This window comes from Coregonus clupeaformis, chromosome 15 (assembly GCF_020615455.1).
Source record: "Coregonus clupeaformis isolate EN_2021a chromosome 15, ASM2061545v1, whole genome shotgun sequence".
Classification (NCBI taxonomy): domain Eukaryota; kingdom Metazoa; phylum Chordata; class Actinopteri; order Salmoniformes; family Salmonidae; genus Coregonus; species Coregonus clupeaformis.
This window is the reverse complement of record NC_059206.1, coordinates 55,062,642-55,134,730: the sequence shown is the minus strand read 5'-3', so window position 1 is coordinate 55,134,730 and position 72,089 is coordinate 55,062,642. Positions and strand designations below refer to the sequence as shown.

The window sequence follows — 72,089 nt, the reverse complement described above, 5'->3', positions numbered from 1 at the left end:
GCGTCAAACAACTATCCACAGTTGCTAATAGTTACCAGTAGCTACCCGCTAGCTAGTCCAGGTAGTGGGTTAGCTAGCTTCGTGCTTCACCGGGCTCAGCCGAATACAATACCTACAATAATTACATACAACAACCCACGATAACTACCTACAATACCTAACTACAATCTAAATACATAGTTTAAGCTTTACTCGACAAAGCTTAAACTATGTATATAAGCCATATAAGCTAAGCTTACCTCCCGCCAGAGAGACACAACCTCACCCGACGACATCAGGATCAGATCCTGTCCTCTGCTACTATTGAAAATAATGATCTGTTAAACTCCATGGGCTAGGGGAGATTTACAGATAGGTCTTTGAGATGAGGAAGGGGTTTTTGGTTGTGCTTAGAGACAGTAAATGCATTGTTGTGTATGAGAATGATTGAAAGGTGCCACTTACATTACCAGTCAAATGTTTGGACACACCTACTCATTCAAGGGTTTTTCTTTATTTTTACTAATTTTTACATTGTAGAATAATAGTGAAGACATCAAAACTATGAAATAACACATATGAAATCATGTAGTAACCAAAAAAGTGTTAAACAAATCAAAATATATTTTATATTTGAGATTCTTCAAATAGCCACCCTTTGTCTTGATGACAGATTTGCACACTCCTCCTGGGTCAGTGCAGACAGTGGGAGAAGGCACCTCAAGCACTGTGGAGACAGTGAATGATGTAACATCAGTTAAACATTATTGTACTGTAGTACAAGTATGTTGCAGATTGTATTTTCCTAATTGCGGTAAAGTATTTTGTATAAGTAAATTAAATATCTTCTGTTCTCACTCAGAACTGGTGTATATGAGACAGAGAGACACTGAGAATTGGTGTTATTGTTTCTGAGAGGAGCAGAAGAGTAATACCTTCTGTCACTTTCAGGCTCACCTAGGATCCTTGCACACAGTGGGAGAAGGTACTGCATGCGCTGTGGAGACTGTGAATGATGTAAGAACAGTAAATCATTGTTTTCTGACTATAACATTGCAAAAACACTTACGTTTTTAAAAGATTTACATCAGAGGTCTACGAAGTTGAATAAAGGCCCTTTAATCTGTGCTCTTTTTTAGGCTACTACCCTTCTACAAAGCAATGGTCAACGACGACCTACTGTACACCAGCTGCTGAACAGCATCATGACTTCCTTGACTGCCACATATTGTCTAGATGACATTATGAAACTGAAATAACTGTTGATGGTGGTAAAATAACAGCTTGACACTGTCATAGAGATTACCTTGGTTAGCAGGTTTTGTTTAGACAGATTTCAGGGATCTGATGATGATTAGATTTTGGACAGGCTTTTATAGCTATGGGGCACTGAAAACCTTCTACACAAATATGTTGGAGTCTGTCAGGAAGACAGATCAAAGGTGGGAAAAAATGCTGTCTCCCCCCAGTTGATGAGATGTTTCTGACTCTTGTTAAACTGAAGCAGGCATCAGCAATCCAAGACCTCTGTGATAGGTTTGAAATAAGCAATGCCCAAGTTACCAGGATTTGTGTCATCTGGGTAAACATAATGCACAGTGTTTTGAGTACCATAGATGTCAAAGGGTAAAGTTCGCAGACATAGTCCTCAGGTCTTTTCAAACCAATATAAGGATGTGAGAGTGATAACTGACTGTACAGAAATAGCCCAGACTTTGAGGTTCAAGCAGCCACATACTCAAACGACAAAGGCTGCAATACAATGAAAGGTCTCATTGGTATTTGTCCAAACGGTATCCCCACTTGGAAGGAAAGTCCCACTCACTTACTGGAAGCACATCAATAATATATTTCGACTGTGTGCCCTGCTAATACTATTCTGGCCTCCTCTTGTAGAAGGAAGGTGTGGTGTGCGAGTGTGGCATGCATGATTTAACATAATTCAGTACGGTGTCTGGCATGTCTGGATATACCCCTACCCAAGGTAGCTAAACTCAGCAAAAAAAGAAACGTCCTCTCACTGTCAACTGCGTTTATTTTCAGCAAACTGTAAATATTTGGATGAACATGAAAAGATTCAACAACTGAGACATAAACTGAACAAGTTCCAAAGACATGTGACTAACATAAATTGAATAATGTGTCCCTGAACAAAGGGGGGGGGGGGGTCAAAATCAAAAGTAACAGTCAGTATCTGGTGTGGCCACCAGCTGCATTAAGTACTTCAGTGCATCTCCTCCTCATTGACTGCACCAGATTTGCCAGTCCTTGCTGTGAGATGTTACCCCACTCTTCCACCAAGGCACCTGCAAGTTCCCGGACATTTCCGGGGGGAATGGCCCTAGCCCTCACCCTCCGATCCAACAGGTCCCAGACGTGCTCAATGGGATTGAGTTCCAGGCTCCTCGCTGGCCATGGCAGAACACTGACATTCCTGTCTTGCAAGAAATCACGCACAGAACGAGCAGTATGGCTGGTGGCATTGTCATGCTGGAGGGTCATGTCAGGATGAGCCTGCAGGAAGGGTACCACACGAGGGAGGAGGATGTCTTCCCTGTAACGCACAGCATTAAGATTGCCTGCAATGACAACAAGCTCAGTCCGATGATGCTGTGACACACCACCCCAGACCATGACGGACCCTCCACCTCAAAATCGATCATGCTCCAGAGTACAGGCCTCGGTGTAACGCTCATTCCTTCGATGATAAACGCGAATCAGACCATCACCCCTGGTGAGATAAAATCGCGACTCGTCAGTGAAGAGCACTTTTTGCCAGTCCTGTCTGGTCCAGCGACAGTGGGTTTGTGCCCATAGGCGACGTTGTTGCCAGTGATGTCTGGTGAGGATCTGCCTTACAACAGGCCTAAAAGCCCTCAGTCCAGCCTCTCTCAGCCTATTGCGGACAGTCTGAGCACTGATGGAGGTATTGTGTGTTCCTGTTGCAACTCGGGCAGTTGTTGTTGCCATCCTGTACCTGTCCCGCAAGTGTGATGTTCGGATGTACCGCTCCTGTGCAGGTGTTGTTACACGTGGTCTGCCACTGCGAGGACGATCAGCTGTCCGTCCTGTCTCCCTGTAGCGCTGTCTTAGCCGTCTCACAGTACGGATATTGCAATTTATTTATGCCTCCCTGCAGCATGCCTAAGGCACGTTCACACAGATGAGCAGGGACCCTGGGCATCTTTCTTTTGGTGTTTTTCAGAGTCAGTAGAAAGGCCTCTTTAGTATCCTAAGTTTTCATAAATGTGACCTTAATTGACTACCATCTGTAAGCTGTTAGTGTCTTAACGACCGTTCCACAGGTACATGTTCATTAATTGTTTATTGTTCATTCATTGTTTATTGTTCATTGAACAAGCATGGGAAACAGTGTTTAAACCCTTTACAATGAAGATCTGTGAAGTTATTTGGATTTTTACAAATTATCTTTGAAAGACAGGGTCCTGAAAAAGGGAAGTTTCTTTTTTTGCCGAGTTTATAATCAAACACAATGATTTTACATTGCTAAGGTCTCCCATACATAAAATAGAATGTTGTTTAACAATATTTTGCTGCAAACAATTTAATTAATCATTGTTGTTGAAGAGACAGTAACCTGGTGGTGGATGAGGAGATCAAAACCTTACTCAACAACCGCAGGATCTCCCTGGCTGTCACGCCTACTCCCGCTCTCCCGCTCCGGCGTGCGACATCGCCGGTTTACTAACCACCGGTCCTGGAAACCCATTCATTACACACACCTGCGGCCCATCATTACGCACACCTGGACTTCATCACTACCTTGATTACTTCCCCTTTATCTAGCACTCTGTAGCCTCACTCATCAGGCAGTATTGGTTCTGTTTTCTTGTCCAGACGCTTCTCTTGTTTTGTATCTCTTCGTTATTGTTTTTTATCTCTTCGTTATTATTAAACTCACCAACTGCACCTGCTTTCTGATTTCCTGCATCTCCGTTACAGAATACTGCCTCAACAAATGGAAGCAACAGGTAATCAAAACATCTTCCAGATGGTAGACGAACAGGGAAACCTACTTCGCCAACACCACGACCAGCTGGCGCAACTGAGGACGGCTATGGATGAGGTCCTCCGCGTTCTTCAACGCCTCGACGTTACCTGAAGAGCATCACCTCTAAACAGTGGAGGATTCTCTACCATGAGTCGACCAAGCGAGCCAGCAACCCAGCCCATCCAGCAGTCCACCCATCCAGCAGTCCGCCCAGGACAGCGATGCCCGATTGTCCCTCCCGGACAAATATGACATTGTCCCTCCCGGACAAATATGACAGGACTCCATCTAAATGCTGTGGCTTCCTACTCCTGTGCTCCCTCTATTTCGCATATTAAATGGGAGCCTCCACAACCGAGAGGTCCAAGGTTGCCACGGTTATTTCCCTGCTGACCCGATGGCCGTTAGAGTGGGCCACAGCCGTCTGGGAGATAGGAGAGGAGGATTATCCACCGGAGGGCAGAGAGGGGGGTGAGCGCCTACTCCAACTACGGCAGGAAGGCCAGACCGCTGTGGAGTACGCCCTCACCTTCCGGACAGTGGCAGCATCCAGCGGATGGAATGAGCCGGCGCGCCGCACCCTATTCAGAAGAGGACTGTGCAAAGAGGTCCAGACAGAGTTGGCGTGCCGAGACAACACCCTCTCCTTGGACGCACGCATTGCGATGGCCATCCGTCTGGATTACCTTCTTCGGGAGCGTCGGCACCCCCATCGCCTCTCTCCCTCCTCACGCCACCCCGTGGCTGAGCGATGCCGTCGGAGACAGCTGGGGCTCTGTCCCTATTGTGGTCAGGAGGGGCACCAGCTTCAACGGTGTCCGCTACCCCCCAACCCGGGGTCCACTAGAGCAGAGGGACGGCCCGTGATCATCCGTCTCCTGGGTTAGGCATGAGTATTCCATCATCATCACTTTCCGCCAAACCCTTTCTAGTATCGATTTCACTAGCTGGCTGTCCCTCATTTGTTGTTCCTACAGCTCTAGTGGACTCCGGTGCCGCAGGGAATTTTATTGACCAGGCTCTTGCCTCCTTCCTGAACATCACCTCATACCCGCTCTCCTCTCTGTTTCTGGTTCAAGCGCTGGATAGTCGACCACTGGGATCCGAGACTATCACACACATCACAGGACCATTCACCCTCACCATGGAGTAAGAAAGCCTTCCTTTCCTCATCATCAATGCACCCGTGCACAAGATCATCCACGGACTGGGCACCCTGAATGCCGGAGGACCTGCTTTCCCTTACCCTGTGGTTCCACGTTGGTCGAGTCCTGTGGTTGCCCTTCAGCCCAACAAGACCAACTGTCTCCCTTCTCATTGCCCCTGGGACTGTGCAATCAACCTGCTTGCAGGCTCTGCGCCTCCGTGCAGCTTCATCTACCCTCTGTCGGGGGATGAAACCAAGGCTATGGAGGAGTACATCCATGAGGCTCTCCAACAGGGTTTCATTCGCACGTCCACCTCCCCTGCGTCGGAAGGCTTCTTCTTTGTGGTCAAGAAGGATGAAGGGTTACGCCCCTGCATTGATTACAGAGGTCTGAATTCCATCAACACAAAGTACCGCTACCCTCTCCCATTGGTGCCGGCCGTGATCGAACAACTCCGTGGGGCCCGGTTCTTTACCAAATTGGACCTGCGGAGTGCCTACAATCTTATCCGCATCCAGGAGGGGGATGAATGGAAAACAGCTTTAAGCACGATGTCTGGTCACTACAAGTACTTGGTGATGCCTTATGGATTAGCCAATAATCCGTCAGTGTTCCAGGCATTCGTTAACGAGGTGTTCTGGGACATGCTTGGATGCCAGGTGGATATCCTGGTCTACTCAGCTACCTTGGAGGATCAAATCGCTCACGTCCGAGTAGTCCTGGAACACCTCCTGGCCAACCACCTGTATGTCAAAGCGGAGAAGTGCCAATTCCATCAGGAGGCTGTCTCCTTTTTGGGTTACCAGATCGGCCCGCAAGGAGTGATGATGGATGGTAAGAAGTTCGACACTGTCAGGTCATGGCCAGTCCCAACCACCATAAATGGGTTACCACAGCTTTTGGGGTTTGCCAACTTCCACCGCCGTTTCATTAAACACTTTAGCTCTATCGCATCTCCTCTCACCGCTCTCCTCAAGGGTGGTCCCTGTAAGTTGGGGTGGAGTCCTGCAGCTGACGAAGCCTTCCACCTACTGAAGGGATGTTTCACCTCCGCTGCGTTGTTCAAACACACAGATCCTACGCTGCCCTTCGTGGGTGTGGGGGTTGTCCTGTCTCAACGACAAGGTAATCCACAGAAATTGTATCCATGTGCATATTACTCAAAGAAACTGTCTCCTGCAGAGAGGAACTATGATGTTGGCAACCGGGAGCTCCTGGCGGTGAAGTTAGCATTAGAGGAGTGAAGACACAGGCTGGAGGGCGCCAAGGACCCATTTCTCATCCTCACCGATCATCGGAACCTGGAGTAGAGACGGACAGCGAGGCGGCTGAACCCAGCAATGTGGGCCCTTTTTGTCACTAGATTCGACTTCACTCTGACATATCGCCCAGGTTCAAAGAACATCAAAGCCGATGCCCCTTCTACGATTTGAGAGAGGTTCCTGTCCTGAGTGCACCCATAATTCCGCCCTCTTGAATTGTAGCCCCCGTGCTGTGGGACGTAGATGTGGACATTTGCCAGGCCCTGGAGAGGGAACACGCACCTGCTACTTGTCCTCCTGAGCGCACCTACGTTCCCACGGGGATAAGGGATCGGCTGGAGATCCAGGTATCACCCGCACTATTCAATCCATCTCTTGAAAGTACTGGTGGCCCACCTTGGCGCAGGACATCACTCGCTACATCAACTCCTGTTCAGTATGTGCCCAAACTAAATCTCCCTGGCACACTCTAGCAGGGACCTCCTTCCTCTTCCCATGCGTCAGCGTCCCTGGTCTCATCTGTCCATTGATTTTGTCACTGATCTCCCGTCCTCTGATGGTTTCACCACCATTTTGGTGATTGTGGACAGATTCTCTAAATCCTGCCGTTTTATACCTCTCTCTGGTCTCCATACTGCTCTCCAGGTCGATGAGGCACTGTCCAGCAGGTCTTCCGGCATTATGGCCTTCCGGAGGACATCGTCTCCGACCAATTCACGTCACGGGTATGGAAAGCTATGGAGAACATGGGGGGTTACTGTCAGCCTCACTTCCGGGTACCAGCCTCAGTCTAATGGGCAGGTGGAGAGGATGAACCAGGAGCTGGGGAGGTTCCTGAGGAGTCCCTTCCAAGACCGGAAGGAGGAGTGGGCCCGATTCCTTCCCTCGGTGGAGTACACTCAGAAATCATTGCATCACTCCTCCACCGGGCTGACTCCCTTCCATTTGTCACGCCTACTCCCGCTCCAGCGCTCGACGTCGCCGGTTTACTACTCACCGGTCCTGGCAACCCATTCATTATGCACACCTGCGCCCCATCATTATACACACCTGGACTTCATCACTACCTTGATTGCTTCCCCTTTATCTAGCACTCTGTAGCCTCACTCATCAGGCAGTATTGGTCTGTTTTCTTGTCCAGACGCTTTTCTTGTTTTGTATCTCTCCATGTTCGTTATTATTAAACTCACCTGCTTCCTGACTCCCTGCATCTCCGTTAAATCGGCTATTGTAGGACAGGTCACAAATAGTACATTATTTTATTCTGCTCAAGGAGATGAGTGGTAGCGGTTAGCAATTCTTCACCGTGATGTCATTGAGGCCCCGGTAGTCGATGCACAGATGCAGGGTTTTGAAGCCTTTATTGCCGTTCGGCTGGAGACAGCCTAGCTCTGCCTAGTTGCATCGGCTCGGGAAGATGTGAATCGGCAGACTTTGGAGACTCTCTGGGAAACTCGGGTAGCCTCGGGTACTCTCTGCAATGGAGCCGTCGGGGACTTCCGGGATTTGAGTTGAGATCCGTCGGTAGTTTCCGGGCTGCAAGCTCGTCCTTTACTTCCTCCGATACTCTGTGCAGGAATGTGAGTGGCGAATGTGAATGCCTCCCGAGTGGCACAGTGGTCTAAGGCACTGCATCACAGTGCTAGCTGTGCCACTAGAGATCCTGGTTCAAATCCAGGCTCTGTCGTAGCCGGCCGCGACCGGCAGACCCATGGGGCGGCGCACAATTGGCCCAGCGTCGTCCAGGGTAGGGGAGGGAATGTCCGGCAGGGATGTAGCTCAGTTGGTAGAGCATGGCGTTTGCAACGCCAGGGTTGTGGGTTCGTTTCCCACGGGGGGCCAGTATGATTTTTTTATTTTATAATAACAATAATAATAATAATGTATGCACTCACTAACTGTAAGTCGCTCTGGATAAGAGCGTCTGCTAAAATGACAAAAAAAAAATGTGTCGAACACCGCTTCTGGGTTCCAGGCACACTCAGCTGCTAACGTGCGGAAATCCACTGCATAGTCTGCCACACTGCGGGATTCTAGCCTAAGCTGGAGTAATTTCCGGGCAGCCTCTCTCCCGGACAATGGAGCATTGAAAACCTTCTTTACCTCCTGCATGAACTCCTCCAGATTGAAGCATATGGCCGACTGTTGTTCCCACACTGCCGTTTCCCAGGCGAGAGCCCTCTCATCAGCGTGATGAGGTACGCTATCTTAGAGCGGCAGATGGGAAGGAGGAGGGCAGCAGCTCGATGATGAGCGAACACTGATTGAGAAATGCCCGACAGGTTCCCGACTCTCCAGCGAACCATTCTGTGGGAGGTAAGTGGGTTTCGCCGGAAACCGGGGTGGCCGGGGAGGCCGCGCTGCTAACAGCCAGGTTACTGAGGGGCTGGGAGGTTACTGTCGTGGTAGGCTGCCTAACAGACAACCCGCGGAATTGCTCCAGCAATGTGTTAAACGCTCGGTCATGGCGTTCTTCCAAGGTCTGGAACCCTTCCATGAGACCACGAAGCAACTCCTCGTGCCTTCCAATGGTGGCTCCTTGGGAGGAGATGGCGTAGTGGAGCTGGTCCGAGTCTGCTGGGTCAGTCATGGCCAGTTTGTATTATCACATTTCAGGAGAAGACCCAGATGCAGACAGTGTCGAAGTAACAAAAGTTTATTACAAAAACAGGGGGCAGGCAAATTACAGGTCAAGGGCAGGCAGAGGTCAGAAATCCAGATCAGAGTCCAAAAGGTACAGAATGGCAGTCAGGGTCAGGGCAGGCAGAGATCAATAATCTAGGGTGGTGTGACAAGGTACAGAACGGCAGGCAGGCTCAGGGTCAGTGCAGGAGGAATGGTCAAAATTGGGAAAACTAGAAAACAGGAACTTGAAAACGACAGGAGCAAGGGGAAAAACGCTGGTACGCTTGACGAAACAAAACGAACTGGCAACAGACAAACAGAGAACACATGTATAAATACACTGGGGATAATTGGGAAGATGGGCAACACCTGGAGGGAGGTGAAGACAATCACAAAGACTGATGAAACAGATCAGGGTTTGACATTAAGGTTCATCCACACAGGACTCATCCTTCACAAGTCTGTCAGGACTGGCTGCCAGCTGGCCGCTCTCCAGATCATCAAAGGCGTACTCATACACACTTACTGCAGCTCCTTCCTCTTATTTCTGTCTAAAATACTTCTCTACTGCCTCATCCGCATGCTTCAGTCCATAGTTGATTGCTGGCACACTCGCTAACTGGGATGTCCTGATGTAAATGATGCTGCTGATTAATCCTGCACTCTTCTCCTTTCCTGCACATCACTTGGCTAAGCTTGCTGATATCCTTCCTTTCTTGTTTTGGAACCAAAGCCTGTTTGTTGCCTGGCCAATGGTGTTTTTTTTTATCTGACCCCTTTGCTCCCTTGTCACCTACAAATAGAGTGAACACACATTTTTATGGACACCAAATGGCCATGGTACATAAAGGTGTGGCTTGCATGATCTACTACACAGCTCTACTGTGTCCTAGCTAAATTCCCAACCTGCCCACATTTCAATCATGGCCACCTAATCATCCCCCACATTCCTAATTGGCAAATATCCCTCCTCATCTCGCCACCTGATAGCTGATGTGTGGTGAGCATTCTGGCACAAAATGGTTGCCGTGCATCACCCAGGTGGGTGCCACACATTGGTAGTGGATGAGGTGAGTTTCCCCCTTACTATGTAAAGCGCTTTGAGTACCTCAGTTGGAAGAAAGGCACAATATAAATCCAATCCATTATTATTATTATTATTGTGTCTGGCAACGCCACATCTGTACCACAGTGCAATGTGCCTGCTAAGTCTTGTCTTATTGAATAGTCTATGGTCTGCATTGCACTGTGGTACAGATGTGGAGGTGAATAATGTAAAACTAAAAGGAGTTCACTAACCTGTAACTTCTGAATCACAGCCTCTTCTGGAAGTTGCTGAAGAGAGGGGCTCTGGCGATCAGTCTCAATCTCTCCTTTGCTGGCAGTGTCCGTGCTTGAGTTCAGGATCTGATAGAAGAAACACATGTTAACATTTCATCACTTCAGGCAATGTGGTCCTTTATCTACTTCCCCAGAGTCAGATGAGCATTGGCTCACAAAACTACCTCTAACTTCCTTCGTACCGGACATAGAGCCATAAAAATGGTATCCACACGTTCATCTGACTGGGGAAGTAAATAAAAGGCCTCAAAATCCAGAGGTATCCCTTTAAATATTTTGCAACGTCTTAAACTTAACCAGGAATCAATTTGATGGGACAAGATGAGCTAGTAGTCTTACATAGAGTAGTCCGGTGCTATGGTGTTTTGTCTTTAGGATCCTCAAGGCTTCTGCTGTTTTGGTCATGTTAGGCCTTCGTCGTTTCCAGGCTTTGTACTGTCTGTACCCCTCCAACGCCCTTTTCCTGATCACTCTCCAGCCATACACATGTTTATGCACATGTCTCTCTCCTAAAATAATGGAAATTAAAAGAGGATAACATTCTGACATTATTTTTGTATGATTAGCCTATTTGTAGTTTGGTAGGATTTGAGTCGGCCCAATCAATATGACTATACTTACTGTATAGGAAAATCACTGACACAGGTCAGGAGACTTATCTATTCTTACTCGTCTAGTATTTCTCTTGTCCTTTCTGGAGGGCTGGTGCCATCTCTGCTCCTGGGATATGCAGTTTGGGGGTGCAGTGTTGATGCTAGTGCTGATTGTATCCAGAAGGCCAAACAGAAGTCCAGCCACATGATTGCACTTCTCACTTGCCCCAGCCACACAGGTACAGTGGGCCCTTTCCACTGGTTCTGTATTATGGAGGACCAGTCCAGTTTGGTAGTTTTTTTTCTTTAAATGAGGCAAGGACTTTGGCCCTGACATGAGTAGGATCCGGCACCTTGTTGAGTTCCACCTCGCTCACATGGCCTGACCTAAATACATTTTATCCCTTCCTGAGAGGCTTCTCCGCCACAGGTAAAAACACAACATTTACATCACTCTCCTCCCCAGACTGAACTTCCTCCTCCCTGATTCCTATCGTTCTCTTTGTAAGGAACTCCACTATTGAGCTGTAGGAGAATTTATCGGGGATGTTCAACATATTGTCATACACTTTTTGACCAGACAGTATCAGATAGATGGCCTACACATACTGAGACAGAGGGGCGCTGTTTCACTCACTCGGATGCCTCTTGCGAATTGAATGAAAATTATGAAACACAGAGAGACAAAATATACTTTTTTTTTTTTTTTTTTTTGGTACATTTTGGGGGGAAGCTTCCTTTGGCATCCATGAATACACGCCACTGGTCACGAAAGGCGACAGATGTGGCCATAGCACATTACACATTACATGGCATATTCTACTCTGATTTCGCCACTGTCTCCTGTATTCCTGACCCTGAGTTGGCTCTAGAAAATGTATCCTCCATATTATCCCTCTGGCAGATAAACACACCCCTTTTAAACCATTCAGAGTCTAAGATAGATCGAACCCTTGGTTTTCTTCAAAGTTATCTGAGCTCATTCAGATGAGAAATCAGGCCTGGGCCAAAGCAAGGAAAACTGACTCTGTAGTGGACTGGCAATCTTTGAAACAGTTGAGAATTGAGAAACAGATGTACTATCTCAATTAAGAAAGCTAAATCAAGCTACGTTTTAAGCTCTATATCTGACTCTGCTGGTGATCCTTCAAAATTTTGGAAAACAGTAAATGCACTGAAACGTACAATGATAGAGTTTGCAGAAGACATGTTTAATGATAAGAAAAGGCACATAAACAAAACAGTAGAAGCGTACTGAACGTGAACAAAACCAATACTGCCTGATGATTTAGGCCACTGAGGGCTAAATAAAGGGAGAGTAATCAAGGTGATGATGAGGTCCAGGTGTGTGTAACGATGGGGAGCAGGTGTGCGTGATGATGATTGCTAGGACCAGTGGTTAGTAGACCGGCGACGTCTAGCGCCGGAGCAGGGGAGCGGGGTTAGGCATGACAGTACCCCCCTGACGTGCGGCTCCACCTTGAAGGGCCCCACAAACCGGGGACTCAGCTTCCGGAAGGGCCATGGTCGGAGACGATGTCCTCCGGAAGGCCATAGCGCCGGAAGACCTGCTGGAACAATGCCTCAGCAACCTGGAGAGTGGTAGGGAGACCAGAGAGAGGGATAAAACAACAGAATTTGGAGAATCTGAAATCATCAGACGGGGGAAGACCAATAACGAAATCTATGGACAGATGGGACCAAGGCCGTTGAGGCACGGGAAGGGGATGGAGTTTCCCTACTGGAGCGTGCCAGCAGAGATTTGGTTTGGGCACATACGGAGCAGCAGTTGACATTAGGGCCGACGTCCTGCACCAAGATGGGCCACCAGTACTTTGCGGAGATGGATTGAACGGTGCGGGTGATACCTGGATGTCCAGCGACCACAGCTGTGTGCGCCCAGGTCAACAGCCGATCCCTTATCTCCGTGGGGATGTAGGTGCGCTCCGGAGGGCAGGTAGCAGGTGCAGGTTCCTTCTCCAGAGCCTGGTGGATGTCCACGTCTACGTCCCAAAGCATGGGGGCAACGATTCGGGAGGGTGGAATGGTGGGCGCACTCAGGACAGGAACCTCTCCCAAATCGTAGAGACGGGACAGGGCATAGCCTTTGATGTTCTTTGAACCTGGGTGATATGACAGGGTGAAGTTGAATCTAGTGAAGAAAAGGGTCAACCTTGCATGGCGCGGGTTCAGTCGCCTCGCTCTCCGTATGTACTCCAGGTTCCGATGGTCGGTCAGGATGAGAAATGGGTCCTTGGAGTCCTCCAGCCAGTGTCTCCACTCCTCTAAAGCCAACTTCAATGCCAGGAGCTCCTGGTTGCAACATCATAGTTCCTCTCTGCAGGAGACAGTTTCTTACAGTGGGTTGCACCAACATGGTTTAAATTAATCTAGGATTAGAGCTAATCTAGGTTTTGTAAATGTAGGTTTATAATTAAGCAGAGATGTATTGCACCACTTAATTTTAAATCTGGATCAGTAAATCTATGATTAACGGTTTAAACTATGATTAGTGACATGTTACACCAACATATTAGGTATTTTGTGAGTTGATACGAAGTAGCTAGCCTACTTAACAAATGGGGCCAGAAAGTTACTGTTCCTTGATAAAATAATAACAATGTAGAACTACTGCAACTCCTTCGTGAAAGGTTCTCATGGGTTGGCTGATTTGAACTAAAATCTGTTATTTGCCAGTACTAGACAGAAAACTAATTCATTAGCTAACGTTAGCTACTGTAGCTAGCTAGTTTATAAACCAAGCTAGCTAGCATAAAATATAATATAAATAATATTGTCATTACTTAATGTTATTTAGCCATTTATTATTTGTCCTCTAGACACCTGATCATGGCACGTCAAAGAAGTTCACATTTCTCAGTTTATGAAAAAAAACTATTGTCGGCGCTGATGGGGGAATTTAGTAACGTACATATACGTATAGTCCTTCATGGTCGAATTGCTACAAAAAAAACACTACTAAAGGACACCAATAAGAAGAAGAGAGTTGCTTGGGCCAAGAAACATGAGCAATGGACATTAGACCGGTGGAAATGTGTCTGGTCTGGAGTCCAAATTTGAGATTTTTGGTATCAACCTCTGTGTCTTTGTGAGAAGCGGTGTGGGTGAACGGATTATCTCTGCATGTGTAGTTCCCACTGTAAAGCATGGAGGAGGAGGTGTTATGGTGTGGGGGTGCTTTGCTGGTGACACTGTGTGTGATTTATTTAGAATTCAAGGCACACTCAACCAGCATGGCTACCACAGCATTCTGCAGTGATATGCCATCCCATCAGGTTTGGGCTTAGTGGGACCATCATTTGTTTTTCAACAGGACAATGACCCAACACACCTCCAGGCTGTATAAGGGCTATTTTACCAAGAAGGAGAGTGATGGAGTGCTGCATCAGATGACCTGGCCTCCGCAATACCCCGACCTCAACCCAATTGAGATGGTTTGGGATGAGTCGGACGGCAGAGTGAAGGAAAAGCAGCCAACAAGTGCTCAGCATATGTCGGAACTTCAAGACTGTTGGAAAAGCATTCCAGGTGAAGCTGGTTGAGAGAATGCCAAGAGTGTGCAAAGCTGTCATCAAGGCAAAGGGTGGCTATTTGAGGAATCTCAAATATAAAATATATTTTGATTTGTTTAACACTTTTTTGGTTACTACATGATTCCATATGTGTTATTTCATAGTTTTGATGTCTTCACTAATATTCTACAATGTAGAAAATAGTAAAAATAAAGAAAATCTTGAATGAGTAGGTGTGTCCAAACTTTTGACTGGTACTGTACATCAGTCGGGTTTTAGACCAGGTCATAGCACAATCTCTGCTGCATCCCTAGTTATAAATAATGTGGTTAACTGTATGAATAAAAGGCAACATTGTGCTGCCCTCTTCATTGACCTTTCAAAGGCTTTCGATACTGTTGATCACTCACTGCTAATTCAGAGGCTCTCCTCAATTGGCCTAGACCAAGCTGCATGTAACTGGTTAAAAATGTCTTGACAGATGGAACTCAATATACAGTGGGGAAAAAAAGTATTTAGTCAGCCACCAATTGTGCAAGTTCTCACACATAAAAAGATGAGAGAGACCTGTAATTTTCATCATAGGTACACGTCAACTATGACAGACAAAATGAGAAAAAAAAATCCAGAAAATCACATTGTAGGATTTTTAATAAATTTATTTGCAAATTATGGTGGAAAATAAGTATTTGGTCAATAACAAAACTTTCTCAATACTTTGTTGTATACCCTTTGTTGGCAATGACACAGGTCAAACGTTTTCTGTAAGTCTTCACAAGGTTTTCACACACTGTTGCTGGTATTTTGGCCCATTCCTCCATACAGATCTCCTCTAGAGCAGTGATGTTTTGGGGCTGTCGCTGGGCAACACAGACTTTCAACTCCCTCCAAAGATTTTCTACGGGGTTGAGATCTGGAGACTGGCAAGGCCACTCCAGGACCTTGAAATGCTTCTTACGAAGCCACTCCTTCGTTGCCCGGGCGGTGTGTTTGGGATCATTGTCATGCTGAAAGACCCAGCCACGTTTCATCTTCAATGCCCTTGCTGATGGAAGGAGGTTTTCACTCAAAATCTCACGATACATGGCCCCATTCATTCTTTCCTTTACACGGATCAGTCGTCCTGGTCCCTTTGCAGAAAAACAGCCCCAAAGCATGATGTTTCCACCCCCATGCTTCACAGTAGGTATGGTGTTCTTTGGATGCAACTCAGCATTCTTTGTCCTCCAAACACGACGAGTTGAGTTTTTACCAAAAAGTTATATTTTGGTTTCATCTGACATTCTCCCAATCGTCTTCTGGATCATCCAAATGCACTCTAGCAAACTTCAGACGGGCCTGGACATGTACTGGCTTAAGCAGGGGGACACGTCTGGCACTGCAGGATTTGAGTCCCTGGCGGCGTAGTGTGTTACTGATGGTAGGCTTTGTTACTTTGGTCCCAGCTCTCTGCAGGTCATTCACTAGGTCCCCCCCGTGTGGTTCTGGGATTTTTGCTCACCGTTCTTGTGATCATTTTGACCCCACGGGGTGAGATCTTGCGTGGAGCCCCAGATCGAGGGAGATTATCAGTGGTCTTGTATGTCTTCCATTTCCTAATAATTGCTCCCACAGTTGATTTCTTCAAACCAAGCTGCTTACCTATTGCAGATTCAGTCTTCCCAGCCTGGTGCAGGTCTACAATTTTGTTTCTGGTGTCCTTTGACAGCTCTTTGGTCTTGGCCATAGTGGAGTTTGGAGTGTGACTGTTTGAGATTGTGGACAGGTGTCTTTTATACTGATAACAAGTTCAAACAGGTGCCATTAATACAGGTAACGAGTGGAGGACAGAGGAGCCTCTTAAAGAAGAAGTTACAGGTCTGTGAGAGCCAGAAATCTTGCTTGTTTGTAGGTGACCAAATACTTATTTTCCACCATAATTTGCAAATACATTCATAAAAAATCCTACAATGTGATTTTCTGGAATTTTTTTTCTCAATTTGTCTGTCATAGTTGACGTGTACCTATGATGAAAATTACAGGCCTCTCTCATCTTTTTAAGTGGGAGAACTTGCACAATTGGTGGCTGACTAAATACTTTTTTTCCCCACTGTATATAAACTGATGGTGTTGAATCAAGTTTCCTGGATATTACGAAAGGTGTCCCGCAGGTGTCGATTCTGGGTCCTGTACTTTTTACTGTTTACATTAACAATATCGACTTGTCTGTAAAAAATTGTAACCTGCACTTGTATGCCGATGATACTTTTGTGTATGCTTTTGTCCCAACGGTTGACCGGGCTTTATCTGAATTACAGTCTGCCTTCATTATATTACAGAAAAACTTTATTGACCTGAAATTAATACTGAATGCAGGTAAAACTAAATATACAGTGCACACTAGGCGGTGTCAGAGGAAAGCCCCAAAAATTGTCAACGATTCCAGTCACCCAAGACATAGACTGTTCTCTCTGCTACCGCACTGCAAGCGGTACCGGAGCGCCAAGTCTAGGACCAAAAGGCACCTTAACAGCTTCTACCCCCAAGCCATAAGACTTCTGAAGAATTAATCAAATGGCCACATGGCTTAGTTTTTGCTCTGACATGCAAAAACCTGTGGGACCTTATATAGACAGGTGTGTGCCTTTCCATATCATGTCCAATCAATTGAATTGACCACAGGTGGACTCCAATTGAGTTGTAGGAACATCTCAAGGATGATCAACGGAAACAGGATGCACCTGAGCTCAATTTTGAGTCTCATAGCAAAGGGTCTGAATACTTATGTAAAAAGCTAAATCTGTTTTTTATTGTTAATACATTCGCAAATATTTTCAGAAACCTATTTTGCTTTGTCATTATGGGGTATTGTGTGTAGATTGACGAGGAAAAACATTTATTTAATACATTTTAGAATAAGGCTGTAACATAACAATGTGGAAAAAATCAGGGGGTCTGAATACTTTCCGAATGCACTGTATGTTGTTCTAGAGCGCATAAAAATAAGTCTGATGATTTAAACATATGTACTTAGGATGGTGTCCATATTGATCGTGTCCCTGCTTACAAATATCTGGGCATCTGGATAGATGAAAAGCTGTCTTTTAAAAAGCATATTGATGAGTTAGTTAAGAAGCTGAGAATAAAAATGGGCTTCTTCTATAGAAATACGTCCCGCCTCTCGCTAAATAGTAGAAAGCAAATTATTCAGTCGCCGTTCCTATCGGTCCTAGACTATGGTGACATCATCTATATGAACGCAGGTGCCACTTCATTAAAGCCGTTAGATGGAGTTTATCATATCACACTGCGCTTTATTACGGGCGACAATTCTAGTACTCATCACTGCATTTGTCATGTTCGTTGAGTACAGGATTGGATCAAGGTGCAGCGTGGAATGCATACATGTTTATTCACTACAACACACGACAAAACAACAAAAGCAACGTAACGTGAAGCTCACAATGGCTACACACAAACAAGCCAAACAAGAGTCAAGATCCCACAACATAGGTAGGCAAAATGGCTACCTAAGTATGATCCCCAATCAGAGACAACGATAGACAGCTGCCTCTGATTGGGAACCACACCCGGCCAACATAGAAATACAATAACATAGAATCTATACATAGAAATTCACACCCGGACCAAACCAACGAGAAACAACAGGCATTTAAAAGGTCAGGGCGTGACAGTACCCCCCAAAGGTGCGGACTCCGGCCGCAAAACCTAACTTAACAGGGGAGGGTCCGGGTGGGCATCTAGCCTCGGTGACGTCCTCTCCCTTACTGCCTCCCCGTTGCATCCCTGGTCCGGTCTGGACCTCGGCGTGATGCTTCCCCTCTCAGTCCCCCCGCGATGCACCAAGCCCTGTCTGGACCCTGGTGTGGGAGGCCCCGACCCTGGAGAGGGGTTGACGTCTGGTTCTGGAGTGGAGCCGCTGACCGGAGCTGAACTGGACCCCGGTGGAGCGGACTGCTCTGGCTCTGGACTGGAGCAGCTGACTTGGGCTGGACTAGGCACCGGTGGAGCGGACTGCTCTGGCACAGGAGTGGAGCAGCTGACCGGAGCTGGACTTGGCACCGGTGGAGCGGACTGCTCTGGCACTGGAGTGGAGCAGCTGACCGGAGCTGGACTGGGCACCGGTGGAGTGGACTGCTCTGGCACCAGCCGTACCGGGCTGGGGTCACGCACCACTGGTCTGGTGCGAGGAACAGGCATAGGCCGCACCGGGCTGGGAACACGCACCACTGGTTTGGTGCGAGGAGCAGGCACGGGGCGTACCGGGCTGGCGACACGCACCACTGGTTTGGTGCGGGGAGCAGGTACGGGCCGTACCGGACTGGATACACGCACCACTGGTTTGGTGCGGGGAGCAGGTACGGGACGTACCGGGCTGGCGACAAGCGCCACTGGTTTGGTGCGAGGAGCAGGTACAGGGCGTACCGGGCTGGCGACACGCACCACTGGTTTGGTGCGGGTAGCAGGTACGGGGCGTACCAGGCTGGGGAGGCGCACTGGTGACACAGTGCGTAGAACCGGAGCAGGATATACTGGACCGTGGAGGCGTACTGGAGGTCTGGAGTGTAAAGCTGGCACAACCCGTCCTGGCTGGATGCCCACTTTCGCACGGCACGTGCAGGGCGCTGGCACAGGACGCACTGGGCTGTGAAGGCAAACTGGCGACACAGTGCGTATTTTTTCCCGCATAGCTAGGTTCCTCAATGAACACACGCTCCTTCTGTTGCCTGGCCAGCTCCTCTCTCCGTGCATCCACTAATTCCTTCTCCCTACGGGCCTCCTGCAGCGCCTCCTTTTGAAGGGAGCTCTCCTGCTCTATCCTCGCTATCAGCCCCCGTAATGTGGTGGCCTCCTCTCTCAAACTGCTGATCCGCAGGTCTTGGAGGACCTCTAAAATAACGGCCTCCTCCTCCACAGTCAGCCCTTTCACGGCCTCCTGCTGCTTCGTCAACCACCCAGTGTGTCTCTCTGGCTTTATTCGTCGTCGGCACCGCTGGCGTCGCCGTTGATCCGGACACCAGCCCTCCTCCATTACCTCACCGTAACGGACGGCTTCCTCCTCTGTAATTACTAACTGTAAGTCGCTCTGGATAAGAGCGTCTGCTAAATGACTAAAATGTAAATGTAAAATGTAGCTTCCCGCTGTGTCCAGGGTGTTTGCTCCTCCTGGGCACGCTGCTTGGTTCGTTGGTGGTGGGATCTTCTGTCACGTTCGTTGAGTACAGGATTGGACCAAGGTGCAGCGTGGAATGCATACATGTTTATTCACTACAACACACGACAAAACAACAAACGCAACGTACCATGCCGCTCACAATGGCTACACACAAACAAGAGTCAAGATCCCACAACATAGGTAGGCAAAATGGCTACCTAAGTATGATCCCCAATCAGAGGCAACGATCGACAGCTGCCTCTGATTGGGAACCACACCCGGCCAACATAGAAATACAATAACATAGAATCTATACATAGAAATTCACACCCTGACCAAACCTACGAGAAACAACAGGCATTTAAAGGTCAGGGCGTAACAGCATTCTCTACTGGAAAGTTGGTTGGCCCTCTTTGATGTCACGTAGGTTGGTACATTGCTATGTTTTCATTTATAAAGAACTTTTACAAAAAGTCCCACTGTGTCTAACATCATTACTAAACTTTAGACATAGGAGTTACCATACCCGGTCTCAGGGATGGCTAACTCTGGAAATTCCTTTGGTCTCTACTGAGTTAGGTAAATCAGCTTTTAGTTTTCTTGCACCTTATTTGTGTAACAATCTTCAAAATGTGATGTTCTGGTGCCTCTAGGGCAATTCAGAAGGCTGATTGAGGACCTTATTACTGATGAATGTGTTAGTTTTTTATGACCAGTTTTTTCTTTCTGCTTTCATTTTGTATTTATATTTTGCTGTGTGTATTTTCTGTAATTTATGTAATTCAGGGCTCATCTATAAAATATACCTTAGTCTCAGTATGACTCACTGATAAAATAAAGGTTAAATAAATAAAATAAATACAAAATAGACATCACACTGGATAAAACCTGATCATCTAAATATGGCACATTTCTTTAAAAGAAAAAAAGAAAAAAGGACTGGTTACATTGTAAAAACATCGAGTAACATAATCGTTGTTTACATTGTGAAATAAATGCAGACACCTATCATGCTACAATGTATAATTTATTTAAGGCCACAATGTATCAATTCAGTGGCGTTCTGTCAAGTACAAGCAAGCCGCAACCGTTCTTATTATACGTCAATGGCCGCAACTCGGCTGTGTCTACGATTCAACCAATAAGAAAGCGCCCTGTTGGCCGAACAGGCATTCCCGTCATCCTCTCTGTTTCAATGCTAAGTAAGCAGTGATACCAAAAGATGGCGGTGTCCATAGGACGGGGTCTGTCTGCTGATGCTTGTTTATTAATATTAACTTTAACATTTCACCACAGTAATGCCAATAATATCGTCGCTGGTGCCTCGACCGAAGAAACCCCACACCGCCGGTTTGAATACAAGTACAGTTTCAAGGGACCGCACCTGTCTCAAGCCGACGGGAGTATTCCTTTTTGGGTGCATAGTGGAAGTAAGTTTCAATTTGTGGTTGGCTAGGCTATTGCTTACCGTTATCAATTATCATAACCTATAAATAGGTACAATGGAAAATCAGCTGCGATAGCTATCTTGCCACTCTAGCCAGTGAATGTAGCTATTTTGCATGTGGGGGATACATTTGACACGTTTGTTGTAGCTAGCCGGCTACTGCCAGTGCCTGATGTAGAGAAGTTCTGTAGGTGGATCAGATCATTGTTGTGTAGAGAAGTTCTCGACTGTGCAGACTTGGCTTGCTACAGTTGGCTGTCAGTATCTATACATAGTGGCCTGATATCAAACTCGTTTAAACATGTCATGGCAGTGAAATAGCCAGCAGCTTTAGGATATTTTAGAGAAGCAGGAGAAGAGAAATGTGAAAGGTATACACATGCACCATCATGCAATATGCTGACATCATTAAACAGCTTCAGTTACCAAGTAACTACATTGAATACTACCTTGTCACATTAATTTACGTTTGTTCATTTTATCCATTTAGCAGACTCTTATCCAGAGCGACATACAGTTAGTGCATTCATGTTAAGATAGCATACAGTTAGTGCATTCATGTTAAGATAGCTAGGTGGGACAACCACATCACAGGCATAGTAACTACACGCTGACATATAATAGTTCAGTTGGTTCCTTTCAACAATACAGAGTCTTACAAACAAAGACACAAGGATGACTTGCACACAGACAGATCAAACTGGAATGTGAACTTTCCTCTTGCTAGTCCAAGTTGTGGCTTTCTCCTTGCAACACACAACCACACACATGCTACAGCAGGCAGGTTTCACAATACCTAATATTTGAGAGTGCTTTTGAAGTTCATGAGCATTGCATTGCTTGCTTTAGGCTACCTTTCCTATTGAAGTGGTCTGCTTGTCCTCTAGCCTAGCATGGTTTTGTGTAGCGTAAAGGGTTAACAAATCAGTATCTCTAAAAACCGTGCAAAGGTCCAGCTGACGACACAACCATATTTTTGGAGTCAATTTTACAATGGTGCCCATTTCTTATCAGTATAGGCTTTAGCGAGATGGCATGTCGCTCTACACATGTTGTACAATTGTAATTTAGAATTTGGTCACAGCAAATAAGTATAGGCAAAGGTCCATATGCCAAAGCCTGGTTGCGTTAGGCTAGTTGCTATTACCCATATTTCTCCTTTCCAAGGCCATATCTCTCTTGGCTAGATGATAAAGCCTAACACGAGTGAGGTAGTTTAGATATAGCATGGTCTTGTTTCTAGCCATAAGCCTGACAAGCATGGCTTGACATTGCATAGCTCTTCACAAGAGTCTCTATGGTTGAGTGACCTCTACTGCAGCATTAACAATACTAGGCCTATTCTAATGTCTCTCCGTCGTTTGCATAGGAGGCTTTCAGATATAATATTAATGTTGCTGACAGAGGGCCTTGGACACAATCCCAGGAGCACTCATATTAAGGTGTACATGGGCTGAACAAACATTTATGTTCCTAACCCCAAGCTTTGTAAGAAAATGAACCTCCTGGTCAATTGTTTTCCCTGGGCCAATAGGCTACTGTTTCTCCATCTGTAGTTACACTATACAGTTAAACAAGTATTTCTGGACCTTCACGGAGTGAGTTTTCACAGTTTCTGTACAGTTTAAATTCAGGAAACTCTTTGAATTCATGACATGCGAAGCTCAATATTTTTGTACGTTAGGATTTGCCAGTATGACTTAATTGAACATAAACTAGAATGTACCCCCCAACCCTGCTAACTATCAACCTCCTTGTATTCCAGATGCCATCCCCAGTGCCGACCAGGTCCGTATCACCCCCTCTCTCAGGAGTCAGAAGGGCTCAGTCTGGACCAAAAACGCGGTCAACTTTGACCACTGGGAGGCTGAGGTGACCTTCCGTGTGTCTGGACGGGGGAGGATGGGAGCCGACGGCCTGGTAAGAACTGAATAACACCTCCTGATTTCCATACACTCTGACTCTTTCACTGCTGAGCTGTGCTGGCCTGGTTACAACTGTACCATAGTTGCTGGAACCTCCTTTCTATGGCTTCCATTCACTTTGACTCTAGACCAGGGATGGGCAACATTGATTGATTATAATTATTATTATGGGGTGGGGGCCACAAAAAAAAAACGTTTTAGCAAGCAGTGTAGCAAACATTTTAGCGGCCCCCCAAAAGCAAAACATTTTAGCGGCCCCCCTCGACAGCGAAGTGAAAAAAATACCTTTTTAAAGTTCATTTCCTGCAAATCTACACATTTTGCCATGGGGTGGAGAGATACATTTGCAGTTTTACAGATCATTTCCTGCAATTCTACACATTTTGCCATAGGGTGGAGGCACGTTTGCGGTTTTTAAAATGGTAACTGATGAACGATGGGCCACACCCCGGTCGGTAGTTCGACCATGCTTAATACAAGTTTAGATAGCTGGCCGCTAGACTAACTTACCAATCAAAATGTTTTTTGCTGACATGGGCTAATTAAGTGACTGCTGATCCACAACGAAATCACCTTGTGTATTCTATTATTCTAACTCTCAACAGTAAGTTGGTCCGAGGGGCCTACAAAAGTGCCCATCCCTGCTCTAGACCTTTTCACACTACATGCTGTAGCTGATCAAGCTGTGCTTTACAGGCCTGGTTACGCATCCACCTTTGTTGCTGGAACAATGCTAGAAAGGACAATGTGAAAAGAGCCAGTTAAATATCAGGGCCAGCACTAGGGCTGGACAGTAATTGTGTAAATGACGTTTATGGATGAAGACGTCATGAACATTTTATAATTGTATCTTGAATACAAACAAGAAAAGTAAACGTAAGCATGGTTAATTAAACAGCCGATATAAGGAAAGATTAGTGGAGACAAAACTAGCCTATATCATGGCGGCTGTTGTGCTAGTAGAGGATGTGGTCTTGTGCTGACCTGCAGGCTCAGACTTCAGGTTAATAACCATGTTTATCTCTCAAAGTCGGTCCTGTCCCTGTGTGACTCAGTTGGTGAGAGCGTGGTGCTATTAACGCCAAGGTCGTGGGTTCAATTCCTACATTATGCTTTCACTGTACTGTACATCTTACTGTATCTATTGTCCCTATGTTTATCTGTCTGTCCCTCTGCTGCTCTACTGTTACATGTAGTTATTTAGACAGTTAAACACGTATTTTTAGACCTTCAGTCTCTCCATGTCTTAATTTCTCCCTGTCTGTCCCTCTAATAGGCGATATGGTTCACCACTGCACAAGGCCTAGATGGTCCTGTCTATGGAGCCGCTGACAACTGGAACGGCATCGGCATTTTCTTCGATTCCTTTGACAACGATGGGAAGGTTGGTGGCCATATTAATTATTTATTCATAAAATACTAAATATAATGCATTTATAATAAATGCATTCATTTATTTTATCATAGGTAAAGCAAAAAGTTTATAATACTTGTTATTAACACCTTAATATTCAATTATTACAATGCAAATAATAGGAAGAATAGATTGATACTGTACACACTTATCTTGGATACAAACATTTTTTTCATACTTTAAAGTGGTATGCCTAGGTCTGATGAGGACGTATGCTGGGATTGGATAAAAGAAACCCAAATGACCTTCAAAACATAGATTAGGTATATTACAGATTTAATGTTTAACTGTTTGTTTTAGAAAAATAACCCTGCTGTGCTGGTGGTGGGAAACAATGGCAAACTTGTTTATGATCACCCAAAGTAAGTCAACATTTCCTTGCCTAACTGACATCACCAAATGAAAATGTAAACAATTTAAAGAAGATTAGAAAATATGATTATACAGTATATTTGTGGTTGGAGATTATAATCCTCAATCTCTTCCTAATCTCCCTTGACAGTGAAAAATGTAAATCGCTTTTCTGTGCCAGTTGATCTAGGCCTATGTCACACTGTTTTCTGTTTTGTCACTGCTGAAAATGTTTACAATAATAGGAGTAAATTACATTTGAAATGTTTTCCTTAATTTCTCAAATCTCCAAATCATTTACTTTTGGAAATGTTATTTGTTTGACCATACTGTATATGGAGCATTTTATCCTCTGCACTTGCTTCTCGTGCTGCTATCATGCATGTGTATTTCATACTTTATATGGATCGACGTTTGCCTTTGTTCTTTTGTTATTGTCGATGCTTGTGGGGATCAATTCATTTCTCTTGAAATATACTGTATGAAGTACTACTACTATAATAATATAGTGTTTAGTTTTAGTGTCTAAACAGGATGTTTTTTGTTGCAGTGATGGCACGACTCAAGCGCTGGGGACATGCTTAAGAGACTTTCGTAACAAACCCTATCCTGTCAGAGCCAAAATAACATACTACAAGAAGACGCTAACGGTAGGAGAATATTCAATCAACCTTCTCAAATAATCTCTCTCCCTTGTACTCATCGATACCACTGTCCATACACTGATCTCTGCCTTTTACTCTGTTTTTCTCCACATCAACAGAGACATGGATACGGAACAGTTTTGCATTAAGCAGACAAAAATACCCTAATCTTTTTATATTGGTCATTTATTTCAATTGATTGCCCTTAGTTGATGTGCTGTTGTCTGTCCTCTCAGGTGTTGATCAACAATGGTTTCACTCCAGATAAGGATGACTATGAGTTCTGTACCAAAGTGGACAACATGATCATTCCTCAGGAGGGCTACCTTGGCATCTCAGCTGCCACGGGAGGTCTAGCAGGTGATTATCTTGGTAACAGTTTACTTAAGGCCTGCAGGTGTAATGCATTATAATGTGGTTGTAATGCATTATTAAACTTGCCAAAAGCAAGTTTGTCTTTCAAATTAGAGTTTACTCTTCTATAAACATTGATTATACTGCTTAAAATCTCACATTAGGATTATTGTTGTCAGGCTACATTTCAGCTAAACCTAGGGTATGGCAAAGTGACAAGGAAGTCATTTACTGCATTTCTTCACAATTTAAAAACTCTCAAATGCAATTTAAAGAACAGCAAAACATTTATGAATTCACTCCAGGCATTATCACCTTGGCTAGTATAGTTTCATGTCAAGTCAAACAGCATCTACCTAACCATCTACAGCCATCTTCCACCTCTGCACTGTTTTGAGAGAAAAGTTTAGCTGTTCACTGCAGAGCTCAGTCAATGCGCTTTTCATAGCCCTAAAGCCAGCAGGGAAAACATCCTTCCCGCCCTGCTCAGAGCCGTCCGCATTGTTCGAAAGCCAGCCCGCTAATACCGCTAAACTGCATTTGCTTTTTAATCGGGATTGGAATGATTTTTGTAGCCTATTTTAAATTGTTGGTGTTGAACTAGGGTATGGCGACTGCCATACCCAATTGATGCCCCTGCTTAACGTTATATCATGATACATTTATTTTAAAATCATGTTTTAATGCTTTTTTTTTGTAAAATAATTTGTTTGTATATAACCTTTGTCTTCCAGATGACCATGATGTCCTGTCCTTCTTGACGTTCAGACTAACAGAACCTGGCCAAGAACTGGTAACTAGATTTTCTTAGTTGTACCACTCAGAGCTAGTAACTAATTTTATTTTCTACCACTTGCACTCTCCAGTCCTTAGTTATACCACTCTCCAGTAATATTTAATTGGAAGAAGATCTGAGTGAAATTGTGAATTGTGTGGGTTTCTTCAATAGATGTATGAAAAAGTGTGATGTAAGTAAGGGGCCTCAGTCTCTTCAGTGCGTGTTCAGAGTGGTTGTTTTGTCTGTCCCATTGAAGCCCCCACCTGAAGCAGAGATGCCCAAGGAGGATCAGGACAAGTACCAGGAGGAATTTGAGAACTTTCAGCAGGAGCTGGACAAAAAGAAAGAGGACTATCAGAAAGAGCATCCGGACGTCCATAAAGAAACCAGTTAGTTTCACTCAATAAAATGTGTCATACTTCATACTCTCTTTACTTTTGCTATACTTTTTATATTGAGACTAATATATTTTTATATCCTTTAATATTGATGTTATTATTCAATAGTTTGGTCAATTAAATATAAATGTAACTAAAGAGAGTCGCACACTTTATAAGCTCCCAGTAATTTATTGAGGAAAACACCAAATTTTCGGCATCAGTGCCTTCTTCAGGGTGAAGGCACTGATGCAGCCACCACTGATGCCGAAATGTGGTTTGCCCAATAAATTACTGAGAGCTTATATATATATATACAGTGGGGAGAACAATTATTTGATACACTGCTGATTTTGCAGGTTTTCCTACTTACAAAGCATGTAGAGGTCTGTAATTTTGATCATAGGTACACTTCAACTGTGAGAGACGGAATCTAAAACAAAAATCCAGAAAATCACATTGTATGATTTTTAAGTAATTAATTTGCATTTTATTGCATGACATAAGTATGTGATACATCAGAAAAGCAGAACTTAATATTTGGTACAGAAACCTTTGTTTGCAATTACAGAGATCATACGTTTCCTGTAGGTCTTGACCAGGTTTGCACACACTGCAGCAGGGATTTTGGCTCACTCCTCCATACAGACCTTCTCCAGATCCTTCAGGTTTCGGGGATGTCACTGGGCAATATGGACTTTCAGCTCCCTCCAAAGATGTTCTATTTTGTTCAGGTCTGGAGACTGGCTAGGCCACTCCAGGACCTTGAGATGCTTCTTACGGAGCCACTCCTTAGTTGCCCTGGCTGTGTGTTTCGGGTCGTTGTCATGCTGGAAGACCCAGCCACGACCCATCTTCAATACTCTTACTGAGGGAAGGAGGTTGTTGGCCAAGATCTCGCGATACATGGCCCCATCCATCCTCCCCTCAATACGGTGCAGTCGTCCTGTCCCCTTTGCAGAAAAGCATCCCCAAGAATGATGTTTCCACCTCCATGCTTCACGGTTGGGATGGTGTTCTTGGGGTTGTACTCATCCTTCTTCTTCCTCCAAACACGGCGAGTGGAGTTTAGACCAAAAAGCTCTATTTTTGTCTCATCAGACCACATGACCTTCTCCCATTCCTCCTCTGGATCATCCAGATGGTCATTGGCAAACTTCAGACGGGCCTGGAAATGCGCTGGCTTGAGCAGGGGGACCTTGCATTTGCTGCAGGATTTTAATCCATGACGGCGTAGTGTGTTACTAATGGTTTTCTTTGAGACTGTGGTCCCAGCTCTCTTCAGGTCATTGACCAGGTCCTGCCGTGTAGTTCTGGGCTGATCCCTCACCTTCCTCATGATCATTGATGCCCCACGAGGTGAGGTCTTGCATGGAGCCCCAGACCGAGGGTGATTGACCGTCATCTTGAACTACTTCCATTTTCTAATAATTGCGCCAACAGTTGTTGCCTTCTCACCAAGCTGCTTGCCTATTGTCTTGTAGCCCACCCCAGCCTTGTGCAGGTCTACAATTTTATCCCTGATGTCCTTACACAGCTCTCTGGTCTTGGCCATTGTGGAGAGGTTGGAGTCTGTTTGATTGAGTGTGTGGACAGGTGTCTTTTATACAGGTAACGAGTTCAAACAGGTGCAGTTAATACAGGTAATGAGTGGAGAACAGGAGGGCTTCTTAAAGAAAAACTAACAGGTCTGTGAGAGCCGGAATTCTTACTGGTTGGTAGGTGATCAAATACTTATGTCATGCAATAAAATGCAAATGAATTACTTAAAAATCATATAATGTGATTTTCTGGATTTTTGTTTTAGATTCCGTCTCTCACAGTTGAAGTGTACCTATGATAAAAATTACAGACCTCTACATGCTTTGTAAGTAGGAAAACCTGCAAAATTGGCAGTGTCTCAAATACTTGTTCTCCCCACTGTATATAGTGTGTGCAACTCTTTATTTATCTTTATAGCCTACAGTTTACTTGCAGTTAGTCAGCACCTCTACTTTTTTTGGGGGCTGGGTGCCAGTTCATACTTTTCACTAGACAATTAAATATAAATAACATATATATGGCTGCTTTGTACGTACTAGATGCTAGGCTGTCTAGATGCTAATACTTGATGCAACAGGTGTGTCCTGTTCTGTGTAGTTGAGGACATGTACGAGAGTGTCAACGACAGGGAGATCCGCCAGGTGTTTGAGGGTCAGAACCGGATCCACCTGGAGATCAAACAGCTTCACCGTCAGCTGGCGATGATCCTCGACGAACAGCGCCGCTATGTCTCTGTGGTTACAGACGAGATCTCCAAACGCCAAGGGGAGTCGGGAGGACAGGTGGGACAGGTAGGAAGTTTATGAGTATAGACTTACATTCGCTCACACGCGTGCACAAACATTTACATTACACACACAATTGCAACTACCTACTTCCTTGTGTAGGCCTCTAAATATGGTGCTCTGACAGAGGCCTTGCATCGAAGACGGAAGGTGTCATTCATAAATCCACTGCTGACTATGCCACTAACCTCAGCCTTTTACTCTGTTTTGTTCACCTCAGTAGAGGCATTGACATTGCTTGACTTGAACTGAAATAGGTGCTGGTAATAATGTTGTGTGCTGGTACTGTTTATATTTAGGTGCAAGATCTCAAACACTTTTGAGCGAATATTATATAAGAGGTGCAGGAACTCGAGTAATAAAAATGTTGAGGTGCCGGTACTCGGCTCCTGTTAGCTCCTGCCCAAGGCAAGCACTGGCCATGGTCATACAGTGCCTTCAGAAAGTATTCACACCCCTCGACTTTTTCCAAATTTTGTTGTTACAAAGTGGGATTTAAAATTGATTTAATTGTAATTTTTGGTTCATGATCTACACAAAATTCTCTAATGTAAAAGTGGAGAAAAAATATCTAACGTTTCTAAAAAATATGAATGAAAAATAAAACACTAAGATATGTATTTTGATTTATATAAGTAGTGAACCCCCTGAGTCAATACATGTTAGAATCACCTTTGGCAGCAATTACAGATGTGACTCTTTCTGGGTAAGTATCAAAGAGCTTTCCACACCTGGATTGTACAACATTTTCCCATTATTCTTTTCAAAATTCTTCAAGCTCAGTCAAATTGGTTGTTGATCATTCCCAGACAACCATTTTCAGGTCTTGTGATAGATTTTCAAGCAGATTGAAGTCAACTTTAAGTCAAAAGATTTGGCCTTGCTTAGGTTTTGGCCTGTGCTTAGGTCATGATGCAGCCACCACTATGCTTGAAAATATGGAGAGTGGTACACATTAATGTGTTATATTGGATTTGCCCCAAACATAACACTTTGTATTCAGGACAAAAAGTGCATTGCTTTGCCACATTTTTTGCAGTATTACTTTAGTGCCTTGTTGCAAACAGGATGCATGTTTTGGAATATTTTTATTCTGTACAGGATCCCTTCTTTTCACTCTGTCAATTAGGTTAGTATTGTGGAGTATCTACAATGTTGTTGATCCATCCTTAATTTTCTCCTATCACATTAAACTCCAACTGTTTTAAAGTCACCATTGGCCTCATGGTAAAATCCCTGAGCGGTGTCCTTCCTCTCTGGCAACTGAGTTAGGAAGGACGCCTGTATCTTTGTAGTGACTGGGTATATTGATACATCATCCAAAGTGTAATTAACAACTTTTTCACCATGCCCAAAGGGATATTCAATGTCTTTTTTTTTTACCCATCTACCAGTAGGTAGCCTTCTTTGCAAGGCATTGGAAACCTCCCTGGTGTTAGTGGTTGAATCTGTGATTTGAAATTCACTGCTCAACTGAGGGACTTTACAGATAATTGTATGTGTGGGGTACAGAGATTAACTATAAAAACTATAATTGCACACAGTGAGTCCATGCAACTTATTTAGTGACTTGTTAAGCACATTTTTACTCCTGAACTTATTTAGGCTTGCAATAACAAAGGGGATGAATAGTTGACTCAAGACATTTCAGCTTTTCATTTTTAATTAATTTGTAAAAACATAATTCTACTTTGACATTTATGGGGTATTGTGTGTGTGTGTGTGTGTGTGTGTGTGTAGGCCAGTGACAAAACATCACAATTTAATTAATTTAACAATTTCATCCATTTAAAATTCATGCTTTAATACAACAAAGTCAAGGGGTATGAATATTTTCTGAAGGCACTGTATGTATACCAGTTTTATTACTAAAAAGGTGAAGCCTTTACTCAAACATGTTTCAGTAATTTACCCTTAGGTATGATAACTTTATTAATTGAATTGTTTGATATATCTTCTTTAGGCTCCTAGTAAAGAGATGGGTGCAGTGGTCGCAACACAACAGGAGATACTGAGTAACCTGAACGAGTTGAGGTAAGTGCAGTAGTAATGACCATTGTTGTTTTATTTTCTTTAACTGTATTTGTTTCACACACAGTACTGTACGTAAGATCTGATATTCCAGAAAAACAAGCTATTGTTTCAATCAATAAAGAAATCCTTGTATCTCACAATACAATACTCTGCTGTCGCAGGTGTCCTAATCTATCTAGCTCCTCTAGCCTGTCTTCTTGGGTTGAAATCCCCCTGGCTTGTCTGTAGGATTCACTATGATACCTTAAACCTTCACTACAAGCCCCTCAGTGGGATAGACGCCTTATCTCATTTTAAATTTTCGTCATTTAGCAGACGCTCTTATCCAGAGCGACTTACAAATTGGTGCATTCACCTTATGATAGCCAGTGGGACAACCACTTTACAATAGTTTTTTTTTTTTGGGGGGTGGGGTAAGGGGGATTACTTTATCCTATCCCAGGTATTCCTTAAAGAGGTGGGGTTTCAAGTGTCTCCGGAAGGTGGTGAGTGACTCCGCTGTCCTGGCGTCGTGAGGGAGCTTGTTCCACCATTGGGGTGCCAGAGCAGCGAACAGTTTTGACTGGGCTGAGCGGGAACTGTGCTTCCGCAGAGGTAGGGGAGCCAGCAGGCCAGAGGTGGATGAACGTAGTGCCCTTGTTTGGGTGTAGGGACTGATCAGAGCCTGAAGGTACGGAGGTGCCGTTCCCCTCACAGCTCCGTAGGCAAGTACCATGGTCTTGTAGCAGATGCGAGCTTCAACTGGAAGCCAGTGGAGTGTGCGGAGGAGCGGGGTGATGTGAGTGAGAGAACTTGGGAAGGTTGAACACCAGATGGGCTGCGGCGTTCTGGATGAGTTGTAGGAGTTTAATGGCACAGGCAGGGAGCCCAGCCAACAGCTAGTTGCAGTAATCCAGACGGGAGATGACAAGTGCCTGGATTAGGACCTGTGCCGCTTCCTGTGTAAGGCAGCGTCGTACTCTGCGAATGTTGTAGAGCATGAACCTACAAGATCGGGTCACCGCCTTGATGTTAGTGGAGAACGACAGGGTGTTGTCCAGGGTCATGCCAAGGCTCTTTGCACTCTGGGAGGAGGACACAGCGGAGTTGTCAACCGTGATGGCGAGATCATGGAACGGGCAGTCCTTCCCCGGGAGGAAGAGCAGCTCCGTCTTGCCGAGGTTCAGCTTGAGGTGGTGATCCGTCATCCACACTGATATGTCTGCCAGACATGCAGAGATGCGATTCGCCACCTGGTTATCAGAAGGGGGAAAGGAGAAGATTAATTGTGTGTCGTCTGCGTAGCAATGATAGGAAAGGCCATGTGAGGATATGACAGAGCCAAGTGACTTGGTGTATAGCGAGAATAGGAGAGGGCCTAGAACTGAGCCCTGGGGGACACCAGTGGTGAGAGCACGTGGTGCGGAGACAGATTCTCGCCATGCCACCTGGTAGGAGCGACCTGTCAGGTAGGACGCAATCCAAGAGTGAGCCGCGCCGGAGATGCCCAACTCGGAGAGGGTGGAGAGGAGGATCTGATGGTTCACAGTATCAAAGGCAGCAGATAGGTCTAGAAGGATGAGAGCAGAGGAGAGAGAGTTAGCTTTAGCAGTGCGGAGAGCGTCCGTGACACAGAGAAGAGCAGTCTCAGTTGAATGACCAGTCTTGAAACCTGACTGGTTTGGATCAAGAAGGTCATTCTGAGAGAGATAGCAAGAGAGTTGGCTAAAGACGGCATGCTCAAGAGTTTTGGAGAGAATGGGATACTGGTCTGTAGTTGTTGACATCGGAGGGATTGAGTGTAGGTTTTTTGAGAAGGGGTGCAACTCTCGCTCTCTTGAAGACGGAAGGGACATAGCCAGCGGTCAAGGATGAGCGAGGTGAGGTAAGGGAGAAGGTCACCGGAAATGGTCTGGAGAAGAGAGGAGGGGATAGGGTCAAGCGGGCAGGTTGTTGGGCGGCCGGCCGTCACAAGTCGCAAGATTTCATCTGGAGAGTGAGGGGAGAAAGAAGTCAAAGCATAGGGTAGGGCAGTATGAGCAGGACCAGTGGTGTCATTTGACTTAACAAACGAGGATCGGATATCGTCAACATTCTTTTTATCCACAGAGGGGGGGAGGGGGAGGAGGATTCAGCAGGGAGGAGAAGGTGGCAAAGAGCTTCCTAGGGTTAGAGGCAGATGCTTGGAATTTAGAGTGGTAGAAAGTGGCTTTAGCAGCAGAAACAGAGGAAGAAAATGTAGAGAGGAGGGAGTGAAAAGATGCCAGGTCCGCAGGGAGTCTAGTTTTCCTAAATTTCTGCTCCGCTTCCCGGAGCCCTGTTCTGTGAGCTCGCAATTTTTTTATTTTATTTTTTTATTTCACCTTTATTTAACCAGGTAAACCAGTTGAGAACAAGTTCTCATTTACAACTGCGACCTGGCCAAGATAAAGCATAGCAGTGCGATAAAAACAAACAGAGTTACATATGGGGTAAAACAAAACAAAGTCAAAAATACAACAGAAATACATATAATATACAGTGTGCAAATTTAGCAAGTTATGGAGGTAAGGCAATAAAATAGGCTATAGTGCAAAATAATTACAATTAGTATTAACACTGGAATGATAGATGTGCAAGAGATGATGTGCAAATAGAGATACTGGGGTACAAATGAGCAAAATAGATAACAATATAGGGATGAGGTAGTTGGGCGGGCTAATTTCAGATGGGCTGTGTACAGGTGCAGTGATCGGTAAGGTGCTCTGACAACTGATGCTTAAAGTTAGTGAGGGAGATAAGTGTCTCCAGCTTCAGAGATTTTTGCAATTTGTTCCAGTCATTGGCAGCAGAGAACTGGAAGGAATTGCGGCCAAAGGAGGTGTTGGCTTTGGGGATGACCAGTGAGATATATCCGCTGGAGCGCAGACTACGGGTGGGTGTTGCTATGGTGACCAATGAGCTAAGATAAGGCGGGGATTTGCCTAGCAGTGATTTATAGATGGCCTGGAGCCAGTGGGTTTGGCGACGAATATGTAGTGAGGACCAGCCAACAAGAGCGTACATGTCACAGTGGTGGGTATTATATGGGGCTTTGGAGACAAAACGGATGGCACTGTGATAGACTACATCCAATTTGCTGAGTAGAGTGTTGGAGGCTATTTTGTAAATGACATCGCCGAAGTCAAGGATCGGTAGGATAGTCAGTTTTACGAGGGCATGTTTGGCAGCATGAGTGAAGGAGGCTTTGTTGCGAAATAGGAAACCGATTCTAGATTTAACTTTGGATTGGAGATTCTTAATGTGAGTCTGGAAGGAGAGTTTACAGTCTAACCAGACACCTAGATATTTGTAGTTGTCCACATACTCTAGGTCAGACCCGTCGAGAGTAGTGATTCTAGTCGGGTGGGCGGGTGCAAGCAGCGTTCGGTTGAAGAGCATGCATTTAGTTTTACTAGTGTTTAAGAGCAGTTGGAGGCTACTGAAGGAGTGTTGTATGGAATTGAAGCTCGTTTGGAGGTTTGTTAACACAGTGTCCAATGAAGGGCCAGATGTATACAAAATGGTGTCGTCTGCGTAGAGGTGGATCTGAGAGTCACCAGCAGCAAGAGCGACGTCATTGATATACACAGAGAAAAGAGTCGTCAAGCCACGGAGCAGGAGGAGAGGACCGAGCCGGCCGGGAGGATAGGGGACATAGAGAGTCAAAGGATGCAGAAAGGGAGGAGAGGAGGTTTGAGGAGGCAGAATCAGGAGATTGGAGGGAGAATGATTGAGCAGAGGGAAGAGATGATAGGATGGAAGAGGAGAGAGTAGCGGGAGAGAGAGAGCGAAGGTTGCGACGGCGAATTACCATCTGAGTAGGGGCAGAGTGAGTAGTGTTGGAGGAGAGCCAGAGAGAAAAGGATACAAAGTAGTGGTCGGAGACTTGGAGGGGAGTTGCAGTGAGATTAGTAGAAGAACAGCATCTAGTAAAGATGAGGTCAAGCGTATTGCCTGCCTTATGAGTAGGGGGGGACGGTGAGAGGGTGAGGTCAAAAGAGGAGAGGAGTGGAAAGAAGGAGGCAGAGAGAAATGAGTCAAAGGTAGACGTAGGGAGGTTGAAGTCACCCAGAACTGTGAGGGGTGAGCCATCCTCAGGAAAGGAACTTGTCAAGCTCATTGATGAACTCCCTAAGGGAACCTGGAGGGCGATAAATGATAAGGATGTTAAGCTTGAATGGGCTTGTGACTGTGACAGCATGGAATTCAAATGAGGAGATAGACAGATGGGTCAGGGGAGAAAGAGAGAATGTCCACTTGGGAGAGAAGAGGATTCCTGTGCCACCACCCCGCAGACCAGATGCTCTCGGGGTATGCGAGAACACATGGTCAGACGAGGAGAGATGAACTAAACATCTGGGAAAGCGAGAGAGCGGGGCCTCCCTCACTTCCGTTTAATTGAAACACCCAAATATAACTCTCCCAACTTCCACCTGAGAAACTATAATTGTTGTAAACTACAGCGGTTCAATGTTTTCTAGGAATAGACTAACTTAGTTTATTCAGCTAGCTAACTTGGTACAGTATTCTTCCGTGAAAACCGTCCAGGGCACCGAATCCTATGACGCCACAGCCAACTAGCATGCCAGCCTCCAACAACACGGTTTAGCACCAATACTCGGCCACAACAAACCACCAGTGTGTCAACACGCCAAGCAGATCATTCGTGTCCGTGTCTAACGTTGTGTAAAGTTCTGGGTTAGTCCCGACAGCTTGAGCGAGTCCGTCGTCAACTTATTCAGCCAGTTAGTTAGCTAGAATAGTTAGCATACTAGCTAGCCATTGCTCTCTGCCAACGAAAAAAAACAGAACTCCTCCCACGGCATGAACACACAGAGAGCCAAGCTAACATTAACTAGTCACCCATGTCCTGAATTCCCTTGATCGACTCTGGTTACCAGTAAGTAAAAAGAAAACACAAATGTAGGTTATAACTTACCCCTAGCAGCTACTGTTAGCCAGCCAAGTGCAAAGCTAGCCACTGAATCGACTCCCCAGGAGCTCACCCCTAAACAATATTTGTGTTCAGCTTTTGTTTGCTGACACTCGCTCTTTTGTGCATAAGAATATGAACTAGGGAGTCTGGTGGGCGTTTCTTTAGTTTAGAGAATGTCAGAGCTGCTTACCAGAGCCTGAAGAAATTAAGGATGTTTTTTCTGATATAATAAGTTAATTCCCATAATAAGTTGCATGCAATAATAGTGTTTAACATGATTTTCGAATGACTACCTCATTATGTGACTTGTTAAGCACATTTTTACTCCTGAACTTATTTAGGCTTGCCATAAGAAAGGGGTTGAATACTTTTTGACTCAAGACATTTCAGCTTAACATTTTTTATTAATTTGTAAACATTTCTAAATGCATAATTCCACTTTGACATTATCTGGTATTGTGTACAGGCCAGTGACACAATCTCAATTGTATCCATTTTAAATTCAAGTGGCTGTAACACAACGAAATGTGGAAAAAGTCGAGGGGTGTGAATACTTACTGAAGGCACTGTACAATTATCTGTAAGGTCCCTCAGTCGAGCAGTGAATTTCAAACACCGATTCAACCACAAAGTCCAGGGAGGTTTTCCAAAGAAGGGCACCTATTGGTAGATGGATTAAAATAAAATCTATTGAATATCCCTTTGAGCATGGTGAAGTTATTAATTACACTTTGGATGGTGTATCGATACACCCAGTCACTACAAAGATACAGGCGTCCTTCCTAACTCAGTTGCCAGAGAGGAAGGAAACCGCTCAGAGTTTTCACCATGAAGTCAATGGTTACTTTAAAACAGTTGGAGTTTAATGGCTGTGATAGGAGAAAACTGAGGATGGATCAACAACATTGTAGTTACTCCACAATACTAACCTAATTGACATAGTGAAAAGAAGGAAGCCTGTACAGAATACAAATATTCCAAAACATGCATCCTGTTTGCAATAAGGCACTAAAGTAAAACTGCAAAAAATTTGGCTTTAACTTTATGTCCTGAATACAAAGCGTTATGTTTGGGGCAAATCCAACACATCACCAAGTACCACTCTTCATATTTTCAAGATGGTGGTGGCTGCATCATGTTATGTGTATGCTTGTCATTGGCAAGGACTAGGGATTTTTTTTGGGATAAAAATAAATGGAATAGAGCTAAGTACAGGCACAATCCTAGAGGAAAACCTGGTTTAGTCTGCTTTCCAACAGACACTGGGAGACAAATTCACCTTTCAACAGGACTTTAACCTAAAACACAAGGACAAAAAAAAAATGGAGTTGCTTACCAAGATCCCATTGAATGTTCCTGAATGGCCTAGTTACAGTTTTGACTTAAATCGGCTTAAATCTATGGCAAGACTTGAAAATGTCTGTCTAGCAATGATCAACAACCAACTTGACAGAGATTGAAGAATTTTAAAAGGAATAATGTGCAAATATTGTACGATCCAGGTGTGCAAAGCTCTTAGAGACTTACCCAGAAAGACTTACAGCTGTAATCACTGCCAAAGGTGATTCTAACATATATTGACTCAGGGGGTTGATGTTTTTACAAATGTTTCTTCCACTTTTACATTAGAGGATTTTGTGTAGATCATTGACATAAAATGACAATGAAATCCTTTTTAATCCCACTTTGTAACACAACAAAATGTGAAAAAAGTAATGGGGTGTTAATACTTTCTGTATAGCCTAATCATTATACAGTGCATTCGGAAAGTTTTCAGACCCCTTGCTTTTTTCATATTTAGTTACGTTACAGCCTTACTCTAAAATTGATTAAATTGTTTTTTTCCTCATCAATCTACACACAATACCTCATAATGACAAAGCAAAAACAGGTTTTTATCATTTTTGGGAGGAAAAAACGCCTCAAATATAACATTTACATAAGTATTCAGACCCTTTACTCAGTACTTTGTTGAAGCACCTTTGGCAGCGATTACAGCCTCGAGTCTTCTTGTGTATGATGCTACAAGCTTGGCACACCTGTATTTGGGGCTTTTCTCCCATTCTTCTCTGCAGATCCTCTCAAGCTCTGTCAGGTTGGATGGGGAGCGTCGCTGCACAGCTATTTTCGGGTCTCTCCAGAGATGTTTGATCGGGTTCAAGTCCGGGCTCTGGCTAGGCCACTCAAGGACATTCAGAGACTTGTCCCGAAGCCACTCCTGCATTGTCTTGGCTATGTGCTTAGGGTCGTTGTCCTGTTGGAAGGTGAACCTTCACCCCAGTCTGAGGTCCTGAGCGCTCTGGAGCAGGTTTTCATCAAGGATCTCTCTGTACTTTGCTCTGTTCATCTTTCCCTCGATCCCAGTCCCTACCGCTTAAAAACATCCCCACAGCATGATGCTGCCACCACCATGCTTCACCGTAGGGATGGTGCCAGGTTTCCTCCAGACGTGACGCTTGGCATTCAGGCCAAAGAGTTCAATCTTGGTTTCATCAGACCAGAGAATCTTGTTTCTCATGGTCTGAGAGTCCTTTAGGTGCCTTTTGGCCAGACGGAGTGGCTTCCGTCTGGCTACTGTACCATAAAGGCCTGATTGTTGGAGTGCTGCAGAGATGGTTGTCCTTCTGGATGGTCTCCCATCTCTACAGAAGAACTCTGGAGCTCTGTCAGAGTGACCATCGGGTTCTTGGTCACCTCCCTGACCAAGGCCCTTCTCCCCCGATTGCTCAGTTTGCTTTGTAGTCTGTAATAGTTTTCAAGCCCTGCCACATCCGACGAGCGTCAGAGCCGGTGTAGTACGATTCAATCTTAGTCCTGTATTGACTCTTTGCCTGTTTGGTGGTTCGTCGGAGGGCATAGCGGAATTTCTTATAAGCGTCCGGGTTAGAGTCCCGCTCCTTGAAAGCGGCAGCTCTACCCTTTAGCTCAGTGCGGATGTTGCCTGTAATCCATGGCTTCTGCTTGGGGTATGTACGTACGGTCACTGTGGGGACGACGTCATCGATGCACTTATTGATGAAGCCAGTGACTGATGTGGTGTACTCCTCAATGCTATCTGAAGAATCCCGGAACATTTCCAGTCTGTGCTAGCAAAATGGTCCTGTAGCTTAGCATCTGCGTCATCTGACCACTTTTTTATTAACCGATGAAAAATAGAACACTATATCTTAATTAGATAAGTATTCACTAGGGTTTTAATATTTCTATTTTACAAATGCTCCATCCCGAGAATATTCTATATTTTTCCGCCAAAAACGAAAGTGTCATTCTAAAGCATATAAAATCATCGGAGAGAAGCATGTGCCATTCTGAATTATACATAAAATCTAAAATGTTCTTATTGCATTCGTTAACCTAGAAATCTATAGTAATTCTAAAGCAGTTAAGTAATTGGTCATCTCCTGTTTTAAAATGTTTATTTAAGGCATTGGGGTTTGAAACAGCCTGAATCACCAAGGCAGTAATATAACATATTCAAATGAAAAAAACACTTTATAAAACAAATGTAGGGTACATCTGGGCCTTCTTTTTTAAAGTAGGCTGTTCATAGGAATGTTAAATAAATAAATCAACACCCGACATACAGTAGGTCAAGAATAAATAGTATTTTCACAAAATAAAATGTTGGTAAAAACATTTTGCAGGTTTTCCTACTTACAAAGCATGTAGAGGTCTTTAATTTCTATCATAGGTACACTTCAACTGTGAGAGACGGAAGCTAAAACAAAAATCCAGAAAATCACATTGTATAATTTTAAAGTAATTAATTTGCATTTTATTGCATGACATAAGTATTTGATACATCAGAAAAGCAGAACTTAATATTTGGTACAGAAACCTTTGTTTGCAATTACAGAGATCATATGTTTCCTGTAGGTCTTGACCAGGTTTGCACACACTGCAGCAGGGATTTTGGCCCACTCCTCCATACAGACCTTCTCCAGATCCTTCAGGTTTCAGGGCTGTCACTGGGCAATACGGACTTTCAGCTCCCTCCAAAGATTTTCTATTGGGTTCAGGTCTAGAGACTGGCTAGGCCACTCCAGGACCTTGAGATGCTTCTTACGGAGCCACTCCTTAGTTGCCCTGGCTGTGTGTTTCGGGTCGTTGTCATGCTGGAAGACCCAGCCACGACCCATCTTCAATGCTCTTACTGAGGGAAGGAGGTTGTTGGCCAAGATCTCGCGATACATGGCCCCATCCATCCTCCCCTCAATACGGTGCAGTCGGCCTGTCCCCTTTGCAGAAAAGCATCCCCAAAGAATTATGTTTCCACCTCCATGCTTCACGGTTGGGATGGTGTTCTTGGGGTTGTACTCATCCTTCTTCTTCCTCCAAACATGGCGAGTGGAGTTTAGACCAAAAAGCTCTATTTTTGTCTCATCAGACCACATGACATTCTCCCATTCCTCCTCTGGATCATCCAGATGGTCATTGGCAAACTTCAGACGGGCCTGGACATGCGCTGGCTTGAGCAGGGGGACCTTGCGTGCGCTGCAGGATTTTAATCCATGACGGCGTAGTGTGTTACTAATGGTTTTCTTTGAGACTGTGGTCCCAGCTCTCTTCAGGTCATTGACCAGGTCCTGCCGTGTAGTTCTGGGCTGATCCCTCACCTTCCTCATGATCATTGATGCCCCATGAGGTGAGATCTTGCATGGAGCCCCAGACCGAGGGTGATTGACCGTCATCTTGAACTTCTTCCATTTTCTAATAATTGCGCCAAAAGTTGTTGCCTTCTCACCAAGCTGCTTGCCTATTGTCCTGTAGCCCATCCCATCCTTGTGCAGGTCTACAATTTTATCCCTGATGTCCTTACACAGCTCTCTGGTCTTGGCCATTGTGGAGAGGTTGGAGTCTGTTTGATTGAGTGTGTGGACAGGTGTCTTTTATACAGGTAACGAGTTCAAACAGGTTCAGTTAATACAGGTAATGAGTGGAGAACAGGAGGGCTTCTTAAAGAAAAACTAACAGGTCTGTGAGAGCCGGAATTCTTACTGGTTGGTAGGTGATCAAATACTTATGTCATGCAATAAAATGCAAATTAATTACTTAAAAATCATACAATGTGATTTTCTGGATTTTTGTTTTAGATTCCGTCTCTCACAGTTGAAGTGTACCTATGATAGAAATTACAGACCTCTACATGCTTTGTAAGTAGGAAAACCTGCAAAATCGGCAGTGTATCAAATACTTGTTCTCCCCACTGTAGTTCTAGGACTTTTTGCTGCTAAAGCCCCCCCTGCTCTTGCTGAAGCCCCCTCTCTGCCTCCCAAGTGTTAGGCCTGCATGTTGGATCAATCATCTTGTCAAACCGCTTGTAGGCTACATTTTATTTTACACTTGCAGATTTTCCATTCTGCCTTGTTACATTTATTTTAGTGAAGCACTACTACACAGCCAACATTTTTTAAAATAATAAAAGTAGGTAGGCCTACCCTACCAGTAGCTCAAAAGGTGGAGCAAATTTTATTACAGTAGGCCTACTAACTGCATTTCAAGGTTGCATGTACAGTTTCAGCATAAACAATATGCATAAACAATATAGTAAATACGATGGGCTGTTACAATATTGGCACACTCAGACACACTGAGCGTGTGATCATTGATCATGCAGGTAGCAGAGTAGAGAAGGCCATGAGAAACCAGATTTAGACATTGCATATCATTTAATAGTTCCATTTCACGTCATGCTGTTCATATAAATAATTTACCGGTTTCTCACAGTTATTTATCCCGGGAAACCGGAGTTGGATTGGCCAGGAAATCTCTGTAAATCTCAGTAATCCAGTTCCCACTTGAAACCCTAGTATTCACCCCACTGAGTAAACACATGTTAGAAACAGCTTTGGCAGCATTTACAGCTGTGAGTCTTTTTGGGTAAATCTCTAAGAGCTTTGAATACCTGGATTGTGCAATATTTGCCTATTATTCCTATAGGATTTTGCCTGTGCTTAGCTCCATTCTGTTTATTTTTACCCTGAATAAACTCTACAGTCCTTGCTGATGATGAGCGTACCCATAACATGATGCAGCCACCACCATGCTTGAAAATATGAAGTTGTACTCAGTCATGTGTCGTGTTGGATTTGCCCCAAACATAACACTTTGTATTCAGGACAAAATCTAAATGTTTTGCAGAACTACTTTAGTGTTGTTGCGAACAGGATGCATGTTTTGGAATATTTTTATTATGTAATGGTTTCCTTCTTTTCACTCTGTCATTTAGGTTAGTATTGTGGAGTATCTACAATGTTGTTGATCCATCCTCAGTTTTCTCCTATCACAGCCATTAAATGCTTTAACTGTTTTAAATTCACCATTGACCTCATGGTGAAATCCCTGAGCGGTTCCCTTCCTCTCTGTCAACTCACTATCTTTGTAGTGACTGGGTGTGTTGATACACCATCCAAAGCCTAATTACAGTGGGGGGAAAAAGTATTTAGTCAGCCACCAATTGTGCAAGTTCTCCCACTTAAAAAGATGAGAGAGGCCTGTAATTTTCATCATAGGTACACGTCAACTATGACAGACAAATTGAGATTTTTTTTCAAGAAAATCACATTGTAGGATTTTTATGAATTTATTTGCAAATTATGGTGGAAAATAAGTATTTGGTCACCTACAAACAAGCAAGATTTCTGGCTCTCACAGACCTGTAACTTCTTCTTTAAGAGGCTCCTCTGTCCTCCACTCGTTACCTGTATTAATGGCACCTGTTTGAACTTGTTATCAGTATAAAAGACACCTGTTCACAACCTCAAACAGTCACACTACCAACTCCACTATGGCGAAGACCAAAGAGCTGTCAAAGGACACCAGAAACAAAATTGTAGACCTGCACCAGGCTGGGAAGACTGAATCTGCAATAGGTAAGCAGCTTGGTTTGAAGAAATAAACTGTGGGAGCAATTATTAGGAAATGGAAGACATACAAGACCACTGATAATCTCCCTCGATCTGGGGCTCCACGCAAGATCTCACCCCGTGGGGTCAAAATGATCACAAGAACGGTGAGCAAAAATCCCAGAACCACACGGGGGGGACCTAGTGAATGACCTGCAGAGAGCTGGGACCAAAGTAACAAAGCCTACCATCAGTAACACACTACGCCGCTAGGGACTCAAATCCTGCAGTGCCAGACGTGTCCCCCTGCTTAAGCCAGTACATGTCCAGGCCCGTCTGAAGTTTGCTAGAGTGCATTTGGATGATCCAGAAGAGGATTGGGAGAATGTCATATGAAACCAAAATATAACTTTTTGGTAAAAACTCAACTCGTCGTGTTTGGAGGACAAAGAATGCTGAGTTGCATCCAAAGAACACCATACCTACTGTGAAGCATGGGGGTGGAAACATCATGCTTTGGGGCTGTTTTTCTACAAAGGGACCAGGACGACTGATCCGTGTAAAGGAAAGAATTAATGGGGCCATGTATCGTGAGATTTTGAGTGAAAACCTCCTTCCGTCAGCAAGGGCATTGAAGATGAAACGTGGCTGGGTCTTTCAGCATGACAATGATCCCAAACACACCGCCCGGGCAACAAAGGAGTGGCTTCGTACGAAGCATTTCAAGGTCCTGGAGTGGCCTAGCCAGTCTCCAGATCTCAACCCCATAGAAAATCTTTGGAGGGAGTTGAAAGTCTGTGTTGCCCAGCGACAGCCCCAAAACATCACTGCTCTAGAGGAGATCTGCATGGAGGAATGGGCCAAAATACCAGCAACAGTGTGTGACAACCTTGTGAAGACTTACAGAAAACGTTTGACCTGTGTCATTGCCAACAAAGGGTATATAACAAAGTATTGAGAAACTTCTGTTATTGACCAAATACTTATTTTCCACCATAATTTGCAAATAAATTCATAAAAAATCCTACAATGTGATTTTCTGGATTTTTTTTCCTCATTTTGTCTGTCATAGTTGACGTGTACCTATGATGAAAATTACAGGCCTCTCTCATCTTTTTAAGTGGGAGAACTTGCACAATTGGTGGCTGACTAAATACTTTTTTCCCCCACTGTAATAACTTTACCATGCTCATAGGGATATTCAGTGTCTGCTTTTGTTTATTTATACCCATCTACCAATCCGTGCCCTTTTTTTCAAAGTATTGGGAAACCTCCCTGGTCTTTTTGGTTGAATCTCTGCTTGATATTCACTACTCGACTGAGGGACCTTTCAGATAATTGTATGTGTTTGGTACAATCTTACAGTAGTCATTCAAAAATCGTGTTAACCACTATTATTGGACACAGTGAGTCCATACAACTTATGTGATCTGCTAAGCAAATGTATACTCCTGAACTTATTTAGGCTTGCCATAAAAGGCTTTGAATACTTATTGACTCAATATATTTCAGTTTTTCTTTTTAAAATTATTTTAAAACAATCCACTTTTACATTATGGGCTATTTTGTGTAGATCAGTCACACATAAAAGACTGTTACACAACAAAATGTGGAAAAACTCTAGGGGTGTGAATCATTTGTTTGATGTAATTATTGTTTCCAAAAATGTCAATATTTTCAAGTTCTGAAAGATTAAGGGGACATTATCAGCTAAATATTATCAAAATATTATCCTTAAAGATTTTAAGAATTAATACATTTTTAAACACTTAGCTACATACTGTACATTTGGGAGTGTTACTGCTTACTTGAAATTCTTTAGCCTCCCAGGCTTTTCATATGATATTGGGATAATACAGATTAATACTGTATGTTAGTCTTTTGTTAGAGGCTGAGGATTCAAATTAAGGTTTGATCGTGATACTTGGTTAATCCTGATTTAAAGATGAGAATCTCCGTTCTTTGTTGAAAACGTCAGCTATGTTAATTGTTTTCTTTTCCATTGAAGAATAGCAATAACATATTTGTGCTTGAGTATTATATTGTCTAAGGTGCTTTGGAGAAAAGTTGTAGACCTACACAGATCAGATCACACACACACAAAAGTCCTTTGGTATTAGAAAATAATAAATTGTTTACTTAATTGTCATTTTTTTTCTTTTTATTATGTTGCAGTAGTGATGATATTCATCAAGGCTAACTAGTGTTAATTATTATTATTATTGGACTAGTTTTACTTAACTCTGGAATGATGTGATTGCAAAAGTATGTTGTTTTGGTGATGTATTTAATTATTATCAGAATGTAATATTTGTTACAGTATGTAGCTTGTAAAACTGCTGAAGATTTTGTTATTGTATATTTACATTAATCTGTTGACCCCATGTTACAATTTAACCTAAAGGAACCCAAGCTGTCTATGCACTCCCTATTTACTTAAGCTTTCTGCCATATAATGTAATCCAATAGATGGCATGAAAAGCCACACTATTGCGACAATAATTGCATGATTGAATCAGGGGCTATATGATTATAATTGATCTTTGTATGGGCTGATCGTAACTGTAGCTGTACCATAATCTGATTTGACACAAATGTATACAAATATAGTATAGACCTACACTATATGACCAGAAATATGTGGACACCTGCTCGTCGATCATCTCATTTCAAAATCATGGGCATTAATATGGAGTTGGTCCCCCTGTTGCTGCTATTACAGCCTCCATTCTTCTGGGAAGGCTATCCACTAGATGTTGGAATATTGCTGCGGGGATTTACTTCCATTCAGCCTCGCGCATTAGTGAGGTCGGGCACTGATGTTGGGTGATTAGGCCTGGCTCGCAGTCAGCGTTCCAATTCATCACAAAGGTGATTGATGGGGTTGAGGTCAGGGCTCTGTGCAGGCCAGTCAAGTTCTTCCACACCGATCTCGACAAACCATTTCTGTATTGACCTCGCTTTGTGCATGGGGGCATTGTCATGCTGAAACAAGAAAGGACCTTCCCCAAACTGTTGCCACAAAGTTGGAAGCACAGAATAATCTTGTATGCTGTAGCATTAACATTTCCTTTCACTGGAACTAAGGGGCCTAGCCCGAACCATGAAAAACAGTCCCCAGACCATTATTCATCCTCCACCAAACTTTACAGTTGACACTATGCATTGGGGCAGGTAGCGTTCTCCTGTCATCCGCCAAACCCAGATTTGTCCGTCAGACTGCCAGATGGTGAACCGTGATTCATCACTCCAGATAACGCATTTCCACTGCTTCAGAGTCCAATGGCAATGAGCTTTACACCACTCCAGCCAAGGCTTGGCATTGCGCATGGTGATCTTAGGCTTGTGTGCAGCTGCTCTGCCATGGAAACCCATTTCATGAAGCTCGTTACAAACAGTTCTTGTGCTGACGTTGCTTCCAGAGGCAGGTTGGAACTCGGTAGTGAGTGTTGCAACCGAGGATGTACGATCTTTACGCCCTACATGCTTTAGGACTCTGCGGCCCCGTTCTGTGAGCTTGTGTGACCTACCACTTCGTGGCTGAGCCGTTGTGGCTCCTAGATGTTACCATTTCACAATAATAGCACTTACAGTTGACCGGGGCAGCTCTAGCAGGGCAGAAATTTGACGAACTGACTTGTTGGAAAGGTGGCATCCTATGACGGTGCCACGTTGAAAGTCACAAAACTCTTCAGTAAGGCCATTCTACTGCCAATGTTATCCTATGGCGATTGCATGACTGTGTGCTCGATTTTATACACCTGTCAGCAACAGGTGTGGCTGAAATAGCCGAATCCACTAATTTGAAGGGGTGGCCACATACTTTTGTATATACAGTCGTGGTCAAAAGTTTTGAGAATGACACATACTAATTTTCACAAAGTCTGCTGCCTCAGTTTTGATGATGGCAATTTGAATATACTCCAGAATGTCATGACGAGTGATCAGATGAATTGCAATTCATTGCAAAGTCCCTCTTTGCCATGGAAATGAAGTTAATCCCCAAAAACCATTTCCACTGCATTTCAGCCCTGCCACAAAAGGACCAGCTGACATCATGTTAGTGATTATCTCGTTAACACAGGTGAGAGTGTTGACGAGGACAAGGCTGGAGATCACTCTGTCATGCTGATTGAGTTAGAATAACAGACTGGAAGCTTTAAAAGGAGGGTGGTGCTTGAAATCATTGTTCTTCCTCTGATAACCATGGTTACCTGCAAGGAAACTCATGCCGTCGTCATTGCTTTGCACAAAAAGGGCTTCACAGGCAAGGATATTGCTGCTAGTAAGTTTGCACCTAAATCAACCATTTTATCGGATCATCAAGAACTTCAAGGAGAGAGGTTCAATTGTTGTGAAGAAGGCTTCAGGGCGTTGAAGTTGAAGTTAAAGTTGAGATTGGGGCACCACCAGTGCAGAGCTTGCTCCGGAATTGCAGCAGGAAGGTGTGAGTGCATCTGCACGCACAGTGAGGCAAAGACTTTTGGAGGATGGCCTGGTGTCAAGAAGGGCAGCAAAGAAGCCACCTCTCTCCAGGAAAAACACCAGGGACAGACTGATATTCTGCAAAAGGTACAGGGATTGGACTGCTGAGGACTGGGGTAAAGTCATTTTCTCTGATGAATCCCCTTTCCGATTGTTTGGGGCATCCAGAAAACACCTTGTCCGGAGAAGACAAGGTGAGCGCTACCATCAGTCCTGTGTCATGCCAACAGTAAAGCATCCTGAGACCATTCATGTGTGGGGTTGCTTCTCAGCCAAGGGAGTGGGCTCACTCACATTTTTGCCTAAGAACACAGCCATGAATAAAGAATGGTACCAACACATCCTCCGAGAGCAACTTCTCCCAACCATCCAAGAACAGTTTGGTGACGACCAATGCCTTTTCCAGCATGATGGAGCACCCTGCCATAAGGAAAAAGTGATAACTAAGTGGCTCGGGGAACAAAACATCAACATTTTGGGTCCATGGCCAGGAAACTCCCCTTAATCCCATTGAGAACTTGTGGACAAACAAAAACCCACAAATTCTGACAAACTCCAAGCATTGATTATGCAAGAATGGGCTGCCATCAGTCAGGATGTGGCCCAGAAGTTAATTGACAGCATGCCGGGCGGATTGCAGAGGTCTTGAAAAAAAAGGGTCAACACTGCAAATATTGTCTCTTTGCATAAACTTCATGTAATTGTCAATAAAAGCATTTGACACTTATGGAATGCTTGTAATTATATTTCAGTATACCATAGAAACATCTGACAAAAATATATCTTAACACTGAAGCAGTGAACTTTGTGAAGACCAATACTTGTGTCATTCTCAAAACTTTTGACCACGACTGTATAGTGTGTATCTGGCCTATAAACTATAATGTAGTAATACATAACCGTGACAATAATTGCTTGATTGAATCAGGGGATATAGGATTATTACTGATCAATGTATGGGATGATAGTGATAGTTTCTGTAGCATAATTTGATTGACATAATAAATGTATACAAATATAGTATAGATGCACATATGGCCTATAATCTATAATGCAGTAACACGTGATTGATCTGTATTAGATTATATTCTAGTAGATTATGACCTCGTTAAAGTCGTGACTCCTCTATATAGACGAGAATTATGATTTATATGACCTCCTCTTACTGTAGTCTGTAAAATTATGTTCTCTGATCTGAAGGGCTTTCTCATAAATGGGTCACTTGGATGAGAAAGATTATATGCATGGTTTAATAAATGTTCACTTACTTTCTCAAGGGAGATTTGCTTGCTTCGTAATTTTGAGAAACAAATTAGATTTTGTTTATACAAACGTCTTATACTCTCTGACTGTCCCTCAGCTCTGTGTGCTCTGTGCCATGTGGCCCTGGGATGGCTGCAAGAAAAGGCCAAATCTTAGCACCATTTGGCCTTAGAGGATTAGACATCAGTCTTTAAATACATCCTTCATACACAGATACAAAACATGGGCTCCTTCTGATTGCTTTCTTGATGTCGCAGTTCCCTCGAGCTATATACTTATAGCCTTCCAATTGCTTTCATTTGTCAGTCTTTTTGGCTTTGTAGTCATCTTAAATTGCTTTAAGACTATATTAAAAGGAAAGGACGTCCTACTAGTAATAATACATTATAAGAAATGTAATTTAATCAGAAACATGATCTTGTCTCTTTTTTAAATGTTCAAAAGTGTCTTATTCTGCTCTTTTGATACATGCCACTAACTTCTGCGTCTTGCACATTTTCTCAATATGGGAACTTTTGATTGCACATTTACAGATGCCACAGACTAATTACAAATATTATGGTTTCAATAAACAATACCAAATTATGTGGTAACCTGTTTTCGGTTAACCCCTAACCAGCAAACTGAGAGATCCATCACAACCCATTTGAGAGATTCCAAATCCCAAACTTGCCCTGGGCATACATTCAAAAGTTGTGGTATTATTTATAAATAGTTTGAAGAAATGTTTTTCTGTGTTTAACCTTGCTAGATTGCATATGGTAGATAATATTTCAATAGATGCATGGTGCTGAGGATGCAAACACTCTTATTTATTTTACATCTGTACACTGTGAGTGTTGCTTTTACCACTCTCCATCACTGATGTGGAGTACAGCTCCACTGGTATGTTGCAGAGGGGGGCAGCTCCCGCCTTTGTTTGTTCACTGTTCTTATTAAGATACTGTATATCTGGGTTAAGAACATGGAGTGATTCCATATGAAACCAGGACAAATAAATACATTGATTTGGGGGATTTTCACGAAATTGAAACCATAAAATTGTATTTTGGAGGACATATACACTACATGACCAAAAGTATGTGGACACGCGCTCGTCAAACATCTCATTCCAAAATCATGGGCATTAATATGGAGTTGGTCCCCTCATTTGCTGCTATAACAGCCTCCACTCTTCTGGGAAGGCATTCCACTACATGTTGGAACATTGCTCTGGGGACTTGCTTCCATTCAGCCATGAGCATTAGTGAGGTTGGGCACTGCCAATGTTTGTCTATGGAGATTGCATGGCTGTGTGCTTGGTTTTATACACCTGTCAGCAACGGGTGTGGCTGAAATAGCCGAATCCACTAATTTGAAGGGGTGTACACATACTTGTGTGTGTGTGTGTGTATATATAGTGTATTTGACATTTGTATCTAAAAGCATAATTGAGAAATAATTTATCAAAGTTGGCATATTTATGACATTTTTGACTTACCCAGGCCTCCTTTTAAGACTCCATAATGTTTAATCTGTAGGTGCTTCAAAGCAACAATTAGTGTCATGACGCTTTACCGCTTGTACTGTAATATAAATAGTATTTTGATTTCAATACATTTATGAATATTGACAAATATCAACATGAATATTGAAAAAACACCATTTGGGATTTGGTAAATTTTTCTGTTGACCATAATATACTGTACAGGCATATACAAGTTCCAGAGTGGAATCTCTGTTACTTTAAGAGTTATGTTCCAATTTGTAAGCATTACTAACAGAGTGAATGTAGATTCAAAATGGTCTATCTGCTGGTGATTTGCAGGATGTGCAATGATACAAGTAAAAGGAGGGCTGTAGACATTTTCGCTTAGCAGTGTACTCACTTTTGTTGCCAGCGGTTTAGACATTAATGGCTGTGTGTTGAGTTATTTTGAGGGGACAGCAAATGTACACTGTTATACAAGCTGTACACTCACTTCTTTACATTGTAGCAAAGTGTAATTTCTTCAGTGTTGTCACATGAAAAGATATACTCAAATATTTACAAAAATGTGAGGGGTGTACTCACTTTTTGTGAGATACTGTATATAAAAAGTTTAATTAGGCAAATGTTGTATTTACCAGGAATAATGAAACAGAATAAAAATAGATGTTTGGTTAATCTATGAATTATGTATGACCACTGGAGTCTGCCACTCAAAGTATTTTTTTATATAATATTTAGAAATGTATTTCATCACTCAATCTTGCCAAAGCATATTCTGTAGGAGGGGTTAATATGAATTTAAAATAATTTGACATGATTTAAATGAATCAGGTCATGAACATATGGACTTTGAAATTAACAAGGGAGAGGTTAAACTTAGGCTAAGTCTGGCATAAGCTTTTTCCCACACCTTACAAAAACTATGTTGTAGTGGTCTTAGGTAGTCTCCGTATAGGCTATTCCATCCATCACGACACTGCTGCCAAAGACCAAAAAAAAAGAACTTGAGCGTGCATAACTATTTTGGACTATTTTGTGTATGTCCATTTACATGAAATCCAAATAAAAATACATTTAAATTACAGGTTGTAATGCACCAAAATAGGAAAAACGCCAACGGGGATGAATACTTTTGCAAGGCACTGTATTTTAACATTTAATTCATCCTTCATTCAGTTCGGTCAGTCAGTATGCCATCCATTCTGTAATTTGTCTGAGTTGCAATAGGAACTAAATCAAAGAGAATAGAACAGTCTTATCCATATGTTTATTGAAATCCATGTGTGTATTCAAAATGATCTAAATTCTCCAAAGTTCTTTAGCCTATCACTTTAATAATTCAATGTTTAATTTAGGCCTATCCAAATAAATAATAGGCCTTCAACTTGAAGGCATTGAAATTTATGCTATCATTTTGGGTACTGGTGTCTTGCGGAATAATTTTAGAACTATATTTGTGTTTTATAACTGTTTTTATTATAGGCCTCCCCTTAAAAAGAGTCCCTAGCTCTTCTGTGTCTTTATATTATCATTCTAACACAAGTCATTTGCTGAAGGCCCAAGCCTATATTACGCCATCTACTGCTATAACGTCGTTATCGAATACCATTGTAAAACAAGCTCTAGACTTTTATTTTGGAAATGAAACCAGAAGCTGCAAAGCAACTCTAACGTCTGGGCTAGATTTGCTTGATTGACTAGCTAACTTCGAATACCTTTCCACATTCCTGACAAAAGTTTGTACGCATACAAAAAGATCTGTAACTGAGTAAAGGGAGATGTAAAATAAGAATTGACCGTGTAAATGTTAATTCATAGTCGTAACATAGTGTTTGTACGTTTTACAGATCTAATTTAACAGTTACGTTTCATGTTTTACGCATGGCTTTTCTTACGATCCTAACAATTGACATGTGTATTTTCATAAGATCCTAACTATACGTACACTACCAGTCAAAAGTTTGGACACACCTACTCATTCAAGGGGTTTTCTTTATTTTTTAAAAATGTTTTACATTGTAGAATAATAGTGAAGACATCAAAACTATGAAATAACACATGGAATCATGTAGTACCCAAAAAGTGTTAAACAAATCAAAATATATTTTATATTTCAGATTATTCAAATAGCCACCCTTTGCCTTGATTACAGCTTTGCACACTCTTGGTATTCTCTCAACCAGCTTCATGAGGTAGTCACCTGGAATTTATTTCAATTAGCAGGTGTGCCTTGTTCAAAGTTAATTTGTGGAATTTCTTTCCTTCTTAATGCGTTTGAGCCAATCAGTTGTGTTGTGACAAGGTAAGGGGGGTATACAGAAGATAGCCCTATTTGGTAAATGACCAAGTCCATGTTATGGTAAGAACAGCTCAAATAAGCAAAGAGAAACGACAGTCAATACGGAAGATTTCAAGAACTTTCTTTAAGTGCAGTCGCAAAAACCATCAAGCGATATGATGAAACTGGCTCTACTGAGGACCGCCACAGGAATGGAAGACCCAGAGTTACCTCTGATGCAGAGGATACGTTTATTAGAGTTACCAGCCTCAGAAATTGCAGCCCAAATAAATGCTTCACAGAGTTCAAGTCACAGACGCATCTCAACATCAACTGTTCAGAGGGGACTGTGTGAATCAAGCCTTCATGGTCGAATTGCTGCAAAGAATCCACTACTAAAGGACACCAATAAGAAGAGACCTGCTTGGGCCAAGAAACACGAGCAATGGACATAAGACCTGTGGAAATGTGTCCTTTGTTCTGGAGTCCAAATTTGAGATTTTTTGGTTCCAACCGCCGTGTCTTTGTGAGACACGGTGTGGGTGAATGGATGATCTCCGCATGTGTAGTCCCACCGTAAAGCATGGAGGAGGAGGTTTTATGGTGAAGATCCCACATGCTGAGCACTTGTTGGCTGCTTTTCCTTCACTCTGCGGTCCAGTTCCTCCCAAACCATCTCAATTGGGTTGAGGTCGGGTGATTGTGGAGGCCAGGTCATCTGATGCAGCACTCCATCACTCTCCTTCTTGGTCAAATAGCCATTACACAGCCTGGAGGTGTGTTTTGGGTCATTGTCCTGTTGAAAAACAAATGATAGTCCCACTAAGCGCAAACCAGATGGGATGGCGTATCGCTGCAGAATGCTGTGGTAGTCATGCTGGTTAAGTGTGCCTTGAATTCTAAATAAATCACTGACAGTGTCACTAACAAAGCACCCCCACACCATCACACCACCTCCTCCATGCTTTACGGTGGGACTACACATGCGGAGATCATCCGTTCACCCACACCGCGTCTCACAAAGACACGGCGGTTGGAACCAAAAATCTCAAATTTGGACTCCAGACCAAAGGACACATTTCCACAGGTCTTATGTCCATTGCTCGTGTTTCTTGACCCAAGCAAGTCTCTTCTTCATATTGGTGTCCATTAGTAGTGGTTTCTTTGCAGCAATTAGACCATGAAGGCATTATTCACGTAGTCTCCTCTGAACAGTTGATGTTGAGATGTGTCTGTTACTTTAACTCGGTGAAGCATTTATTTGGGCTGCAATCTGAGGTGCAGTTAACTCTAATGAACTTATCCTCTGCAGTAGAGTTAACTCTGGGTCTTCCTTTCCTGTGGCGGTCCTCATGAAAGCCAGTTTCATTATAGCGCTTGATGGTTTTTCTTCTGTATAACCCCCCTGCCTTGTCAAAACACAACTGATTGGCTGAAACGCATTAAGAAAGAAAAATAATTTCCACGAATTAACTTTTAACATGGCACACCTGTTAATTGAAATGCATTCCAGGTGAGTACCTCATGAAGCTGGTTGGGAGAATGCCAAGAGTGTGCAAAGCTGTCATCAAGGCAAAGGGTGTTTACTTTGAAGAATCTCAAATATAAAATATATTTTGATTTGTTTAACACTTTTTTGGTTACTACATGATTCCATATGTGTTATTTCATAGTTTTGATGTCTTCACTATTATTCTACAATGTAGAAAAAACCTTGAATGATTAGGTGTGTCCAAACTTTTGACTGGTACTGTGTATATATGTTTACATTTTTCAATATTAATACATTAATATATATATTTTTTGTATTATTGAAATAATTTTTTGTAGCACTTACAGATGAAACACTCTTAAAGGAGGCCTAGGTAAGGCCTAAATGTCATAGATATGCCAACTTTTATAAATTAATTCTCAATTATGCTTTAGATACAAATGTCAAATATATGTCAACAATCCTTCTTCAAAATGACCGTTCTATGTATTCAATTTTGTGAAAATCCCCCAAATCATGGTCTTTTTTTGTCCTGGTTTCGTATGGAATCACTCCATGGGATTAATTTAGCAATCATGCCCTTTTTTGTTGGATGGTAGATTTTCTCAACTTTTAAGGATAAATTGCCTTTTTGTAGACAAATAGAAGATCCAACATATTATTAAAGATGAACTTGGACAATTCACTGTAATATTAAGATTATAAATTGTTCATTACAGTACATTTTCAGTAATTTCTTAGCTCTTGGGGGGACTTTTGGCTGGACTTAATAAAACACAAACTGCAGGAAGCCCACACTATCATTAAAATAGTTTCCGGGTTGCCTAGTGTGGTCTACAGATTTGGGCCACTGCTTTCAGAGCTCATATGCCGGTATTGACGGGCGTTAGAATCCAGACCACTTGCCCTTCTATCTCTCCTACCAATTTTCCTGTCACCCTCTCACTGTCCAAAAATAGTTTGTTAAATCTGTACAGATGTCTCATTTGTGAGTGTGCAAGGATGTTTGAAATGTGTGTGTGTACTGTGCAATAAACGGGTATGTGTGTTGTGGTCACCTGTGCTGGCCCAGCGTCTCTGCCTCATCTTCCTATTTTTCATCCAGATAAGTGGTCTGGGCATTGTTCCCGGAGAACGGTCCAAAGCTTTACAGTGCCATCATGGATAAACCTCTGTCTGGGTCACACATTCACGCCCTCACACACAATCATACCACACACTATCATACTGTAGGGAAAAGCCAAAATGTCTTGCCTTATAGGAAATATTGAATCATTTCCTAACTTTGATTTAATCATGGCAGACATTTTTAGACTTCAAATTCACATACTTCATTTGAGATAATTTCCGTATACAAAGAGATTAAGATATTCAATTAATTATCTTCGTTCTGTAGCAAACGTTCTGTAGCAAACCATTTCTGATTTAATGTTGTTGTTATTTACCCTGGGCTATGGTTTTCTTAGCTACCCTTTCTGGTGTGCTGATGTGAGATGAGATGTAGAAAATGAAAAAAATACATTACTACTGCAGCATCAGCTGTGTTCAACAGTGATACCTGACACCTGTTTGTTTGTTTTTCTCCTCAGAAACTCTTTCCATGAGTCTCTGAAGCAGATCGGTGCCACCCAGCACCAAGCCAACGCAGTGAGCATGGGGACATATGAGACGGTCCAACACTTCAACGAAATCAAGGAACATCTACATGTGGTCAAGAGGAACCTCGAACACCTCATCACACGCAATGGGGTCTGTTAATAACTATTTAATAACTTATCTTACGGTAAGCCACTGTAAAAACCATCTCAACAGTCTCAACAAATGAATTTGGAAAGAGCATTGGATATGTGTTTCTACCTTCTTCTGTTTTGTGACGCATGTAGAGCCCCAGTGAAAAGCAGGTGGTGAAATGCCCTGACCCTCCTCCAATGCCTTCCTGTCTGGGTACTACTCACTTCCTGGTCTTTGTGGTCATCCAATCAGTCCTGTTCTTCAGCTACATCATGTACAAGTAAGAGTGAGATCTTGTTTTCACTTTTTTATTATCTTTAATAATTCAACAGTGTAATTACATTTTTGTTGTTTCTGTCACAATTCACTCTCTCTCCCTCTGAATGTACTTCCTTGTTTCTTCTCCCTCTACAGAAGTCAACAAGAAGCAGCAGCAAAGAAATTCTTTTGATGAAACGTTATCATCGATATCATGATATGTAAATGAGGGACTGTTCATTTTGCTGGATGTTTTAGTTTTTCAAATAGTAAATTATTGTACTTGAAAATTAGATTTAATTTCTTAGTTTTAATTTGATATTTTTAACAGGGTATGTTATGTGAATGAATGCTCGAGTGGGAAATGTTAAGATTCCAAATATGATGTAATATATTCTATACAGTATTTTGCCATGTCATTGGATGATATTTGATCTTTCAAATGTTTTTTGACAAGTGCCCACCCCCAGAAAACAAACAAACCACTGTCTGCCAATTCACATAGTTTGGAAAACTGTTGATTTAATAAATGCGCAATTTTGTATTAATTCTGAACTATGTTGAATTAAACTCGGAGTGGATGTCCAGTATGTCTTCTTGAATGGTTGAAACATGCCAAAAATATGACGTTGTTTTTCTTCTCAAGCTATTTACATAAAAAATAAACCGACATTTTGCAGCTTTTTTCTCTTTCTTGTTCCTGAATGTCATCTTGTTAACATATTGGTGCTCATCTAGTAAAAAGTAGCCGAATAGTTGTAACATTTGTACCTGAAAGTTTTGTCTTGGTAGCATGGTCCCAGATCTGTTTTGGCTGTCTTGTCACTCACCAAACGTGACAATGAGCGACAAGGCGCTAGATGGCACAAACAGATCTGGGACCAGGCTATCATCCTGGCTGTTTTGATCAGGATCGCTTAAAGAGACATTAGCTAAATGCTTGACTTAGTGTTTAGTCTGGTCAAGGATTGGTCTGAGAAAGGGACTACAGTGTGAGGCACGGTAGGCTGGTGTCCAGCTATAATAGTCTCTGACAGGGCAGAGAACATGCTGGACAAATGCTGGGCCTTAATTATAAAATAACAACTCTAATGTACATTGGGGAAAAAAGTATTTAGTCAGCCACCAATTGTGCAAGCTCTCCCACTTAAAAAGATGAGAGAGGCCTGTAATTTTCGTCATAGGTACACGTCAACTATGACAGACAAATTGAGAAAAAATAATCCTGACAATCACATTGTAGGATTTTTAATGAATTTATTTGCAAATTATGGTGGAAAATAAGTATTTGGTCACCTACAAACAAGCAAGATTTCTGGCTCTCACAGACCTGTAACTTCTTCTTTAAGAGGCTCCTCTGTCCTCCACTCGTTACCTGTATTAATGGCACCTGTTTGAACTTGTTATCAGTATAAAAGACACCTGTCCACAACCTCAAGCAGTCACACTCCAAACTCCACTATGGCCAAGACCAAAGAGCTGTCAAAGGACACAATAAACAAAATTGTAGACCTGCACCAGGCTGGGAAGACTCAATCTGCAATAGGTAAGCAGCTTGGTTTGAAGAAATCAACTGTGGGAGCAATTATTAGGAAATGGAAGACATACAAGACCACTGATAATCTCCCTCGATCTGGGGCTCCACGCAAAATGATCACAAGAACGGTGAGCAAAAATCCCAGAACCACACGGGGGGACCTAGTGAATGACCTGCAGAGAGCTGGGACCAAAGTAACAAAGCCTACCATCAGTAACACACTACGCCGCCAGGGACTCAAATCCTGCAGGGCCAGACGTGTCCCCCTGCTTAAGCCAGTACATGTCCAGGCCCGTCTGAAGTTTGCTAGAGTGCATTTGGATGATCCAGAAGAAGATTGGAGAAAGTCATATGGTCAGATGAAACCAAAATATAACTTTTTGGTAAAAACTCAACTCGTCGTGTTTGGAGGACAAAGAATGCTGAGTTGCATCCAAAGAACACCATACCTACTGTGAAGCATGGGGGTGGAAACATCATACTTTGGGGCTGTTTTTCTGCAAAGGGACCAGGACGACTGAACCGTGTAAAGGAAAGAATGAATGGGGCCATGTATCGTGAGATTTTGAGTGAAAACCTCCTTCCATCAGCAAGGGCATTGAAGATGAAACGTGGCTGGGTCTTTCAGCATGACAATGATCCCAAACACACCGCCCGGGCAACGAAGGAGTGGCTTCGTAGGAAGCATTTCAAGGTCCTGGAGTGGCCTAGCCAGTCTCCAGATCTCAACCACATAGAAAATCTTTGGAGGGAGTTGAAAGTCCGTGTTGCCCAGCGACAACCCCAGAACATCACTGCTCTAGAGGAGATCTGCATGGAGGAATGGGCCAAAATACTTTTGACCTGTGTCATTGCCAACAAAGGGTATATAACAAAGTATTGAGAAACTTTTGTTATTGACCAAATACTTATTTTCCACCATAATTTGCAAATACATTCATAAAAAATCCTACAATGTGATTTTCTGGATTTTTTTTTCTTCATTTTGTCTGTCGTAGTTGACGTGTACCTATGATGAAAATTACAGGCCTCTCTCATCTTTTTAAGTGGGAGAACTTGCACAATTGGTGGCTGACTAAATACTTTTTTCCCCCACTGTAATTGTATAACGTTTGCCTTTTTCTATAGCTCCACTGTTGTGTTGGCTGTTGACTGTGCTGTGGCAGGGGAGGCAGCTAAATTAGCTTTCCTGGGTGTGAATGAAATGTAATTATGTCTTATTTATGACGTGACAATGTGGTCTGATTATCATTAGCTGTCCCTAATGGCAGTGCACTATAAAGGGCAGTGCACTATAAAGGGAATAGGGTGCCATTTGGGACACAATGGAATTCATTGTGCTTTCACAATTCAATTTTTATGCCATTATTGTGGGTACGCGGAGGTGGCATTATAAACTAAAGAATGGACATGAACGAGAGCGGAAGGCCATAGAGAGGTACATTCTGTTTACAAGCGTCATGCTATTTCTTGTGTCCTCAACGGCATCCCAAATACAAATAGCATTCAGTATTTCACAATTCCGTTGCCTTGGAGGTTGCATGTTACAAAAGTGTATGGCTCCAATATGGTTAAAATGTCCTTCTGGCAAGAATTGATTCTACAACACAAACCTGGAGTAAAATAAATGTGATATCCAGCAGGGATATTGGCAGGGATAATGGCCCTCCTGTAGCTCAGTTGGTAGAGCATGGCGCTTGCAATGCAAGGGTTGTAGGTTTGTTTCCCACGGGGGTCTAGTATGAAAAATGTATGCACTCACTAATTGTAAGTCGCGCTGGATAAGAGCGTCTGCTAAATGACTAAAATGTCAAAGAATATCCTTATTGCTGTACTAAACTGACTTCTGTACTGTTTGTTAAATTTAATAAAAAAAATAAGATGAACCAAACAATGTACTTGAGTCTTTTTGAATTGCACCCTGTTACCTTCACATTTACTAGGTCATAATTTCCTTCTTGTTGACAACACCCTTATAAGCATAATTTTTTTGACACTGTTATTTTGTAATGTAATATATACAGTGATACAGGCATGCAGTATATGATACAATGATCTCCGGTGTATTATGCGATGCGTGAAAACTACATGGCAATGTCCCTCTATTCAATTGCTTGTGGAGGAATCAGGATGGCATGACATATGTGCTGCTGGAGTTTCACAGGCATCGCTCTAATCCGCTGGTTAGAATAGAATACGGGTGACGATATTGAGACAGAATGATAGAGGGAGAGAAACAGAGAGAGAGCAAAAGAGAGGGGGCGAGGAGGGAGAGAGAGATGGGGGGCTCATGGAGGGAGAGAGAGAGGAAAAGAGAGAGTGAGAGAGGAAAAGAGAGGGTGAGCGAGAGAGAGATAGAGAGAGTGGGTGAGGAGGGAGAGAGATGAGGGGGGCTCAAGGAGGGAGAGAAAGAAAGAGCCAGGAAAAGAGAAAGAGGGTGAGTGAGAGACAGAGGGTGAGAGAGCGAGAGGGGAAGTGCAGCACAATTTAACAAATGGCAGAACTTTGGGTTGACATTCACTAGTTGTGTCATAAAAACAGAAACGTGTTATGTACAATATTCATTTTCACACGTTTTCATATATTCCATCACAAAGGCACAGAAAGAATAAAGCCAGTATTTGTACACATGCCATGAGGATTAGCAAGAGAGGATGGCCATGGTATCTGACCTGGAAGTATAAGGGTTAACATCAAAGCTACAAATAGCTGAACCATAACAAGGTATCTCTGCAAGACATGACATCAAATACCAATGTTCCAGTCAGCACTCATGCTAAATGTATGGCATGCCTAGATAAATAAAATAAAAAATCCAAATATAAACTGACATTTTATTTAGGTCACAGTGCCATTAATTTGTTGAAATATGCCTACTGCTGGGTTTCCATTTGTTGCCATTATGACTGATATGCAATAATCTGTATGCCTACCGATCCGTGTTTAGACTCATATAGTGTAGGCAATTATTTACATCAAGGGACATCACTATCTCTATCTATGTTGATACATTGCCAAGTGGTATAGTTACAGCTGAAGGACAACATTCGCTTTAAGGAGTGCATCACAACAGTAATTAGAGATATTGGTTATCGAGTCAATTATACCACGCAAATTTCAAGTCAAATCTTTTCGAACAAAGTTATTTTTAATACTTAGGAAAGTTAGCGAGTGGAATCATTGACCCTGCTTCGTGACAAACCCCTGTCTCGGATCCAAGTGAAAATCAATGACATTTCCAGGTCTCCCTGGACTTCCTGGATAAATAAAGGTTAAAAACAGTTCAAGGATTTACTGTATATGGACTCCAATCAATGTATATGGGCCCCAATATCCAATACCTAGACGACATACAGTGGGGGAAAAAAGTATTTAGTCAGCCACCAATTGTGCAAGTTCTCCCACTTAAAAAGATGAGAGAGGCCTGTAATTTTCGTCATAGGTACACGTCAACTATGACAGACAAATTGAGAAAAAATAATCCAGACAATCACATTGTAGGATTTTTAATGAATTTATTTGCAAATTCTGGTTGAAAATAAGTATTTGGTCAATAACAAAAGTTTCTCTTTGTTACTTTGTTATATACCCTTTGTTGGCAATGACACAGGTCAAACGTTTTCTGTAAGTCTTCACAAGGTTTTCACACACTGTTGCTGGTATTTTGGCCCATTCCTCCATGCAGATCTCCTCTAGAGCAGTGATGTTTTGGGGTTGTCGCTGGGCAACACGGACTTTCAACTCCCTCCAAAGATTTTCTATGTGGTTGAGATCTGGAGACTGGCTAGGCCACTCCAGGACCTTGAAATGCTTCTTACGAAGCCACTCCTTCGTTGCCCGGGCGGTGTGTTTGGGATCATTGTCATGCTGAAAGACCCAGCCACGTTTCATCTTCAATGCCCTTGCTGATGGAAGGAGGTTTTCACTCAAAATCTCACGATACATGGCCCCATTCATTCTTTCCTTTACACGGATCAGTCGTCCTGGTCCCTTTGCAGAAAAACAGCCCCAAAGCATGATGTTTCCACCCCCATGCTTCAAAGTAGGTATGGTGTTCTTTGGATGCAACTCAGCATTCTTTGTCCTCCAAACACGACGAGTTGAGTTTTTACCAAAAAGTTATATTTTGGTTTCATCTGACCATATGACTTTCTCCCAATCCTCTTCTGGATCATCCAAATGCACTCTAGCAAACTTCAGACGGGCCTGGACATGTACTGGCTTAAGCAGGGGGACACGTCTGGCCCTGCAGGATTTGAGTCCCTGGCGGCGTAGTGTGTTACTGATGGTAGGCTTTGTTACTTTGGTCCCAGCTCTCTGCAGGTCATTCACTAGGTCCCCCCGTGTGGTTCTGGGATTTTTGCTCACCGTTCTTGTGATAATTTTGACCCCACGGGGTGAGATCTTGCGTGGAGCCCCAGATCGAGGGAGATTATCAGTGGTCTTGTATGTCTTCCAATTCCTAATAATTGCTCCCACAGTTGATTTCTTCAAACCAAGCTGCTTACCTATTGCAGATTCAGTCTTCCCAGCCTGGTGCAGGTCTACAATTTTGTTTCTGGTGTCCTTTGACAGCTCTTTGGTCTTGGCCATAGTGGAGTTTGGAGTGTGACTGTTTGAGGTTGTGGACAAGTGTCTTTTATACTGATAACAAGTTCAAACAGGTGCCATTAATACAGGTAACGAGTGGAGGACAGAGGAGCCTCTTAAAGAAGAAGTTACAGGTCTGTGAGAGCCAGAAATCTTGCTTGTTCGTAGGTGACCAAATACTTATTTTCCACCATAATTTGCAAATAAATTCATAAAAAATCCTACAATGTGATTTTCTGGAGAAAAAAAATCTCAATTTGTATGTCATAGTTGACGTGTACCTATGATGAAAATTACAGGCCTCTCTCATCTTTTTAAGTGGGAGAACTTGCACAATTGGTGGCTGACTAAATACTTTTTTTCCCCACTGTATCTTTATCCCTATATAATATCCTACCAATTATAAAGAAGATCAGCATTTCATGATGAGAATATGACCATATACAGCCCTGCTTTCAGTACATTTGGTACACTGTTCTGTTCTGTGCACAGTTATGTTTATGATCTGTATAGAATGATGTATTTGCTGTTATCTAAAGTATTTTTTAAATGTTTGCATATAAAGGATGCTTTCTTTTCTGTTTGCATATCTTTCCAGCCCCTCCAATGGCAATCTAAGAAGCATGGGGTTAATCTGAATCTATCAAAGGTCATTGGTGATTGCATAGGCATAACGTGTAGGGGGGATGGGGGGACATATCCCATCCAATATTGAAAACAGCTCAATAGGACCTAATGGCCATAACACCCAATGTTCAAGGCACTGTTACACCCTTGGGTGCATGGTCTTGCCAAATCCTGTGTGTGCTGGCCAGCTACTAACAGTCTCACGAGAGAAAGTACTCTGTCTCTTGGATTGGTGTAAGCATTAGTCTCCAGCATTGGTTTTACACCAGTTCACTTCCTTTAAATCGATAAAGGGAGGTGAGCAAGGGCATACTTAAGACAGAACTATAGAGAAATAGGAAGTGAACAAGTGAACACTTAAGGCAGAAGGGTAGAGAAATGGGAAGTATAGAAGTGCACACTTAGGGCAGAAGGGTTGAGGAATGGGATGCAGGCATAGCTGAGCTGAACAATAGTTCAGTAAAATAGACTAATGGATTGGCTATGGCTAGACAAATCTGCCTTTCAAATACTTTGAGTGTTTGCATGACCCTGTCTGTAGGGCTAGATGAGCGGGGTTTGCACTTTTGGGACTGTTTGATTGGGTTCCATCGTGCCAGGCAAGCTCAATCAAGCAGAAGTTTTACATTTAAAAAAAATTATACTACTTGAGTCCCAGGTCTGCTAGATAAACAGGCTGATCATCTGACTCCTCTACCCCATCCAGCCATCGGCCCTCAGCTCAGGCAGGGTATAAATGGAACTCTCTGGTAGATATGCCACATGGGAGGGGCCAACCTTTCTTAAGTAATGGGATTAACTAGCAATGGGCGGGCGGAAGCAACATACAGTATGTGACGACTGCACCAACCGACAGAGAAACAAGAATGTTTTGGGATCTTAAAATCCCAAAATGTTACCGTGACCTCTGCATGGTGCTGTACACCAATACTGCCATTGATTGAACATGTCCTATAATCAATATGAATCCATAAAGTTGTGTGTTATAAAAATAGAATGCGGACAACCAGGCCATCTGCCTCTTAGTATGGTGGGGCTGTAGTGAGGTTTAATCCAGATTACTGCCGGGCGAAAAAGAAAAAAATGTTGTCGTCTGTTCCCTAGCCGTCATTGCGTCCTTCACTACACATCCAAGCAGCAGGACAGGTTAGCTAGACACACAGGATCCTATTGGACTTAACCAACTGCTAAGAATCCCAACCCAACAGTAGCAACCATAGGGAAGCAACTAGTCTTATTTACAATAATATAATATCTATATCTCCAAGTCTAGCAGACCCCTATAGGGCAGCAATATGTTCCTAATCAAGACGATGATGCCTAACCCGCTGGCTGGTTTGAATCCTATGGGTGGAGGAGAGGACGAGGCGGAGGCGGCACCTGCCGACCCAGCCAAAGCAGCAGGGATGACACGTGAAGAGTATGAGGAGTACCAAAAACAGTTGGTGGAGGAGAAGTAAGTAAACTGCCCTGTTGCCGAAACTCCATTTTGTTTTGCTGTTGTTGTTGGATCATGGAAAGCAGCAGACATGGCTGGCTAACCCTACAGAATGTAAACACCATCACAACTATTCCATCGGACCTTGACTAGCACCATGCAGGAATTCTGCACCTTCCTATTTTTTAAATATATATTTCATTGTTTTGTTGAGTTTTTCTACTTTTCTAAATTAGTTAAGATTGAATGTATCTACATTTATTCCCATTGTTGCAGTTTATTATTATTTAAGTTCATTTGATTTATTTTCTTGATGGTTTTTAGTCACTCAAGGTTAGAATAGAGACCCAAACTCAAACTAGAGTTTTGAGCATATTCTTTCTGTAAAAATGCATGCTTGTTTCTTGTGTTCCAAAAGTCACCCCAGTCCCTATCAACAACGACCACCATTACACAATTAATCTCTGATCATTGATCCTCTGCTGTGTTGTCAACAATGTTGTTGACGCCCAACTGTCTAACCAACATTGAATCTGACTAACACTCAAATGGATCAACACTAAAATAAAGTAAAACAAATCTGCAAAATAGTCTACTATCCTACTAAGTTCCCAGGAGGAATTTTCAAAATGGCTGCCAAATTTGACCCATGATGATTTAACTGCGACGGTGTAGGAGGAGCTTTGATGGTGAAGTGAAAAATCATAGATCTAATGTCATCTTATTAAAACTCTGTCTACCTAAAATAATTTCAGCACTCTGTCAAGTTTATTCCTCCATAAACACAGTTTCAGACAGGAATGATTGTCATTCACATTTACATTTTAGTCATTTAGCAGACGCTCTTATCCAGAGCGATTTACAGGAGCAATTAGGGTTGAGTGCCTTGCTCAAAGGCACATCAAACAGGAGGAAGAGTTCTCTACTGTTTTGCTCAAAAGACAATAGTCTCTGCTCTTGATTTTGGTTTCACTGTCTGGTGGCGATTTTGTTTTGTTTATGTAATATGATGTGGCTGCTGCCCAGTAGGGCATGCTCTGAATGCTTTTAAATGCATAAGGGGCAGTGAAGAAGTGCACTCTTCTGGAGATGGGTAGAGATTTGGGACATAGCCTATGTCTGTGAGAGCAGGGCAGAGCAGAGCAGGGGTTAAGGTTAAACTGTGGCTGTGTGACTAGGTTGGGTGTCTTGGCCTTTGTCTCTCAAAACAGAGCAGAGCAGTGCAGGAGTTAGTGTTATGTTGTGGCTGTGTTGGGTATCTTGTCCTAATCCGCAGTCTGGCCCTAGCCCTCAACCTGGTCAACTAATAATCCTCCTCTTCAATTGGCTAGGGTAAACAGTTCCCTTTCCACAGCGACCAATGAGGTTGGCACAAAATGGCCAAGAAAGGGATTCTCATGATCCTTAGCCTAATGCCAATAAACTAATGACTTGACCATGCATTGTATCTCATTGTTCAATACATATTGATATGGTCTGAGTTGTGTAAAGCCATAATAATGACACAAGAGGAAAGCAGTGGAAATGTTGTTTTAATAAATTATTGTATCGGAGCCATAGTGTGCGGCTTAAAAACAACCCAGGAAGAAAGCAAGCAGCACTGTTGATGATGAAGCAATTTCTCATTGTCACAATAAGGTCTCTCAATAGCTAATGCTAACTAACGTTAGCCATTTGCCTATAACACAGTAATCATACAAAAATCTATGATATCAGCCAGCCAGCCATCGTCCATGTTCTAATTTCAAATGATGGAAGCAACATATGATTGAACAGTGAGATTATGTAGTCTGAACCTCGTTAGCTTCTTACCTAAACCCGTCTCATGGTTAACCCATGGCACAAAAGGTCAGGAAAGCCCTGCATCCTCTAAACTTTAGGTTTTGTTCTACAGTATGGGATTCACAATGTATTTGCATGGTAGCTATATAATGTTAGCCTCGTTCGACCATCCTGATCGAGTGCTGGTGGATCACGCTAATATAATGTACCTTTGGTTAAAACAAGATAATACCCAGAACATTATTGTCTTTGAATACACAGTAAACAAACATACAGTATATACATGCATACTGTACATACATACAGTTATCCATGACCTGATCACGCTAGATATCAATTAATTAATCAATAAATTAATCAATTAATCCATCATTCATTTTCTCTGTTTTTCAGGATGGAGAGAGACGCAGACTTCTTACACAAGAAGGCTGAGAGGGCAACTCTGCGGGTGTGCCTAAGAGACAAGTACAGGCTCCCAAAGGTGAGAACCTATTCCCGGCCGCCATACAACCTTATGTAGTTACCTCCCTGGTCACTGTAAAGTAGGGTTGGGGTTAGTCTCGCAAATCCAAGACCTTGGAGCAACATAAGCTATGAAATGGCACAAGGTCTGGGGAGGATGTCGGATTCTCTTTGACATAAAGCTGCAATATGTAACTTTTTGGGTGACCTGACCGAAATCACATAGATATGGGAGTTATAGATCTGTCATTCTCATTGAAAGCAAGTCTAGGAAGCTGTAAAACTGTTCTATGTGTGTTATTTCTATGCTTCACGCTCTTAAGTTTAGTTTTTGCATCTTTTACTTTCGGTTTTGTACAGTACACCAGCTTCAAATGAAAATACAATATTTTTGGTTATGGAAAATATATTTCACAGCAGTTTAGATGGTACAATGATTCTCTGCACTATACTCGCTTGTTTTGTCACATAAACTGAAATTAGGCGAACTATTCGAATTTTAGTAAACAGGATATGGCAGAGCGATTTCTGCATAGTGCACCATTAAAATTAACAACAGCAACAAAAAATCAGGGGAGGGTTCTCTTCAGACAGACAACTCTCCTAACAAATCACACATTTGGGTAGGCAGGGCTTAAAATGCGGGCGGCAATTTGGTTAATGTTTAGTTAGGGCATCAAACGGATACGGCAGTGACGTAACCGGGGATGCACATCCGATTTCCAACTCGTCCTCTCTGTCCCAACTGACACCAGAACTTCTACAGACATGTAAGATCATAGGAACACTGAGGGAGGCATCCTGTCTGTCTAAAGAGAATATTAAATTCTATTAAATTCTATTGAAGGTATTGTACAAGCCAATAGGTACAACTGATTAAGACAATGAATGGCGAAATTATGTGATTGTACATTTCCTTTCTTGACAAAAAAAGAGTATTTAATGACATGCAAATGACTATACAAATCTGGCATGCCAAACTAATGATATTAGTCTGTTGTGTAAGACTGTGGCGGATATATTTATAATCGTCACACCAGGCAGGCATCATGCTTTCCAACGGGAAGGCTAACGCAGGTTTCAGATAATCCTTCCTGGAGTCTAGAATGTAGGTTCTAGAATGAAGGTTTGATGTTGCTGGAGTTTCACTCTCCAAAGATAAATCATCTCTTCTTCTTCTTCTTCTTCTTCTTCTTCTTCTTCTTCTTCTTCTTCTTCTTCTTCTTCTTCTTCTTCTTCTTCTTCTTCTTCTTCTTCTTCTTCTTCTTCTTCTTCATTGCATTAAGTGTATTCAAACTAAGAATCCTTAAGGCGGTGACCATATGACGTGTGCACCAGTGAGGTGTTAAAATGACACACATCCCCTGCCTTGCAGGAAACAGGTGTGTACTTCAAATCAAATCAAATCAAATTTTATTGGCCACATGCGCCGAATACAACAGGTGCAGACATTACAATGAAATGCTTACTTACAGCCCTTAACCAACAGTACATTTATTTTTTTATAAAAAAAGTCAAATAAAACAACAACAAAAAATTGTTGAGAAAAAAAGAGCAGAAGTAAAATAAAATAACAGTAGGGAGGCTATATATACAGGGGGGTACCGGTGCAGAGTCAATGTGCGGGGGCATCGGCTAGTTGAGGTAGTTGAAGTAATATGTACATGTGGGTAGAGTTAAAGTGACTATGCATAAATAATTAACAGAGTAGCAGCAGCGTAAAAAGATGGGGTGGGGGGCAGTGCAAATAGTCTGGGTAGCCATGATTAGCTGTTCAGGAGTCTTATGGCTTGGGGGTAGAAGCTGTTGAGAAGTCTTTTGGACCTAGACTTGGCACTCCGGTACCACTTGCCGTGCGGTAGCAGAGAGAACAGTCTATGACTAGTCTTTGACAATTTTGAGGGCCTTCCTCTGACACCGCCTGGTATAGAGGTCCTGGATGGCAGGAAGCTTGGCCCCAGTGATGTACTGGGCCGTACGCACTACCCTCTGTAGTGCCTTGCGGTCGGAGGCCAAGCAGTTTCCATACCAGGCGGTGATGTAACCAGTCAGGATGCTCTCGATGGTGCAGCTGTATAATTTTTTGAGGATCTGAGGACCCATGCCAAATCTTTTCAGTCTCCTGAGGGGGAATAGGCTTTGTCGTGCCCTCTTCATGACTGTCTTGGTGTGTTTGGACCATGATAGTTCGTTGGTGATGTGGACACCAAGGAACTTGAAGCTCTCAACCTGTTCCACTACAGCCCCGTCGATGAGAATGGGGGTGTGCTCAGTCCTCTTATTTTTCCTGTAGTCCACAATCATCTCCTTTGTCTTGGTCACGTTGAGGGAGAGGTAGTTATCCTAGCACCACACGGCCAGGTCTCTGACCTCCTCCCTATAGGCTGTCTCATCGTTGTCGGTGATCAGGCCTACCACTGTTGTGTCGTCGGCAAACTTAATGATGGTGTTGGAGTCGTGCCTGGCCATGCAGTCATGGGTGAACAGGGAGTACAGGAGGGGACTGAGCACGCACCCCTGAGGCGCCCCTGTGTTGAGGATCAGTGTGGCAGATGTGTTGTTACCTACCCTTACCACCTGGGGGCGGCCTGTCAGGAAGTCCAGGATCCAGTTGCAGAGGGAGGTGTTTAGTCCCAGGATCCTTAGCTTAGTGATGAGCTTTGAGGGCACTATGTTGTTGAATGCTGAGCTGTAGTCAATGAATAGCATTCTCACGTAGGTGTTCCTCTTGTCCAGGTGGGAAAGGGCAGTGTGGAGTGCAATAGAGATTGCATCATCTGTGGATCTGTTGGGGCGGTATGCAAATTGGAGTGGGTCTAGGGTTTCTGGGATAATGGTGTTGATGAGCCATGACCAGCCTTTCAAAGCACTTCATGGCTACAGACTTCAGTGCTACGGTTCGGTAGTCATTTAGGCAGGTTATCTTAGTGTCCTTGGGCACGGGGACTATGGTGGTCTGCTTGAATCATGTTGGTATTACAGACTCAGTCAGGGACATGTTGAAAATGTCAGTGAAGACACTTGCCAGTTGGTCAGCACATGTTTGGAGTACACGTCCTGGTAATCCGTCTGGCCCTGCGGCCTTGTGAATGTTGACCTGCTTAAAAGTCTTACTCACATCGGCTACGGAGAGCGTGATCACATAGTCATCCAGAACAGCTGGTGCTCTCATGCATGCTTCAGTGTTGCTTGCCTCGAAGCGAGCATAGAAGTGGTTTAGCTCGTCTGGAAGTCTTGTGTCACTGGGCAGCTCGCGGCTGTGCTTCCCTTTGTAGTCTGTAATAGTTTTCAAGCCCTGCCACATCCGACGAGCGTCAGAGCCGGTGCAGTACGATTCAATCTTAGTCCTGTATTGACTCTTTGCCTGTTTGATGGTTCGTCGGAGGGCATAGCGGGATTTCTTATAAGCGTCCGGGTTAGAGTCCCACTCCTTGAAAGCGGCAGCTCTACCCTTTAGCTCTGTGCGGATGTTTCCTGTAATCCATGGCTTCTGGTTGGGGTATGTACGTACGGTCACTGTGGGGACGACATCATCGATGCACTTATTGATGAAGCCAGTGACTGAAGAATCTGAAGAATCCTGGAACATGTTCCAGTCTGTGCTAGCAAAACAGTCCTGTAGCTTACCATCTGCGTCATCTGACCACTTTTTTATTAACCGAGTCACTGGTGCTTCCTGCTTTAGTGTTTGCTTATAAGCAGGAATCAGGAGGATAGAGTTATGGTCAGATTTGCCAAATGGAGGGCGAGGGAGAGCTTTGTATGCGTCTCTGTGTGTGGAGTAAAGGTGGTCTAGAGTTTTATTTTCCTCTGGTTGCACATTTAACATGCTGGTCGAAATTAGGTAGAACGGATTTAAGTTTCCCTGCATTAAAGTCCCCGGCCACTAGGAGCGCTGCCTCTGGATGAGCGTTTTCCTGTTGACTTATGGCCTTATACAGCTCATTCAGTGCAATCTTAATGCCAGCACTGGTTTGTGGTGGTAAATAGACAGCTATGAAAAATATAGATGAAAACTCTCTTGGTAAATAGTGTGGTCTACAGCTTATCATAAGATACTCTACCTCAGGTTGAGCAAAACCTAGAGACTTCCTTAGTATTTGTAGTAGGATGTAGAATGTCTGTGTTACTAGCTAATTTAACATCTGTGTCAGTCTCTACAGAATGAGCAGGAGACAGGTGTACTTCAAATAACTTTGTGACAACTGCTGACATAAAAAAGGCTTTTCAATTTGTTTTTGATTGATTTGATTGATTTGGTTGATTAGATTGATTAGATTCATTGACTGATTTATTGATTGGTTGATTTATTGATTGTGTTGGTCTGGTCTCTACAAAGCATGCAGGACGAGATGTTGGTTGCTACAGAGACAATAGTGTAGCAGTAGAGGATGTCTCTCTGTCTTCCTAGCTGATGCTGTGTTGTTAATGCCTTTTCTCTACAGGCTGAGCAGGAGACAAGAGTATACAGTGCCTTCAGAAAGTAGTCATACCCCTTGACTTATTCCACATTTTGTGTTACAGCATGAATTCAAAATTGGGCAGCATACCCAATTGGGCAGTAGTCCCCTGTAGCTCAGTTGATAGAGCATGGCGCTTGCATCGCCAGGGTTGTGGGTTCATTTCCCACGGGGGGCCAGTATGAAAATGTATGCACTCACTGACTGTAAGTCGCTCTGGATAAGAGTGTCTGCTAAATGACTAAAATGTAAAATGTAATACCCATAACATGATGAAGCAACCACTATGCTTGAAAATATGGAGAGTGGTACTCAGTAATGTGTTGGATTGGATTTGCCCCAAACTTAGTATTTAGGACAAAACGTTATTTGCTTTGCCACATTTTTTGCAGTATTACTTTAGTGTATGGTTGTAAACAGGATGCATGTTTTGGAATATTTGTATTCTGTACAAGCTTCCTTCTTTTCACTCTGTCAATTAGGTTAGTATTGTGGAGTAACTACAATGTTGTTGATCCATCCTCAGTTTTTTCCTATCACAGCCATTAAACTCTGTACCTGTTTTAGTCACCATTGGCCTCATGGTGAAATCCCTGAGCGGTTTCCTTCCTCTCCGGCAACTGAGTTAGGAAGGACTTCTGTGTCATTGTAGTGACTGGGTGTATTGATACACCATCCACAGTGTACAGTGGGGAAAAAAAGTATTTAGTCAGCCACCAATTGTGCAAGTTCTCCCACGTAAAAAGATGAGAGAGGCCTGTAATTTTCATCATAGGTACACGTCAACTATGACAGACAAAATGACCAAAAAAAATCCAGAAAATCACATTGTAGGATTTTTAATGAATTTATTTGCAAATTATGGTGGAAAATAAGTATTTGGTCAATAACAAAAGTTTCTCAATACTTTGTTATATACCCTTTGTTGGCAATGACACAGGTCAAACGTTTTCTGTAAGTCTTCACAAGGTTTTCACACACTGTTGCTGGTTTTTTGGCCCATTCCTCCATGCAGATCTCCTCTAGAGCAGTGATGTTTTGGGGCTGTCGCTGGGCAACACGGACTTTCAACACCCTCCAAAGATTTTCTATGGGGTTGAGATCTGGAGACTGGCTAGGCCACTCCAGGACCTTG

At 43.1% G+C, this 72,089-nt stretch overlaps 2 protein-coding genes across 2 annotated transcripts in view; both read left to right on the top strand.

Annotated features, from left to right (window-relative positions):
• The first annotated feature begins 20,845 nt into the window (after window positions 1-20,845).
• Window positions 20,846-56,737, top strand: LOC121582734 (protein ERGIC-53-like). The gene is made up of 13 exons (XM_041898794.1): window positions 20,846-21,078; window positions 22,861-23,015; window positions 24,297-24,404; window positions 24,735-24,796; window positions 25,336-25,435; window positions 25,666-25,789; window positions 26,518-26,576; window positions 26,818-26,950; window positions 29,078-29,271; window positions 31,229-31,299; window positions 55,659-55,818; window positions 55,953-56,080; window positions 56,215-56,737. The coding sequence occupies exons 1-13, from the start codon at window positions 20,871-20,873 to the stop codon at window positions 56,249-56,251; spliced, it is 1,539 nt and encodes a 512-aa protein (XP_041754728.1). The 5' UTR covers window positions 20,846-20,870; the 3' UTR covers window positions 56,252-56,737.
• Window positions 56,738-63,877: 7,140 nt separating this feature from the next.
• LOC121583398 (complexin-4-like) overlaps window positions 63,878-72,089 on the top strand; it is a 15,197-nt gene continuing 6,985 nt past the window's right edge. The window contains exons 1-2 of the mRNA XM_041899575.2: window positions 63,878-64,268; window positions 66,426-66,513. Coding sequence (XP_041755509.1) covers window positions 64,108-64,268; window positions 66,426-66,513 — 249 coding nt within the window. The 5' untranslated portion in view covers window positions 63,878-64,107. The remainder of the gene's footprint in view (window positions 64,269-66,425; window positions 66,514-72,089) is intronic.

Excerpts from the sequence above, each read along its gene's own strand:
- LOC121582734 (XM_041898794.1), top strand. The coding sequence starts at position 20,871 with ATGGCGGTGTCCATAGGACGGGGTCTGTCTGCTGATGCTTGTTTATTA. Across the intron at positions 21,079-22,860 it reads TTTTTGGGTGCATAGTGGAA|ATGCCATCCCCAGTGCCGAC; the intron begins GTAAGTTTCAAT and ends CTTGTATTCCAG. Across the intron at positions 26,951-29,077 it reads GGACGTCCATAAAGAAACCA|TTGAGGACATGTACGAGAGT; the intron begins GTTAGTTTCACT and ends TGTTCTGTGTAG.